Source organism: Anastrepha obliqua, chromosome 4 (genome assembly GCF_027943255.1).
Source record: "Anastrepha obliqua isolate idAnaObli1 chromosome 4, idAnaObli1_1.0, whole genome shotgun sequence".
In the NCBI taxonomy this organism is placed as follows: Eukaryota; Metazoa; Arthropoda; class Insecta; order Diptera; family Tephritidae; genus Anastrepha; species Anastrepha obliqua.
In genome coordinates this window covers 121,459,680-121,531,768 of record NC_072895.1, presented here as the reverse complement: position 1 = coordinate 121,531,768, position 72,089 = coordinate 121,459,680, and the positions used below count along the sequence as shown (strand labels likewise).

Here is a 72,089-nt window from a genome sequence, read left to right as displayed (position 1 = left end):
TACAAAAAAAGCGAGAGAATGGAATATAGGGCTGGAGAGATTTGAGAATGAATTGAGATTCAAGTTAAGTAAAAAAAAACTTTATAAAAAATTATATATAATATTATCAGTAATTATTTTAGTTCCTCAGTTTCGTATCCTAAATTAACTTATCTGCAGACCTCTTCTTTCCCCTGATTACCGCGCTAACCGCTTAAATAGTTTCGGATGAGTTTTACAAAGCGCTCAAATAAATAACTTCTACCTCTTGTTAACCGGCGCCAATTGTGCACGTCAAGTGAAGCCAAATCCTTCTGCAACTGATTCTCCAATTCAAAGGCGGTCTTCATCTTCCTTGCCTTCAGTAGCAAGTGAGGCTTAAAATGCTTACATATCTGAAGCGTTTATTTACAATACATCTAACAATTTCATAAATTTTAACCGTTCGCATGCCTGAATGAAGTTCAAAGCATGTCATGGCGTATGAGTGATGTAGAGCTTGCGCTGGAGGCCATTGTATGTGAACTGTTTATACTTTTCGATCGATAATAATGATACCTACGTGACAAACCGGTTTAATGGAGAGTTCGGTCAGTTCATGTGGTACCCAGACTGTAGACATAAGAGGGAAGTCTGAGTGCTGGAAAGGAATGAACGAATAAACTAACAGTAGCATAAAAGCAGAAAAAAAACAAGTTATCACAGCCACAAAATTATGCTTGAACAAATTGCTTAGAGCGGCAAATATTAACAAAAACAAAAAACACAGCAATATGCTAATGAAATAACAACAGTGGCGAACAGCTTTAACGGCAATAAAACTAACAAGTATTTGTAGTTGAAAGAGGTTTTTCTTATGAGGGTCAAATGTTGTAGGGTAAGCACGCCGCCATAGCAATTGACTGGACCAATTTGCATACAAATATCATTCACTTACTACAGTAACAACTAACTGTTGGCTTTTCCTTTTAAAATTTTTCTTGTAAAGAACTTGTGTGTATGTATTCTTGGTACTGCCGGTGTATGTGCTCTCGGCATCGGTACATATATGCAGTGGTATGTGTAAGCGCTTTGAAAGGGCGCAATATGACGTTAAGTTGCATGGAAATGGCATCCTTTCTCCTTCCCCCACGATTTATGGAATATTTTAAGTATCCTTTGGCGTTAACTATATCTATACATACACATGCCCATATACCAATGAATCAGTGGCCAGTACGTTTAAATAGAAAATATCATTTCAGCTTACGTCTGTTGACCTCGAATTCTTTTTTTATAATTGGTTACGCCGCTTTTCTGTATTATGTACTTATAGTCCTACCACATACATACGTACATACATATGTATATGTACATGCAAACTTATTACTTGTGCATACTTGTGTGCCTTGCGCTTGTGCTTGCCGCTGTTAATTTGCATTTTTGTTATAAATTCCGCCTTATTGCTCTTTTGCCTTTCGCCGCCCTCTGCACTTCCTTCCGTGATTTCCCCCCATTTTCATCACCATTTCAGTTGACACTGACACTATTCTATTAAAAACTTCCCATTGTTTGCTATTGTCATATGATGTGACTTTGTGTGTGTGTGCGTATGTTGGTTAAGGGACAATTTAATATTCTCAGCTCGAGTGAACATATGAAGTATTTATGCAAATTTTTCAATATTTTTATTCAAGTTGAACGGATTTCTATCTTTACAAATAATTAAATTTAAATGAGAAGTTGAACTCATATATTTGTTCACGCATCAGAGCTTTGAGCAAATTGGTGGTAAAATACATGAAAACATATTTTGAGAGTTTTAAACTTCCTTCACTAAGCTCATAAAAATGATTATATATATATATATATATACATATAATTCGTGTTTGGCCGAGCTCCTCCTCCTATTTGCGGTGTGCGTCTTGATGTTGCTCCACAAATGGGCGACTCCGAATGGCATATATTTTTTATGAGGAGCTTTTTCATGGCAGAAATTCACTCGGAGGCTTGCCATTGCCTGCCGAGGGACGACCGCTATAAGAAGAAACTTTTTCTTAATTTTGGTGCTTCACCGAGATTCGAACCTACGTTCTGCCTGTGAATTCCGAATGATAGTCACGAACCAACCCATTCGGTTACGGCGGTCGCGAAAAAATGATTACCAGGAAGTTAATTTGGGATCGTTGATTATAAATTCGATGTTAGAAATCTCAAAATTCAAAATGGCAAGAATCTAATTCTTTATAGTTCTTATTATTCCTTTTGGGTAAATTTTTTATTAAATATTATTTTGAATTTTATTATTTTTTATCTTTTTTCTATTTGTTCTTATTTTATCTGGACTAATTTTAAAGTTATTTTAATAATTTATATATTTTCACTTTCTTACCTTTTATAATTTTGCTTGTGTCATTTTCTTATTTTTTCATTTGTTAATCTTTAATTTTTATTAAGTTCTTAATATATTTTAACATTTACATTTGTAAATTTTTTTTCTATTTTTTATAATTTTATCTCGACCAATTTTTATTATTTTTATGTTTTGCTTGTTTCACTTTTTTATTGTTTTTTAATTTTTTAGTCTTTAATACCTTTCACAATTTTTATTATTTTCCAACTTTTACATTTTTAGTTCTTCTTTTTGAATATTTTATAATTTGTCCAATTTTACATTGTTTTGTTTTCTCTGTTTTAAATACAGTTTCTTACCCTTTATAAGTTTTATTATTTTTTTCAATTTTTTTAATGTTTTTACCATTTCTCGTTTTTTTTTTTTCAATTTTTAATATATCATTTTTTATTATTCTAAAAATAAAAAATAAATTTTCCTCTTATTAGTAATTTTATCTGGCGTGATTGGCGCTTTTAGACCCCAGCCTAGCGTTCAGTACAAAAATTGCATGTTTCGATTTTGATTAAGACCCAAAAATTAATAAAAATTTGCTCCTTCTATGTTGCGTATGAGTATAGGAATATATTAATGAAACTTCTGTAATCATTTTCGGCATCAACTATGTCCCACTCTTCACTCAGCATTGACCACTCAACAAACTTAAGTAAAAGCAAACTTTTGTAATTTCCTACACTTTACTGTTTTTCAAAGTATGAATACTATTGGCAAGTTTTACACGAATAAGCTACTGCGTTCAGCCCTTCCCACCAAAGGATGAAGAATATTTAACCTCCTAAACCGCTGTTCAACAATATATAGCCGCAGGTACTTTTGGATTGAATCAAATAAATCATTTTGCAAAGCTGTGCATTTCCGCGTTTTGTGGCGCTTAAACAAAAAGTGGAATGAAAGCAGCAAAAGCAAAAGTAATGTAATGCTTATCCGTACTTTGACACAACAATGCCTATTGTATGTGTGCTTGTATGTATATATGTGTGTGCGTCTGTATGTCTAAAGCATACGAGCTTGTAAGTAAATAAATGTTTCGCTTCCAAAATTCTACACTTCATTTTACACAGTTGAATTATTTTGTGGAGCGGTATTTCGCTGAAGGCATCTTTAGTTGTTTAGTGGTTGTTGCTTTTTGATTAGCTACATTGTTGTTGTCTTACTTTGGCTTATCAATTTTCGCAAATTTGGTGAGGCATTGTTTCAGTTCTAAACTTCCTCTGCCAACCGCAGAAGTTTATGTATGTAAATAAGTATATCGGATATAAAAGCGGAAATCACTTCAAAATCTTCAAAAGCGGTATTTACAAACTACATACTTACTCATACATATTTACACATATTTTTGAGTGTATGATATTAGTGGCTAAGCCGCATGTATTGTTTGTTTCTCGCATGAGCAGAAGTTAGTAACCACTTCTTATATCTTCCGGCATGCGAACCCTTATTTCACTTAACACTTAATTTAAGCGTACAAAATAAGTATTTGACATTTGACAATGGCCACTGCCGTTTGGCATGTAAATACTATCCGTACATCCGGAATCGAGAGAGTCAAGCGTAGAGTCTCTCGAAGGTAGGATATGAAGTGCTGTTTACTTAAGGTATTAAGTTATTTAATACGGGTTTCACCTGCCTCTAATATCTGCCATCTCTCAGACTAAATTGAAGACACTCAGCATCACAGCTACTGTGCAATGCGGTTCCATATGGCGATAGGTAGATTTTAGCTCACAGCCAGGCGGCTATTAAATAGTTAGAAAAAATGTCAGCGACACCAAAGGTAGTTTGAAAGCAATTAATCTTTAGAAAGATGGTAAGCTTTGCACGTTACTAAACCGATGATGCACCAGGTTATTTGCATAAGGACATTGATAAGAACCTGGGAGCTTCGGTGTGAACTCATTAGCGGCTTTATTTAAACGAATTTAAAACGAAATTAAAATTTTACATAAAAAAATGTATAGCTTTCCTCGCTAGTTAGTCCGCATTTCACTTACCAAGGGTACATCTGTGACAGGTAATCATTCTACGCTTGTATTGCATTTCAAAGCCAACTCATGCAGGCTTCTCCTACATTTCCTGGTTACCTTCGAGGTGGTGACATTTGCTTTCATAGATCCAATAGTGCTTCGCTTCAGAGCAAAAGGTAATAGGCCGCTTAGTAACGCTTGAGGTTATGAGTCAAAGAGTGGTTTCTTTTATAGCTGCTCAGTTAAGCTTACAACAAACTACAGTACTTTGGTAAACACAACTTAAAATTAACCCTTTGCTGTCGTTTTAATTTGGACATGGGTATCGTACTGGTCGGAATTAATTTCCGTTGAAAGAGCAGTCACACATAATACGTAAGATTATGATGGATAAACAAGATTTATTAGTTCCATAGGTAAATCCGGTATAAAATTAGTATGGTTTTTTGCTGTGCTGGCTGAGGTAGACATACAACCGGAATGGCAAAAAAAAAAACTTTGGTGGCTGATAGTAGACATACTACCACAAAGTGTTAAAGGAGAGAACTTCGGAGTAAATCCTTGCCCTTTATGCATTCATAAAATATATTTGTTTCATATTTCCATGCAAACAAATTACAACTACAATGCAACACAAATATTGTACTTTTTCCACAAATAAACTTGAATATTTAAATGTGAGCTTGATAGCTCTTCTGCTTTCCTCCGCCACCAAGTACAGTTGCACTAAAAACAACGCTAACTAATTTTCTATTCAAAAACGAAAGCTTTCCAAGGTTCATTCCAGAGTTTGCCCTCGCTCAGTATGCCTCAAAAACATATTGTCGGATATCCGCTTTTATGTTTAGTGCGCAGTCTGTGAAGTACAGGGCATGAGTATGTGGCTGTTTGAGCCAGACACGCCTTTCGCTTGTCAGAAACACTGCAGCCATTGTCAAGGCACATAAGCAACAGTTAGGTATAAATGAAACAATAGCAGCAAACAACGAGGGAAGAAAAATTGTAAGGGTTTGAAAGATGGTGCAATCGGAAGTCCTGCACTCACTTACATACGCATGTAAATATGTATGTGTTTAAAGTGCGAGTGTATGGAAAAGGAATAAAATTTGTTGTGAAACGTTTGTACTATTTTTACTTACTTTTCAATATATATGGATGTGTGTGAGTGTGTGTATTTTTTTTTTTTTTTTGCACGAAACAAAGCGGAAATGTCAACAGAAACAGCAAAACATGCTTCCACCACTTCGACGCTTAACCGACTTCCGGTTGCGTTCGAGTGACTGGTATTCTTCTTGTTGCACACTTGTCGTTCATACAATCATCTGTATTGCACCTGCTTACCTACCTGCAACCTTACTAATTTAATTTTTTTTACTAATTTACTCTGTCTTCTTCCACTTTTATATTTGTTTTCCCTCAAAAAATTAACTGATCCTACGCTTATGTGTTTGTATAGATTGACATTACATTCAACTCCTTATCTACTATCTATTAAATAATAATTTTAAAAACGATAAGGCTCTAAGGTGAACTGGATGTAGTCTTTTACGCAGATTGTTCAGAAATGCCCAAACTAAGCAGAGCAAATGAGGCTTTGCGTCTTATCAATTACAATACAATCAATTATTTCCTTTGCAGCGGATTAGACTGAGTCTGTAAATTTGAATAGAAATTTAAGTCTATAAATATTACTACGAATTTCAAATTAAAAGCCTTCGCAAGCAGAATTGCACTTTTAATAACTGTGGGCGTTATTTGGAACGTACTCGTACATACGTGCCCACGCTGGATATGCCAATAGCAATCAACCGGGAGTAAAATTGCTTAAAAACGACTAGCGCACTCACACAGCGGCACTGGTAAATTGGCTATAGAAAATAATTCAAAAAAAATTTACGTATTACATTATTATACCTGCGTCCTTCTCTTAAGGTACATTGTCCCAGACATAATCTTATAACGCACTGAAGTATTTTGTTTGTTATTAAAGGGGGTATGAATAGGGGCATAACAATTTCAGTTCACATGATAAATTTATATTCATACCAACAATTAGACCAATTTTTCAACAAATTAACAAGCTCCAATTTTTGAGTGCGTTTGAACTTGTTGATTGGAAGCCAAGATCTCAAACTTCAATACAATATGAACTGAGGATATTCAATTCCTCTAAATGAAGTGCACAGATGGGCTGATTCGGCTCAGTTTAAATTAATGCAGTACTTCAAAAATGGCTTGCTTTACTGGAACAGAACTGTATGTGAAAAGCTTAAGCGAATTCATTCACTGTAGCACGCACTGCCGCCGCCGACGTATCCTCTGGGTAGCGAAGTAATGACAGAAGGTAAAGCAACCCACGATATCTGGTTATGCGATGGGCTTGAGACTACCACGTAAAACTCCTCCCCTGATGGAAAAGAAAGCAAGGCCTTTGATGAGAAATGCCTACGACCACGACAAACGAACAAAGGAATTCTGCGGAAGGTCTTTGTACCATTGCACGTTGGCAACGGCAAGTTGGCGATGAACCAGTGACAGAATTCGGCATAGACAGAATTCAATAGACAGATCCAGTGGCTATGTTGGCAAGGTTATGTCATCCGAATGGATATAAAACTTCCTCTGAAAGTTTTCCATCTGATACCTGGTGGTAGCAAAAGAAGAGAAAGAGCTCCTGTGGTTTGAAAAGATCAGGTTTGGCCTCACTTGATGTATCCAACTGGCGCCGGTTAGCATGAGAAAGAAACGGCTGGCGCGCTTTGTTAAACTCTGCCAAAATCGCTTAGGCGGTTATAGCGCCAACCAAAAAGAAGAGGAAGCACGCACCGCCTGTTTGGTGAGACAATAATTACAGGCAATTAAACTGAGAATTTCAATAGCAAATTTTAGTAATTTTCAAACCTTCGAAACTTCATCTCAGTAAAAATATAAGCCTCAAATATTGCTAAGATATTGCCTAAGAGCATAAGACAACAATTTAACGCTGTGCTTATATTTAATTACAACATTCTTATGTCCCTATTGCAAAACCCGCTTCAAATTATAAACTTTCGTCTATTCCAAGCAAAAAAAAAAGTACTTTTATTGCCTTAATTCCAAATAGAAACTTATTTAATTCAATTTTTCATAATACTTAAGTTAATTCAGCCATTCGAGTAACCAAAGGTGACCGGTGAAAGTTCTAAGAAAAAAAAACAAGAATCTACGCACAATCAAATTAGCAGTTTTTCTTCCATGAAACAAAAGCAAAAACGAATTAATAAAAAAAAAGTAAAAACAAAAGCTTATGCAAAACTTTGACAAACTCTTAAATACCTAAAAGTATGCTATTGTCCTGCTATTGACAGCTTATTGTTTTTTGGCGACTGCCAACAAGCCAGCGAGCCAACGAGCGCCTACTCAAACTTTTCTAATCTTGTTTTACCAAGCTCATAAAACTACAACAGCACCACCATATAAAATAAATGCACAAGTATGCAACAACAACAACAATAATAGCAATAACAACAAACGACTTGTAGAAACTTTTCACATTTACATACATATTTATTCACGAGCGAAAATTTCTTCGCCACTTTGTGCATATGTAATTACTGCCATCAAATTGGTCACGAAATGGATGATAAGCAAATATTTGCATCATCCGGTAAATATTCCTTGTCCAAGTCATGACAATGAAAGTGGATAAGGGGATGGCATAAGGTGCAGACTAAATTATGAAATTATTGTTCTACAGTGAATATTTTTACATATTTTCTAATGTATCATAGATACTGGCATATAGAAGAATGATTTAATAAAGCTATTTGTGCACCTCTCCTTCTTCCTCACCACATTCTTTTCCTTCTGTGGCTAAAGAATTTTCGGCAGTCTTCAAGAATTTGAACTTTATGTCTCCTTTTCTAGAAAAGTCAGGGCTTACTTTAAACACCAACGGAGTTAATCCAAAGGAAGAATCTCTCTTCCAAGCAAGCGCTACTCTGGACTAAGTGGGCACTCGGGTAGCAAAATCCTCTTTCGACAAATAAAACAAATACTCTACAAGGCTCTCATCTTGCCCGTTCTAACGTATGGCGCAGAAGCTTAGACGATGACAACATCCGATGAGGCGTCTCTTGGAGTGTTTAAGAGAAAGATTCTGCGGAAGATTTTTGGACCTTTGTACTTTGGTAGTGGCGAGTATTGCAGGGGATAGAACAATGAGCTGTATGAGCTTTACGACGTCATAGGAATACCGATGCGAATAAAACCCCAGCTGGATACAAACCCCGAATGGATATAAAGGGAAGAGCTCCTGTGGGCTGAAAAAATCAGATGGAAAAGAACTTAGCTTCACTTGGAGTGTCTGTTTCGCGCTGGTTAACTCGTTGAAGAAACGACTAATGCGATTTGTTAAACTCGGCTAAAATCGCTTAAGCGGTTATAGCGCCATCCAAGAAGAAGAAGCTTTTTAAACACCAAAATCTTTCTTCAATAGGTAATTCCAACGCAGCAAGGGATATTCCGTTTTCTATTATAAACATATTAGTGTGTATTCTCCATACAACAACAAAATATTCATCAAATATTAAAAAAAAATATCCAGTCAATAGGGCCCGCTGTCAATCAATCATTGCACGAGTACATCAGTCGGTCGACAAGTACTTCCATGCGAGTTTCTGCATGCATAAGTAGTTATGTATCAATGTATCAACAGACAGTCAGCAATCATTCGTATCGTTTAAGGTCTGGTCGACCACAATTCAACACAGCGAAAGTGCCTCGCAGGAAAAATATCCACTAATGAGCCACATAGATATACCATAACTACTGCTATTAAGAGTAGCTCGTCAGTACTTTGGATTTGCTTGTTGTTGTATGAAAGAAGCAAAAGTCATAGGTATATTTGAAAAAACAAGAAAATATTTTTATAGAGTTCAATTTTCCAATATTAATCACTACTCGAAATTCTGCAGAGAAAGTGGTACTCAGTGCTTTTGAGGAAAATTGGGTATTTGTACTCCTGCTTTTCCCCCATACCTTGAACTTGCCAGGGACTTTAAAATATTTTCAAAGACGTAAGATTTTACTGGGAATGGGTAAATCGGAGGCGTTCGCGGGAGCTTCTAAGATTAAGAAATGCTCAGCTCTCGAACTTTATGGATACCCTTACAGGACTTTTTCCACGAGATATGCGAAGTCCATTTTGCATCACCTGTGCAAAGGGATCTTAGCACTCGCTGTTTTACTAGGCAGGGATCAAAAAACCCTCGAGCATGTTTTGTGAGATTAGCTCGTTATCTGAAGCAAGGATGAAAATTGACTTTTCTCGGGACATCGCCAGTTGTTAGCATTGGATGGTGATATAACACTAACACGATGCTCATATGCTTAGATTGCACAAAAGATTATGAGGTCGAAGTGCCTCAAATCTGTCTATGTACGGTACTAAATACATATCAGTAAGTTTGGCTGGCGGCTATTATCCTGCATGGTATCTGCCACACATATGCGCACAGCTATAAATACATACACATATGCAAATAATTTATGTAAGTTCATAATAGCATAAAAGTAATTTATGATGGACACGTTGACATGCCTGCTGTACCGTATTCAGTCAGTCTGAGTCAGTGAGCCATTAAATGAAGCAGCTTTGTTGGTTTAAATGGTCACTTTTTTAAAGGCACTCACACATATTAATGCATATGTATGTCCGTGAGTGCTCTTTCGCTGATGTGGTGATGACAGTTTCTTTTTGAACATGGGTGGGTAATGGAAGTAGCCATTTACGAGCTTTCAGTTGTTGCAACTAAAAAATGCTTTCGGAAAAAGAAAAAATTCACGACTAATGGACTTTACCTAGATTGACCCCTCTATGCAAAATATTATTATTAAAGTAAAATTGTGCTTGTTTTTTTGTTTTTTAATTTTTTTATTAAGAATCCTCTGGCATTGTTCAGAAGCGTTGTACACCTGCAACTAGTAAACACCGCAGGAAAAAATTATAACACCAAAATGATTATGTTGATATTTACTTAAGCAATAATAGAAAAATGTTGCAATATCGTTAAGTTGATTGTATATTTAAAAGGATATCTTATGGCGGAAGTTATGCCGCATTTGTTGTGTTTAATATTGTATTTTAATAACACGCAAATCCTTGTTATGTGCAAGAAGAAATAATTACAAGAGCAAAAGCATTTACAACGTAGGTTTTTTCTTTAAAATTATTATGTTATAAATGTTTTCGATCACGTTATTTCGTTCTCATATTTATATGGTTGTTTTGGTATAGCAACAAAAAATACGCTGTGTGGAAAAGCTGTGCCTAAATTTGAGCAGAGACAAATCTTAGCAAGGAGAGAGAGGCCTTACGAGCACAATTCGAGATATTACTTCAAAACTAAAGGGAAGAGATGTTCGGGAAATCAATAGTATAGCTATGAAGAAATCAAATAGCCCTGCTGAAATGAAACACCTTCTTAATTTGGAAGTTACTATCCGCCATGTGGAACAAACTTTGCAAGCGAACTCTACAGGTTGAACGATATGAAGTGTTACTTATTCAAAACACCATAAGTTTTTTGTGTGAAATTAGTTTTTATTGATTTCAAAGACAAAATTGTTCAGAAATGATTACAATTTGAACATATATTCACTTTAGCTCGATATGACCCCCTTTTGCCTTGACAATAGCTTTCAAACGGTCAAAAAATGAGTTGCATGGTGCACGAATGTGATCTTAAGGTATTTTGGTCCATTCTCGTATAATCGCTTTTTTCAGCGCATCCATACTGGCATATTTTTTAGTCCTCCCCTTGCTCTCCAAAATGGACCAGATGGAATAGTCCATCGGATTTGCGTCTGGCGAATTCGAAAGCCATTGTGTGGACGAAATGAAGTGTGGAACATTATTTTTTAACCATTCTTGGTTCACACGAGCTTTATGAGACGGTGCCGAGTCCAGGTGGAACGTCCATGGTCCACGGCTCTAAAGCAGCTTCTAAAACATTTTCCCGATAATAAGTAGCATTTACTTTGACACCAGGCTCGATAAAAACGATGGGCCCAAACTATTACTTGTGATGGGAGATTGCTTCGAGTGGCCATACTTAGGCTCAAATTCTCGTATGAGCGTTCGGTTAAGTAAACACGATCGTTTTGAGTGTTTATGAACTGCTCAATTGGGAAATTTGTTTCGTCAGAAAACACAATGTTTGGAAATTCGCCACGTTCGTGCAAGCGCAACAACTCCTTTGCTCTTTCGCACCGAACTTTTTTTTGCTGAGGTGAGAGATCGTGTGCTTTTTGGAACTTGTAAGCCTTGACCTTGAGCTCAGTTTTCAATATGCGTAGAATGCTGTTTTGCGATATTTTCAGTTCTTTGGCCATTTTTTTTCCACTTCGACGTGGATTTCGTTCAAGTCGAGCCTTCACTCTCCGAACCATTCCTGGCGTTGTTCCGGTTTTTTTTTTGGTCCCCCTCCATAGCGTTTCGCAATGCTACCAGTATCATTGTATCGTTTTATAGTGCTATACACAAACATTTTATTCACTTTGAGGTGACAGAGTTCACAAACAATGGCTAGTTGTGATTTTCCAGCCAAATACATATAACGCAATCACACTATTATGCTTGAATTCCATCACAGAAAAAAAAATTCAACAAAACTGAGACGCAAATGCTTCTGATGACTTATAAATAATATATTGAACTGTCATTAGAACAATTTTGACGTTGATGTCATGAGCTGTTTTACAGATACGAGGGTGCCTTTTATATGTCAGGATTAGAGAACAAAAACAAATTTTAATCATTGAAAATCACTTTATTGGTTTTCAAAATATTCTCCATGAAGATCTATACACTTTTGCATGCGTTTGAACCAATTGTCGAAGCACTTTTGCCACTCTGAATGAGATACCTCCAAAACATGCATTCTGAATGCCGCAACCGCTTCTTCAGGTGTCGAAAAACGTTGACCTCTCAGTTTGTTTTTTACGTACGGGAATAAAAAGAAATCATTCGGTGCCAAGTCAGGACTATACGGCGGATGACCCATTAATCGATGTTTTGGGTGCTCAAAAATGCAGTTGTTTGAGCCGATGTGTGAGAGCTCGCATTGTCTTGGTGAAGAGTTATCCGTCTTTGGCGATTGGTTTTCCAAATTTCTTGGAAGACATCTGGCAAACAAATGGTTGTGTACCACTCAGAATTTACTGTTCTGCGTTGTTGTAGTGGTGCGGTTGCGACATGTCCAGTTTTTCCGAAAAAACAGGCGACTATTTGCTTGGAAGTGCTTCGTGCGCAAACAACTTTTGTTGGATTTGGCTCATCTTGAAACACCCATACAGTCGGCTGCTGTTTACTTTCTGGCTCATACGCGTAAATCCATGATTCATCACCTGTCACGATGTCATAGACGTGTTTTGAAGCCCCGCGATCGTATTTTTTGAACAACGCGAACAAATTTTTTTGACAGTCAAATGTTTATGCAATATTGAATGTATGCTGGTCCCACTAATGTCTAAGATTGTCTCAATCTCACGATAGGTCACATGACGATCTTGCAATATCAGTTCGCGCACAGCATCAATGGTTTTCGGAACAACAACTGATTTTGGACGACCTTCACGAAATTCGTCTTGGAGTGAACTACGACCACGATTGAATTCACCATACCATCGATAAACACTGGTCCTTAATGGAGCTTCATCGCCAAAAAATGAATTAAGTTCATCCATGCAATGTTGCTGAGTTAATCCACGTCGAAAGTTGTAAAAAATAATCGCACGAAAATGTTCACGATTTAATTCCATTTTTGGATCGAGATGAATCTTTTAAGTTACTGTAAACAACACAAATAGCGCTGGTATTTCAAAACGTTCTGAGTACGTAAAAGCCAAAAAATGTCTAACTTTGCGATACAGCTGTCAGTTGCCAGATCCCGACACATAAAAGGCACCCCTCGTACAAGCAGTGTGTAGTTGGTAACACTTCATATCGTTCACCCTGTAGTCTAGAATATTTTGTAAAAGTGCCTAAACCTATGTTAACCACACGGCACAAGTAGGCCGAATTGGCATTCGGAGAAAACTATTAGCAATATGAATGGGAAACAATAAGTTTTTACGATGAAAAAAACTTCAATGTGGAAGGATCAGGTAACTCCCAAATGTACTGCCATGATAAAGGAAAGGAAAAACAGGAAAGAGTGACTAGTAATTTCGGAGAGGGTTTTGTCATGGTTTCGTTTAGCATTTAGTGGTTTTGTGCCAAAGGCAAACGCCTTTAAGTTTCATATCCTCTAAAAAAGGATCCAAAGCAACAAAAAAGTTTATGGCAGCGAAAAAAATACCAATTTTTGAATGTCCTGCCTGCAGTCTTGTTTACGAGAAAACGGAAATAGGTTGGACTTAGTTTTCCAACACTCCAAGGTGTGACACTTGGTCTTTCCGATGAAGTTAAATATCTAGGAGTGATCTTGGATAAGAAGCTGACTTAGGAGATACACCGCAGAGCCTTTGGTAAAACCTGGGGTCTGAAATCTGCTGTGGTCCTATGGATATACAGAGCACTTATCAGACAAATCATCCCTTACGCTTCTGTGGTCTGGTGGCGACGGAGCATGGTTAAGTCCACAATCCGGGAACTATACAGGCTACAAAGAAATGTATGTTTATGCATCACGGGTGCCATGAGTACAACCTCTGGTGGTGCCCTAAAGGCTACGCTTGATTTGCTTCCCCTGGATCTTAAGATACAACAGGAAGCAACAAAAACAATGTGTAGACTCCATAAATATGGTTTCTGGTACGGCTGTCATGATTCCGGACACAGAGAAATCATTAAGTTGCTATCTGAGCAGTATCCACTGTTTTTGGCACCTAAATACGATCTAATACCCACAGTTTCATTTGGAAAGAAATTTGATGTCAGATTTCCATTGCGTGAGCAATGTAGCAATTCAGAATGCATGCAGGTAGGTTTGACGGATATTTTCTTTACCGATGGGTCCAAGAATGAAATAAGGTCTGGATCCAAATGGTACTTAAACGATAGTAATAAGTATCACTATGATATGAGGGATATGGTAACTGTGTTCCAAACGGAAGTTTTTGCCATCCTGAAAGTAGCCGAATGGATAATCGAGAGGAGATGGAGCGGGAAACAGATTGGAGTTTTCAGTGACAGTCAGGCTGCATTGAAGGCTCTGGAGAACGCGAAGCAAACCTCAAAAATTATTGAAGAATGTAAGAAGAAGCTTAATTCTGTCACAAGACAAAACACGCTTGTGCTTATATGGGTTCAATGACACTCCGCTGTTCAAGGCAACGAAATTTCCGATGAATTGGCCAACCGTGGATTAGCGGTGCCTCCACAAGGGCCAGAGTCAATAATCGGGATCAGGTCCGCAGGAATCATGAATTGGATTAGCGATTATGTAGGCAATCTACATAAAGAGCGATGGTCCGGTCTAGAACGCTGCAGAACTGCAAAGTGTTTTGTGACAAGTTCAAACAGAAAACTGTCAAACTTTCTATTAAGCTTGGAAGTAAAGACGTTCGGTTGATGGTCGGCATCATTACAGGACACAACACATGGGGTCAGCATATGACCACCATAGGAATCATTGAGGACCCAATGTGCCTGTCATGCTTGGAGGAGGCGGATAGCACTGAGCACTTTCTATCTGAGTGTCCTGCCTTTACTAGAGCACGGCTACGAGTTTTGGGTTCCAATGCCGTGACAATGAGTAATATTCGTTCTCTAAAATCGGAGGATATTTCCAGATTTGCCAAAGAATCTGGACTAACTATCTCTATATCTGTCTCTATTCTTCCCTATCTCTTTCTCCGATACTTTTCTCCTTGCCTCCTTGACTATCTACCTCCTTTCCAGAGCTTTAAATACAATTTGCTTTTTAGCCTGAGTATTTTAGGAACCATCAAATCTCTTGGTGCTCCTTGGCTCGACCTTTTCAAATTTCAATTTCAAGCGATTTAATTGCTTTAGTGGCTGCCTACTATCTATGCAAAAGTAAACTTTGGAGTTGGTCCCAGTAGAGGTGATGTACTATTGACTAGCGCATCCCCAGTGTTGTATACCGTAAGTACATTTATAAATAAACTGGAAATGAACATTTTCACTAAAGCTATTAGTGGTAGAGTTTCTCTTTATATTCGCGTTGTTTCATTAGAAAAATAACAGTAAATGGCAAGTGAGCGACCCTCTCCTGTAGAATACTACATACCCGCCTAGTCCTATATTTACTTGTATGAATATTAGTGAGCAAGTTTCACAAGGTTTACACAATTACACATTTACACGTCTTGTAAACGTCAGCAGCCTTTTGTGCTAAAATTTTGGCAAGGGCTTTGCCTTCACAGCCGCATGCCGCTGTGCACATCCTCGCCGTCATTGGAGGAGGCAAATGCAATTGTCATCTCTCTTATTGTTGTGGTTGTTGTATGTTATGGCTTTACTTGGCAATATTTGCATGACTGTTGTTGCGTTACTGCTATTGCTATTGTTGTTCTTATTGTTGTTGTTCATAATTGGCATTTGAATGCCTGCCGGAACAATGACTGCGCGCACGCGCCTGCCGCAAATTTAATTTATGACCAACTGAGTGACAGTCTCCACAAAAGTCAGAATTTCTATATGCTCGCACACTCACGAACACATACACACGCATGTGTATATGTATACACGAATGCATGTACATTAATATGTTCAAATTTACCACAACTGCCATATGAATATTACTGCACGTATGCCTGTGGCCTGTTGATGACAACACTGCGACACCAGCGCACATACGCACGCACACTTTGAAATATTTAGGTAAGGCTACTGCATAATGCACCCACAGCTTTTGACAGTGACAGCAACGCTTAACTATTTCAGCTAATTAATTTATCTGCTCAAACTATTGTTTAAAGGCATTTAAGCGAACGGGTGCGTATGTTAATGTGTGTTGGCGCAGGCAATGCTTTCTTGCCATCCAAATGCACGTTGTTGCTGCTATAGTCAATAGCATTGAAAAATGTCAAAACTGTCAATAAGTAAATTCCACACAAAAGCGAATTTACTATAGCGTAAATCTTGTAAATACCTGACAATCTAAGCGAATTCAATTATTTCAGCGCGAAATGAACCAAATTTTATGTGACGATTTTCGACTACGTGTCGATTTGCGAAAACTGAAAGGAGACACATTTACCCAAAAGCTGAGCGGTAGTTTTGACAGAGTTTCCAATTAAATAGAAAATAGTTCTAAATGAGTTAAGAACCCTTAACTTGTGAGTTAGCTCATCAATATTCAGGAAATTGTTTCATTTTTTTATTTTTAGCTCTTTAGCTTTGGATAGCTCTTACAGTTACTCTGAAAATCCTCTTTATGAAGACCTTTTGCATTTAAAAAACCTGAGAGGCTTTTCATCGACCGAGAGGGCGAGTGCTAGTTAGTATTTTCTTTCGGGTCCGCTGTGGTGAATGAACCCAAGACTTACTGCTGGCACATCGCGCGAGAAAAATTTAATTGCGAGTTCCGGTTTAAAAAAAAAACCAATTCGCGTCTTTATTATTTCACGGTATATCATACAATGTGTCAAGAATAGCTAATTTATATTTATTCTGGTTAAAATTTATATTTGAAAAAACTTATAATTAATTAAAAGAAATACACAGGTGTCAGGAACATCCACTCGCACCTTCAACAAACCGACGACCACTCGTTTCGAACGTCAACCAGCGAATGCCCTCTCACATGCAAACTGTCGGTGACAGCTCGGCCTTTCCTGACATTTCGTCCTGCATGGACGAATCATCGTCTTCGATACCATCAAGTTCAGTTTTCGTAGTTCTGACTGCCTTTAGTATGACGTACTTACTGAATCCGCATACAGCTACTAGTATGTACGAAAACCCTGATTTGCTGCGTTGGAATGGACCCACATGATCAATAAAGATGTGCCTAAATGGGATCGGCAACACATCGCTTAAGTACAATTGGCTTTGAGGTTTACCACCCTTCAGTTTATTTAAGCAACACTATTCGCAAGCTGCTATGTATTATATGATTTTACATACCTCCTCATACGTGGAAACCAAAAATATTTGCATAGTCGCTGTAATGTTTTTTCTAAAGAAAAATGTCCAGAGCCATCATGACATGACTTAATAACTCGCCATCTTACTGCCTTTGGTTCTGCTAATTTCATTTCGTCTTTAACCTTTCTAAATAATCGAATGTTATGCATCGTATAATCGGTTCTCATTTGCTTAATTGTAGCTTCATCTGCCGTTTCTTTCCCTGTAATTATATCGCTTATTCGTTTTAAATTTTCATCTTCAAGTTGCATTGAGTAACTCCAATCATCAGTTGTGGTGCCTCGGTTAAGGTTCAATACCTTTTCTGCAACAGTGTTTGTACTTTTCGATATTTCAACAGGCGCTCGACTAAGTGAGTCTGCGTGCTGCATCTTAGACCCAGGTCGATATTTACATGTAAAATCAAATTCTTGTAGTCTTAGCCACCAGCTGACAATGCGCAGCTTCAATGCTGTAGTGGACTTAGTTGTTGCAATTGCATTGCAATCCGTTCGTACAACAAATGGTGTGCCAACTAAATAAACTCGTAATCGTTCAAGAGTCTCTATGATCGCCAATACTTCTAATTCATGTGATGGATACGTAGACTCAGCTGCAATACATCGTCTGCTGTAATAGTGTACCGGCTTCCAATTCTCGCCTTCTAGCTGTAACAACACTCCAGATAGCCCTACGGAACTAGCGTCGGTGTGTACTTCGTGGCTCTTTGTTACGTCAAACAAAACTAACACCGGCTGAGTGCAAAGTGCATGTTTTAATTTTTCAAACGCTGTGGCATGTTCGTCTGTCCATCCGAATGTTTGTGCCTTCTTTGGTAACGTTGTTAGCGGCGTAGCGGTACTACCATAATCTGGTATAAACTTCCTGAAAAAATCTGTTAAGCCAAGGAATCGACGGACTTCACTTGCATTAGTGGGTTGAGGAAAAGCTTTAATTGATTTTGTTTTCTCCTCACCAGGCTTAATACCATCTTGGCTTACGATATGGCCTAAGAATTTAACATTTCTTGACATAAAAGTACATTTACTTGGTTTTAGCGTGAGACCAGCATTTCGTACTGCCTCCAAAAACTCGGCTAGGACATCAATACCTTCACTAACATTCTTTCATTCACAAAATCGAAATTTTTTTTCTTCACTCATCTTATAGTAAATCATTTCAAGAATGTTGTGTCAAAATTTTAAGTGGATCGGAGCAGAACTCTCAAAGTTATAGCCTTTGTAGGCACTCTACCTCGAATGCGGAGCATCGATAATTTCTCAGAGTCATTTTTTCAAACGCGTTTTTCCCGAAACGACTTCTTAAAAGTCGGTGCCAATCACAACTCCGAAACTATTCAACCGATTCTTTTCAAATTTGGCACACGTTTTCTAAATCAAAAATACCTCCCCCCTACACTGTTTTTTTTTATTTTTTTTTTTTAAGGTTGTTTTTCACTTACAAATATGGCGAAATTTTTCGCCAAAAATGCTCGTTTTACGTTTTTTTGCCACCAAAACTACAAAAATGAAAAAAAAAAAAAAATATTAATGTAGGGGGGAGCATTACGTCATACTTTAACTGAAAAATTCGACTTTTTTAGTTTCAGATGATTCTACGACGAATGCCGATTGGCACCGCAGAGCACCTCTCGAAAAACATATCTCCAAAAAAACTCTGTCATGGGCTTATTTGTCAATATTTTATTATTACTATTTTTTAAAAACTTATTGAAAAGATGTACAATAACATGCAACTGATTTTATTAAAGTATCTTAAGCCATATTTCTGTAAAAAATTCAAAAAAAAAGTGTTTTTTTTTTTAGCGCTAAACCCTACCCCCCCCCCCCCCCCCCCCCCTTAAGCAAGTCGTCAATTATCGTGGAAAGTACAGGTCTTTGGATGAACGGCACTTGGTACTGCCTACCTGTAATCGGTTTCTCGGTGCTGACAAGGATTTCCATAGATGTTGTTTTACAACGTCCAAGCTTTCCTAAATCTTCTGCGAAACAATCATCGTATTTTTCAAGTAAATAAAGTACTTCATGCATTTCATCTTTACTTAATGATGCGTCCATATTAAAACCGTTTGCAGTATTTTTCTGTATTTGCATATTTCCCGACTGTATAACTAATGAACAATCTTTTTGACACAAAACATCTCTTCCAATGAACAGATCGTATGGCATAAACTCATCGGGTACTATCTGCAATTTCGTATTCAGTGCCATGCCTTCTATAACTAAATTTACTTCAATTTCTTCTTTACTTTCAACGCTTGCACCCCCAAATCCCTCTAACTTTCTAACACATGCTTTCTTTTCCGCACTGGTTGGTACTTTGGATTCGGATATGAGTGATGTGTCGCTGCCAGTATCGATAAACGCCGAATACTGGTCACCATTCAGCAAAACACTTGACATTAACGGTGGATATAAATTTTCAGTAACTACCGTCGCAACCGTTGATTTCTCATAGCGGCAAAACTTAGAATCGTGTCCCACCTTGTTACATTTTGCGCATCTTTCCTTTCTTGGAGGCTTTGGGCAATTTGCTGCAATGTGTCTATACTCGTTGCAATGAAAACATTTTATAGATTTCTTCTCTGTAGTAAGATAGCGCGTTACCTCGTTTACATTTCTACTACCACTATCTGTACCTTTGAACGCACAATATACATCTGCTAAACTATTAAGAGAACGCAACAAATCGTTACACGTTGATAATTTCATTGCGTGTTAAATTACTGTCATTTAGCCCCCGAATAATATATGTATTGATTGATTCTTCATCAACCTTACCTCGCCTACCAATATTTAACATAGCGTAATAATATTGACTCAACGTTTCACTTGTACGCCTCTTTCTTCGTGATAATTCCATGTGCACTTCTGCCGTACACATTGTGAAAGGAAAATCTGTTTGAAATGCTGATACAAAAGCTGACCATCGTTGAAATACGGTTTGTGCATCGAGCCATTCTTTGGCCACCCCTTTCAACTTTGATTGAGCGGCTAACAAAATTTCTTGCTAAGACCATCCGTAGGTTTCTCGTAGCTGTATAACTTTATCAACAAACTGTTTCGATGTTAAACTCCCTTTTAATGGATCAAAATCAGGTAATCATGCGATGATGTCGTGTACTGCGCTTCTTTTCCATTCACTTTGCGTCGTTGGGACTAACAATGGACGATCTACTGCTATTGGTGTACTACTAATATCTTGTTGTGATGAACTCTTTGGTATTTCAGCGTGAGCCTCTGTTGTGGCAGTTGAACGGTTATCGTGGCAACTAACTTCTGCTGGAATCGTTGTGGCGTTCGACGGTGTTAACGTTTGTCTTATCTGTACTGTCACCAAATCGTTTACAGACTTAGCTAGCCCCGCAATAATACCACGCATTTCTTCCATTTGCTTCTGCATAGCTGTAACTTCGCTGCTTACCTCTAACTCTTCAGCATCAACTTCATCAGCTCCGTAAATTTCTGTCAATTTCAGAATTTTTGCTGCTTTATTGCCCATTACCGTTGCACCTTAGTTTTGTAGCAATTTGTTGATTTGATCAACCCTTAAACTGTTTAATTTGATCATTTTTCCCATATTATAGTGTAATTAAAAATGAAAAAACCGGCTTGCTTTAAGTTCTTCAGAAATTCACTTCTAATCACGTTGGTTTTTCTTGAACGTCTACTCGTTGTTATGCCGGTATGGCGCACAATAATTCCCCTCAATAGAATTCCAGAACGTTCTTCAATATTGCAGCTATAAACACCACTGCCCATTGTGCGTTGCTCTTAAGCCGTTGCAAAAACACAACACAAAAAACCCTACTCTTGCTTTTTGTTTTTGCGTTCTCGTCGTTTTATTTGTATCGAAGTCGTTGCAACCACACAAACGAAACTTCTGCTTGTGTTTTTACTCTCGTTACTTCGATCGTTGATTCGTTTGCGTTTCGCTTTTGTTGTGTACGTATTCAAAGTCACTCGTCGTTGTGACTTTTCATATGTAACTCTTGCAAGTGATCTCTTAAATGTGTTAAGAGACGTTTGAAGCAAGTTCGTTTGCTCTTTTCCTTTTTGTTCGTTGATTCGCTTACTGGTGGTATTTTTCCCCTCGCTTGTGTCGTTGATTGAAAATTCAATTCGTATGTAGGAATGGATGTAAAATATGTTCATCCCACTTCTGAGATGTCCAGAATAGCCAATTTATATTTATTCTGGTTAAAATTTATATTTAAAAAAACTTATAATTAATTAAAAGAAATACACAGGTGTCAGGAACATCCACTCGCACCTTCAACGAACCGACGACCACTCGTTTCGAACGTCAACCAGCGAATGCTCTCTCACATACAAACTGCCGGTGACAAATGCTCAAATGAGTTCTTATAACTAACATTTATAGTGATCTTATGCCTACGTCATCGAAATTATACTTATTGGCAATAGTTTAGTTGGTGAATCAACAAAATATTTCTTATTACTAATATTACATTTCTACATTTGGTAAGTGTCGTTGCACTTCTTTCATTGCAAGCTAATTGGCATATCACTTGTGAAATCAAGTGATGCAATGATACTTATTTGGTTGGGTGTCGTGTTATGACGACCAGTCAACTTAAATTTTTGGAGTGGAATGGCCGGGTGACGTAACTCGCGCAATTGGCTCTGTTAGTCACCTCGGCATACTTGCTATAAAATGCTAATAAAAGACGGGTGTGATAGAAAGTTAGTTGTTTGCTTAATTATACTCAAAGAGCCAAGCGGCACTCAGCGCCCTAGGCTTGATGTTCGTGAACTCAAAACTGATCGGAGAATGCCTGACTTCACTTCCGATTGCCACCGATTTTTTTGATGCAAGTCTCATCTGGGTACCTGGTGATAATGAGCTTTGCAGAAAACTGCGGATCGGATGAGTTGGCTAGACAAAGGCCCTTTAATGTAGTTGACTACCTTGACAGGGTGTCTCTCGCATAAACTCAGCGAGCGCTGGGTAAGTAAACAAACTTGTAAAGTCGTGGCCACAGGACAATATCTGTGAATTTTGTATGCTGTAAGACTCGGCACCACTTCGAGTCATCTTTGCCTCAGTTGTATGGGCGATGAGATGGAATCATTTCAGCACCTTCTGCTTATTTGCGTTGCTCTCGCTTGGCTGAGATTTAAGAATCTTGGCTCTCATTTCATTGCTCCGCCTGTTGATATAGCTGTTCTTGTTGTTACTAACTACCTGATGAATTTCAGCAAAACCCAAGCAAATCTTAAGCATTTTTAAAACGCATATCGCATCGCCTTAATATTAAATTTAGGCAACGAAAGTAGAACTAAATATGTATGTAATATATGTATGTATATATATATCTGTACACAATTAATTTGTTTTAGCCATAACACAGGTTTCACCGCCCCCTTTTCGACTAAAAACATATTTATAGTTTAGTTAATTGCATGCATATTTAAACTCATCGATGTGAAAAATCAACGAAACATCGAGAGCAAACAGTCACATGGAGAGGCATCAATAGTTTGCTGTCGCATGTCAAGAAGCAGCTTATTGTCAGCGAGATTGGCTGATTATGAGTACAAATATAGTTCATAGGTGCATATATATATGTATATGAATGCTTATAAATATTAGTATTTCTTTTCTCACATAGAAGCATAATAAGGATTTGAATGCCTGTTCATTCTTGCATAAGCTGAGTAGCTTGCATATTTGTGGACCTCATGTATGTATGTTTTTATTTAGATATTTTGACTGTTTGAAATAAATATAAAACAAAATATATGTTGATGTCGGAGTCGTAGACAATAAGTGAAAAAGACTAAAACAAGCTCCAAGTTTTTTGGAGAAAATTTTGACGACAAATCTTCGTTGCAAGCAAAGTTAACGGCGAAAGGCGAATTAAATGGAATTATGAGCAGGCGCAGCATACAAGAGGAGAAAATAGTGTACGGAATATTGTACGGTTCATCAAAGCTCAAAGCCTAAGATGGCCTAGCCATCATGAGAATGGACCCCACGGGAGCTGCATGAAAAATGCTTGGCGCTAAAACATTGCAACGAAAGCAGGAGGTAGACCAATATCAAGATGTATTCACGAACTAGAAGACGACATGGGGAAACTCAAGGTCAACAATTCAAAGGAATCAGCCAAAGATCGGAACAAATGGACACATTTTGTGCAGCAGGCCAAAGCTCACACAGAGCTCTAGTTCTCATCAAGGGAGCATTCTTTGCGTGATTAGCAACATTGCTGAGGGTATGCATGGAGAAATTAAAGGTGTTTATTTTCGAATGATTAGGAAAGTCAACAGCTCCATGGCTGCTGTTTCATTTTTTGTTTTTTGGTTCATAGCTTCTGATAAAATTAAATAAAAAAACAGCACTAATCAAATTAAATTTCAAACATTAGTTCTAAACGTACAGTTTAAGATTAAGACTAAAATAAAACTGTGTTTTATAAATTTTACACTTTATTTCGCACATGAGGCACAGAGATCAATTTTATGCTCTCCGTACAATCTTTTTGGACATTTGGCACTTAAAGATTGAGTTTTCGCCGTTTGGAAGCTTGACAAATCATGCATAATAATTCTGCACATGCAAGGTGATTATCCCTCATGACAGCTGTTAGGGCTAACATAGCTGCCAAAGCTTTCCTCAGAGTTTGATTATTCTATTTGAGCTGCATCAGTGGAATTAATACATGTGCGTTGGCTGATTTCAACGATGGTCCACTGAACAATTTCTCCAATCATACGACCCACTACAAAAAAGTTAGAAAACTTGTAGCAGGTCCACAATGCTTTTGGACAAGCGAGTAAGGCCACGCACTTGATGCACAATATTTCGGCCGCATCTATCAGACTTAGCTTTTTGCGTCGACTACTCATGACGGGGTTTTCCACGTAATATAGTTTTCGAAAATGCTACTATATTAGACCCGTCATGAAAATATTCGATGGAACTCATCTTCACTTAACTCTCCCAAGTCAGATCAATAATGTTCGTCAAGCGCACTATCATAATAAAATGTAAACTTCTGTCGAGTGTCGTCGAATCGAAAAAGAATGTACATCTAGAGTTAAGAAAATGTGTTGTAAGAGGAATAGCCTTGCCAAGGCTACACAAATGGCAAAAAACTGGCGCGAATTTACATAGAAATTCGTTGGTCTGGTTCTTGGGTCTTTTTCGGCTGCAAACTGCTGCTATACGTATTTACACTCTAAAAATCGAATCATTAGCTGGCATTGCCTTTATGTCGAAACTGTGAGAAGCCAAACCTGTACGTGGCTAAAATAAAGCCACTTTCATTTAACGCAGGGAAGATTTGTTGGTAATTAAAGCGGGAAATGTCAAACAATTGCTCGTAACTCGCATTTTTAATACTTATAATTATTATTTATACACGCTAACACACACACATACATATATATAACATATGAGTGCATTGGTGTGCATTAATATATATGTAAATATTGTGCCAATATGCACATCCCTTAAGTCAAGTGTGGTTTGCCATGTGATGTAACATTAAAGGCATTTCGAGCGGAAGTGATTGCCAAAATTATGCATGGCTGCATTTGGTGGCAGCAGTGCTACAACACGCATCACGCAATGATATAATTAGTAAGCACCGAAGAATTCGAATATGTGTGTGTATGAGTATGTATACTTGCCCTAACCACTATGAATGCGTACCTCTACGATTTCTTCTCGTATACACTCCGTTGCAAAATCGTAAGGGTATGAATTAGTGGTGGTTGGGGCAAGTAAATTTCATTCGGTGCATCTATACACACATCTACATGAGTAGATATGCACATTTCTGTAAATATATTTTGGCTACGCACTATGCAATTACCTATATTTCATATGTCAATGCATACAGCTTACCACCGCAAACGCTCGGTTTAGACGGAATAAATCGAAGGAATAAGTGGTCATTTGTTCATCATCAACAATTATATAGCTAATGACTGCTGATACTGAGACCACTACAGCGTTTTCGTCACTGAAAGAAATTAACTTACTATTATTCACAGGCTGCTTCGTAAGAAAAGTCATCGTAAATCCTGGTATTACCCTTGACAGGAAAAACATGAAATGGCCTATGGCCCAAAGACTACGCATGAATCTGTTTGTTTCTTTGCGCCATTTATCTGGAAGTGGTAATTGGCTTATTGAGCTTCACTTCCGCTTTATGGCGTGTACTGCTTGTTTCAATTTTACGCCGCTCGCCAAAGGGCAAAATGTTATGCGCCAGCCACGGATCGACTATATTAGAACAAATTCAAATATTAAATTCTGATTTGGGTGGGAAGCAGACTCAGATATAACTCATAATACGCATACAGAAACCATTTTGGGTCGGTGGTGATACCAACTGGCTTAGGTATGGCATTATTATCGATCCTCAACCCATATATTTCTCTGGCTTCTGAGACCATTTATGGTCTATGGATGTTGACCTAAAGAGATATAGGCCAAAAAACACTGAACTGGTTTATTAAGATGCTAAGTTGAGTATACGTGGAACCCATTATAATCGTTATTAGAGGCGATGTCCTGTTTCTTTTCAGGTCACTTACAGTCCGCGGTCGCATCAAACTAGTCTCATTATTTTCTTAGAGTCTCGTATCAATCTGAGAAAAATTGATGCCTCAAAGAAAATAATTTCATTAAAATTCGGCAAAATAAAAAAAACCTTCTTCATTTCCGGTTATGGAAGAGCAAAAAAATCAATAAGGTGGTGTATGTATCTATGTATATAAGTGCGTATGTTTGCATCTCTGTGACCCTCTGAATCTTCATAAAACACCAGATGATAGAATATTTTTTTCTAATTGTTGTCGTACCCCGGCAGGCAATGTCAAACCTCTAAATGTATTTTTATCATGAAAAATCTCTTCGGGAATAATCATCAGCCCTTCGGAGAACATCGATGCATAACACAAATTGGAGGAAGAGCTCGGCCAAACAACAAATAAACGGTGTAAGCGGCAATTATAGATATATGCACCAACTATGTGTATTATTTGATTGACTCAGCCCCCTACCACATCTTCTTACAGAGCTGTAGCCGTTGATGAATCTGCAGCGATGTCTTACTCGCTAGAATTTCACTTGAGATAGCATAGAAAGAGGCTGTTACGAGTATAGAACCGGCAGCTCTAACGTAAGGAATTAACTAAAGCAGTTTTTCTGCAAGTGGAAGGCGCATTTTAAACTTTTCGTCCATTGGATCGTTAATACTTTCATTAGAAGCAACGTCAACTATTCCTTCGTAATCGCTGATATAAGAGTAGAGTTTTATCTCATACGCTTTTTAATGTTTTTGCGCATGCTGATAATCTATTCACTTTATAGCATAAAAAGACTCTTCTCGTCTGCCTGCATGAACAACTTTGCCCGATGGACGGAAATTAACGTCCTGGAGCTAATAGAAATGTAATGACGATGCCAAATAAAAGTTATATTTTGGATTTTTGGAATGCTCGGGTTATAATATATTTTGCTTCTGCATATATAGGGGGATATGTACGTACATATGTATGTATAGTATATTGTTTGTATAGAAATATATATAACAATGTTTAGTGGTTCCTTTATTTACCGGTGGTCGTAAGCTGAAAGCATTATAAGGGCATCAGTCAACGTACGTGCCTAATGGTTCATACGAGTTATCTAACCGCTGTTAAGGTATATTTTTATCAGACTAACAAAACTTAGCACACATGCTATTGATGTGCTTCTAATGCTTCCTTGGTCCTTCTACAATTGGTCGTCTTTTAAGTACAACATTTTGTCAGCTATCGGCAATTTGTTACTTCTCGGCGAGGTCGGCAAGTCTCCAACTCTCGATCAAACCAAAATCCTAGTGGACATCTAAAAGGCTCCACAGCCCCATTGAGGCAAACATAGAAGCGGGAACAACATCTACGGTCTACAAGGAAGGTGTGATCAGGCAAGTTAACACAATCCTTTGAAGAACTTATCACTCGAACAATATGCCGACTGTTGTTACAGTCGTAATCAGTCAATACTTCTGGACAAGGTGACGTTGTTGTTTCACAGGGACAGGATGTTGTTTTACAGGGTGGGGTTGTTGTTTTACAGGAAGGGGTTGTTGTTTCACATGGGGGTGTTGTTGTTTTACATGGTGGAGCTGTTGTTTCACATGGTGGTGTTGTTGTTTTACATGGTGGTGTTGTTGGTTTACAGGGAGCGGTTGTTGTTTTACAGCTTGTAATGGTTGGTGCTGCTGTTTTACAAGGACATGGTGTGGTTATTTTACAGGGTGGTGTTGTTGTTTCACAGGGTGGTGTTGTTTCACATGGTGGGGTTGTTGTTTCACAGGGGGGTGTTGTTGTTTCACATGGTGGGGTTGTTGTTTCACAGCCTGTAGTGGTTGGAGCTGCTGTTTTACAAGGACGTGGTGTGGTTATTTCACAGGGGGGTGTTGTTGTTTTACATGGTGGAGCTGTTGTTTCACATGGTGGTGTTGTTGTTTTACAGGGTGGGGTTGTTGTTTCACATGGTGGTGTTGTTGTTTTACATGGTGGTCTTGTTGTTTTACAGGGTGGGGTTGTTGTTTCACATGGGGGTGTTGTTGTTTCACATGGGGGTGTTGTTGTTTCACATGGTGATGTTGTTGTTTTACAGGGTGGGGCTGTTGTTTCACATGGGGGTGTTGTTGTTTTACATGGTGGAGCTGTTGTTTCACATGGTGGTGTTGTTGTTTTACATGGTGGTCTTGTTGTTTTACAGGGTGGGGTTGTTATTTCACATGGGGGTGTTGTTGTTTTACATGGTGGAGCTGTTGTTTCACATGGTGGTGTTGTTGTTTTACATGGTGGTGTTGTTGTTTTACAGGGTGGGGTTGTTGTTTCACATGGGGGTGTTGTTGTTTTACATGGTGGAGCTGTTGTTTCACATGGTGGTGTTGTTGTTTTACATGGTGGTGTTGTTGATTTACAGGGAGGGGTTGTTGTTTTACAGCTTGTAATGGTTGGTGCTGCTGTTTTACAAGGACATGGTGTGGTTATTTCACAGGCTGGTGTTGTTGTTTCACAGGGGGGTGTTGTTGTTTCACATGGTGGGGTTGTTGTTTTACAGCTTGTAATGGTTGGTGCTGCTGTTTTACAAGGACATGGTGTGGTTATTTCACAGGGTGGTGTTGTTGGTTTACAGGGAGGGGTTGTTGTTTCACATGGTGATGGTGTTGTTTCACAATATGGTCCATAGATTTCAGCTGAATAATACTCGTCATACGGATCGGGTTTTTGCTCCCGAGTCACATAACATTTTGCAAGTTCAGGAGATGTGCAGGCGTTTGTTTTAGAATCAAAATATAATCCTCGTCCGCATTTATGTGACACGGCTCTACCCTTTTTACAGATGTAATAACGCTGACAATTATAACCGTCTGGCACGATTTCATTATTACGCAAGAGCGAACAGTCTGGAACCGCTTCGGCAAATATTTGGGGAGCCACAGCAAGGACTAGTAGTAACCAGTTTACTGGAAATTAAGAAAATGTATCAAACGAAAACAAAAATATATGTCCAATGGTGTTTGAAACGAACTTACTTGGACTCATCTTTGCACTACTCTCTTTGCCGGACGGATGTGTCAAAACAAACTTTTCTACTACCTTCTAATTCATGCAGCTTCAACTTTTATATGCCACAACAATTAGACTCAGATCCACTAATTACTTTTCACTATGCAGAAAAGTGTATGAAAACACTTGAGATTTTCTGTTCCGCATATGAAAGTAACATTTGCTCTACAAGCAGTTACTGCATACTTCGAGACTGCTGACAAAACAAGCAATTACTAAATAACTGATAAGAAATATATTTGCATTGCTGTGGAAAAACAAATTTACGTGATTACATATATGGTATACTTTAGAAAATATATATTACTTACATTATCATTTAGTTAAATTTTATGATTACATCTTAAACAGCTTTAAGAGCCGAATTGGTTGAAAATTTTTGTGAGTCGTTCTATGCACGCCTTTTAATAGTATAGGTACATATACCATTAGTACACGAAATAGGGGGCACTCGAAGTGTAACCAATTAAAAGGGCATAAATTTAGTTTGGAAAATTACTTTTATTCAATTCAAAGTAAAAAATGTGTGAAAATAAAACGAAATTAAGAATTAATTTTGTTTTGCTCGATATGACCAACTTTTGCCTTGACTATGACCTTGAGACGGTCCAAAAATGAATCGGAAGCTGCCCGAATGTGACTTGCAGGTATTTTGGCCCACTGGCGGACAATTGCTTTTTTCAGCGCCTCGAGACTGGTGAATCTTTCAGTTCGGACCTTGCTCTCCAAAATGATCTAAAGAGAATAATCCATCGGATTCGCGTCTAATGAATTTAAGAGCCATTGTGTGAACGTTACGAAGTTCGGAACGTGTTTTTTAGCCACTTCTGGTTCACTCGACCTTTGTGGGACGGCGCCGAGTCCAGTTGAAATGTCCATGGTCTTCCACCGAAATGTTTGTCTGTCCACGACCTCAGAGCAATCTCAAGAATAACTTCCTGATAATATTTAGCATTTACCTTGACGCCAGGCTCGATGAAACGTTTGGAAGCTACCATTTGCGGTTACAGCGGCCCAAACCATTACCTGCAGCGGGTGCTGGATCCTGGTGGCCAATCGATAACTCAAATTCTTACATGAAAGTTCGATCAAATAAACTCTATCGTTTTGGGAGTTTACGAATTGCTCAATTTGAAAATTTTTCTCGTCATAAAACACAATGTTCGGAAATTGACTACTTTCGGCCAAGCAAAGCAAACCCTTAGCTCTCTCAAGACTGACTTTTTGCTGCTTTGGTGTGAGACAATGCGCCCTTTTGTAAGACTTGATTTTGGGATCATTTTTCAGTATTCGGCGGATGCTATAGGCAGATCTTTTTAGTTCTTTCGCAATTTGATTGGCACTGCTTCGGGGATTTCCATCAAACCGCTTCTTCACATTTAGAACAATTTCATGTAACGTTGCAAACTTTTAAGGACCACCTCTATGACGTTTCGCGATGCTGCCAGTATCATTGCAACGAGTAATGGGACGATAAACAAAAACTTTATTTACTGTAAAGTGCTATAGCTCACGAGCAATTGCTGGTTGTGATTTTCCCGCCAAATAAAATGCAATCACACTATTACGTTTGAAATCCATTACTAATTTTCTTTTTTCGCGTTTACTTTCGGAAAAATGCTTTCGCGCGCTTGTAAACATTACTCTGAACTATCATTTAGCCAACTAACATACAGCTGATGCCCGTGCATGTGCTGGGCGAGCGGTCTGAGGTTGGTTACACTTCGAGTGCCGAGCCCTGTACTTTCAATACTACATTTACAGCTTCCTTCACCACCTGTTTGAAACAATTATGACTTTCTTGAGGAGCGGTCACATCTTGCGGTCACCCACATACGGTGGGTGTGGCAACGTTAATATATGTATATATGTTTTTGAAAAAACTCTTGCACAACGAACGAGTAGCTTAGGTTACACACGATGAATGCGGGTCCGCAGATTGTACATAGTATACACATACGTCTGTCTAAATATTGTCGGTACTTTCAGACACATATTCACAACGTCCATGTCGCGCATATCGGAAAAAACAATCTCAATTGCCTCCAGCTGAGTCGATGTCCATGTATCTCTATTTCGTTGGTCGCTTCCAACACTTTTCTACCCACATCCTTTTTTTTTTGAGTCACGCTCAGACTCAAGCATCAGAGAATTACCTTGAGTAACTAACTAACGCTTCGACATAACGAATAACGCAATGTTGGCACTTTCCGCCATATTAATAAATTCGCAGAATATATACAAAAGTAAGATTAATCACACAGTTTTAATTTCTCCAGAATTTTAAAATGGATTAATTTATATTTCTCCTCACTGAGGTTAATCACTGTGTTGTTAATATTGATGGTTCATCATCCTGTTACTTCATTCCGACCTCTGGTGTCTGAAATAAACTGTGCCGCTCCTCTTTATAATTTCTGTTAATGGGATGAGGTTTTTTTACACACATTTTCTTTCGCATGATGATAACTTAAAAATATACTCCTTAATTGCGAGTACAGCAGACTTTGTAATTCAATATTCTTTAGTATGTTAAGATCAATGGGAATTATTAATCTTGGAGTGGCGTTTGGCTCGAAATTGTCGTTTCGGCATTTAAACAAGTAAACCAAATTTTGCTAAGTGCGCTTGTCCTTTGATTTGCGCTCTGGATTTTCTTAGTTTTCAGTTAATACATTAACATTACATTCGTAAATGTGATATTTTGTGTAGTCTTAATTTCCAATTAAATGACTCTAAATTATTAAATAATTTAGTTATATAATTTTTCAAAATTACATGGCTGTGTGGTAATAAAGTTGAACAACTATCATCTAAGGTTCAATGCGCAAAGTGCAACGAACTCTATCACCTTAAGCTGTGTTAATATTTTGCCGATTGATTTGGAGTTTTTTGCTTTCAGCATTTTTATGCAGAAAGTGTTCACCCGCTCCTTACGTTCCCCACAGCTATCTGTTGCTCTGGATAATACAGAGAATAATCGTACTGCCACATGCCCTAATAGCTCAACTGCTCTGAATAGCCAAAAGTAAAAAGTAACGGCATGAGTAATTTGTCACAGCATCCAACAACAATGCCAAACTTTGGTTCTCCTCTTCAGGAAATATTAAATAGCAGCGGATATATGCAGGGTGTAAATATACGCGAATAATTAACATTGCGGTCTGTGTTTGGTGAAATTGCTGCTCTCAGAGCGGAGAACAGTCGCATTGTTGCTATTGTTAATTAGTTGCGTGAAAATACTGGAAAGAACAAATGCATGTGATTCTCAAATTTTAATCAAGAAACTTAGTTAACATATGTAACTGTACAGGTTTTTTTAAAATGTTCGTTTGCCGAAAGCTGCATTCACGCATTTGCTTACAATTTTGGCAATCAAATTGCCAACAAGTGTACGGAATACATCAATTCCCACATTTCTCAAGTTATCATCAGATCTTCTGTACTCAAGGATCATGCCTACTAGGCATAAGATCTCACTGGAGGTCCCAAGCTGTTTAGCTCTGTTGGTATGGATTCCCTTTCATATTGTATTACCTCCATTGCGCATTTACATTCCGCGATTAAGAAATTGTGGTGAACCAATAACCGTTTGGAAACTGTTCAGAGTTGCTGATTTATCGAACGATCTATGCTCACTAGCACTTGCACTAATTATCGACAATCGCTCAATAGTCGTTTGTCTACAGCAATATTGGTGACACTCGCAATAGCGGTGACTATTCTCTCCCTTACTTTCGTTTTCGATTTGATAAGTGGAGCGATAGATTCATAGTTGCTCGAGAAAACTAATTTCAATATTCTCCAGCAAAACTTACGGGGTCATGATATTTTCTGGTTGGACATAAATAGTTAGAACTAATTTCGATTCTAATGCTCAAATTTCTAAAGCTATGAGTGAATTCAATTCGCTTTCGAATCCCATTGGCCCTGATTTTCCATCCACAAAATGCTAGTTCAAAATGTTACTAAGTGAATTGTTCAACTAGTTTATAAATATTCCCAAACTTTGCTTCTGTATAATCTGTAAAAAATTTAGCTTTTTTTATATTGAAATGTAATAAATAAAGTAGAAGAAATAATTATTTTCAAATAAATTGTTAAAATGTAACTTAATTGCGTAGCTTTAGTCTATTTAATATAGTCTCTAAGAGCTGTTGTGTTGTCCGGTTATTGTTAAATATATAGTTACGTGATCACCCTATATACGTACATATATACCCATTCCTATATTATACCTACTCTTAATTCTAACTTAATCTTACTCTTATATTTAATTACTTATGCTAACTCTTATTTAAACCAACAACTGCTTTACATACTTTCTCACACTCTACACCCACACTCTACATCCACACGCTTACTCACGCACTCAACATACACACAACAACATACTCTCATTTGACTTACTATTTAATTATTGCTAGGCTTTAAGCTAGTGGGGTTTTTAATAAAGTTCTTTGACACAACTTTACTTTTTTTCTGGCGCAGTCCACCGCGAACCTTACACGCACTGCAAATTTTAAATAAAAAATTTAATTACATTGTTCGAAAAGAACTTTTGTAGTATAATCAAAATTTATTGTGATTAACGCAAACATTTTAAAAGGCAAATGCTTGAAAAAAGCAAAAGCCATAAAAACAAATTTTCGGAAAGAAAGTGAAAATCAAATTATGTATGTAGTTTGAAAGCAAAATGTACATTCATCAATGCGCATATTAAGAATTAATACCTTGAAAAATCAAACGAAATCGTTCGACATGAACATTTTATTTCTAACAAAATCAAAAGTTGATTAAGTGAATAAATAAATAAGAATTGAAATTCGAAAAATAAAAACTTGCTGTGAAAGAAGAATTTTCCATTATTAGAAACTGTAAAGTGAAAAAAAAACGGTAAATCAAAAGCCGTTAAAATGAACTAACAGAAGACAATCAAAGCAGTAAGCGAAAGAAGAGAAAAAAAAAAACCACAACAACGAAATCACGAGAGTTCACCGCTTGCAATAAGATGAACAATTAGAGCGAAGGAGAACACATTTTCGTCACCGAGAATTCAAGGTCACCTTTACCCAAAGTCATCACCTTTAACAGCAGCGCTGCAGCAAATTTTGAAACAAAAATAGTTGAGAGTCAAGCGGGAGTGATCCCGACTTATGTATGTGTATATATTATATGTACGTAATTAGCATTTAAAGCCAACACACATAATTTTTCTAATATATTCGTAGAAACTCATTGTTTAAAAGTAAAATTGATTAATTTATATAACATTTCATTTAATTCAGTTGAGCAAAGATGGATAGTTTAGACATGAATGTAAAATTTAAGCTTATTTCCCCCAACATAAATAAATAGCATTCCTCCATATGATGGAAACAGAGATGCATTATTAAATTTTGTACAGCGTATAGATTACATGTGCCCAATGTTAGACACTTTTACTGCTCAAGAATATAAAATTCTATTAATTGGTCAAATTAAAGATAAAATTATTAGAAACGCTAGGAGATCTCTTTTAATAAATGGAAACCCGGATACTTGGCCGGAAGTTAAAATGTCCTTATAGATAACCATGGCGAAAAAAATTCGGTTGACGAACTCATTGACAAAATTAGAATCTGTAGATGTGATTCAACAATTGAAGCTTTTAATAATTCACTTAATACTTTGTTATGTCGTAATTTTATGTAATTTTTTTTAACAGTAGTTCGCTTAACAGAAGCATCAACTTAGAACATAATGCTGATAACATGAATTTTGCTACTCAATAACATAGACAGCAACATAGTTATAACAGAGGACCTAATGTGAACCAATATCTTAATCAACAGAACAGGCAGCTGTTCAATAACAGCAATATAAGTAATGGAGCAAACGATGCGTTTAGTCAACAGCACAGACAACAGTACAACAACAATAACATTAATAACAATCACCAACAACCAAGTTTTAATAGCAGCAACAGTAACCAAACAAATAAAACAAATCGTAGCTCTGGTAGTTTTCTTAATCAAAATAACAGTAATGAAGGACTTTTCAATAACAGAGAGTATAACAATGTAGAACCCATGGAAATAGGAGTCAACGAAAAAGAAACAAAATTTTCAATTACAGGGCCCAGAAAATTACCCTATATAACAATTAAAACAAACGTAAGAAAACTTAGGTTTATAGTAGATACTGGTACCGAATTTAGCATTATAAATCCAAATATTTGCAATCTCAAGTGGAGAGTAAAATCTAGTTCTATCTGTTACTACAGACGTACGGTATAGCTTTCCTTGTTCAAAGAATTTAATAAACCAAATTTTAATATTAGTTTTCTAGAATTAAATTTTCATAAGTATTTTGATGGTCTAGTAGGTGACAATATTTTGCTTAATTTGGAATGTAAAATCGACTATGAAATCAGGGTTTTAGTAACAAAAGATGCAACTTTACCAATTTATTTTTGTGAAGAAGAGGAAATTACTGTACATAATTATCTGAAAAATGAAAATTTGCAAATATTTGTCAATGAAGAAGAATAAATCACAGAAGACTCGGTATCTAATATGTTTCCTACGCACTTAAATTCAAAGGACCAACAAGTTTTAAAGACTGTTGTAAATAAGTTTAGTGATATTTTTTATAAAGATGGTGAAAATTTACCTTTCAGTAGTGAAATTCATCATCGTATCTTAACAAAAACTGACACTCCTATTTATAGCAAACTGTATAGATACCCTGTGATACATCGGGCAGAAGTAGAAAGGCAAATACAGGAAATGCTAGCGCAAAATATAATATCTCCGAGTTGTAGTCCTTACAATTCCCCACTAAGGGTTGTACCAAAAAAAACAGACAACGGCGGTAAACAAAAATGGAGAATTGTAATCGACTACAGAAAACTAAATGAGCAAAGAGACGATAAATTCCCACTTCCAAATATGGAAGACATATTTGATAAGTTGGGTAAATGTTGTTACTTTAGCACAATAGATCTCGCTAAGGGATTCCACCAGATTGAGGTACACCCCGAGGATAGGGCTAAGACAGCTTTTTCAACTGCAAGTGGCCATTACGAATTTAATCGTATGCCATTTGGCCTAAAGACAGCCCCTGCAACATTCCAACAATTAATTAATCATGTATTAAGAGATCATATCAACAAAATTTGCGTTGTATACCTAGATGATACTTTAATATTTACCACTTGTTTTCAGGAACACATTGATTCCATTAAAAAAATATTTAACACTTTACGAGAATCAAATTTAAAGGTACAAATAAATAAATGCCATTTCGCTGCATTGACCACAAAATTTTTAGGACACCTTGTAACAGGTGAAGGTATAAAACCTGATCTCTCAAAAATTGAGGCAATTCATATAATGCAACCACCTTCAAACATAAAGGAAATCAAACGATTTTTAGGCATCACCGGTTATTATCGCAAATTTATGCGAGACTATGCAAAAGTCGCATACCCCATGGTTCGACTTTTAAAGCAAAATGCTTTATTAGATTTTAAGAGCCAAGAATTTCCTAATTCGTTCGAAACACTAAAAAAACTTATTACTAGTGAACCAGTGTTACAACCACCAGATTTTAACAAAAAGTTCATCCTTACAACGGATGCTTCACAATTCGCAATTGGGTCATTTTTAAGCCAACAAGGCCACCCAATTTGTTACGCTTCGCGAACTTTGTCTGACCATGAAATTCGCTACTCAACCATAGAAAAAGAAGCTCTTGCTGTTGTATGGTCCGTGAAACGTTTTCGTACATATTTATACGGTCGCAAATTTCTAATTCAGACTGACCACCGACCTTTAGTTTAGCTACACAATATTAAGGATCCAAACATGAAGCTACAAAGGTGGAAAATCTTACTTAATGAGTACGACTTTGATATATCACATATTAAAGGCAAAGATAATACAGTTGCTGATATTCTAAGTAAATACTGTGTAAATAAAAAAATGGAAAATATAAATGTTTTTAATAGCCAATTAGGTGAAGCGAATCAATTTAATGGAAACAGTGACGATCAAGTTGATATTATGTCAACAGCTGCAGCAATACACAGCGCATTTGAAGATAATTTGAACTACATATTTATTACTGAAAAACCAGTAAACTATTACAAAAATCAATTATACTTAGATTATGGGAAAAAAGAGAAATGTGTACTAAAAATCGTAAACAAAAAGTGTCAAAATCACGTACAAATTACCTCGGATACAGATCTTAGTAAAATCATGGAAAATATATTAATAGATAAAGGAATAATGTGTATGTATTGCGAAGATGATGACCTTTTTATCGAATTTCAGAATATCTATCTTAGAAACTTAAATAATAATTCTTTGACTTTATATCGATCAAACATTAAGCTAATTGAAATTACCGACAAAAACGATATATTGACTATCATTGAAAATGAGCATATTCGCAATAATCACAGAGGTATACAGGAAGTATTTTTAGAGCTGAAGAATAAATATTTTTACCCGAAGCTTTCTAAAATGATAACACTCTATATTAACAATTGTTCGATTTGCGCTATAGCCAAGCACGATAGAAACCCCCTAAAACTTCCTTATCAAATTACAGAAACCCCTACACACTTTAATGACAAAGTTCACATAGATATTTGGTACCCTTGCAGAAATAAAATGTATTTAACCACTATAGACAAATTCTCGAAGTATACAACATTTCATAAATTAAATGATAGAAATTGGATTACGATTCTAGCAGCTTTAAAAGAACGAATTTTATTTTTAGGGAAAATGAATAAACTCATCTCCGATAACGAGCGTTGCATCCTACATAGCGCCGTTAAATTATTTTTAAGTGAAGAAAATATTGAGCCACACGTAACCACGCCTTACCTTAAGACAGGTAATTCTAACATTGAACGCTTACATGGTACGCTTAATGAACATTTAAGGATATTAGAAGCTGACACCACTAAAAAAACAATAGACTTAGACGAGAAACTTTTTAAAAACTTTAATGCTTACAATAGAACAATTCATTCTGCAACAAAAAGGCGACCAATTGATTTTATAATAAAAAAACTATGATAAAGAAGAGATAAGTAAATCATGCAAAGAATGTCAACAACAAAAAATCAAAAGAATAAGTAAGTTGAATAAAGATAGAAAAGCTGAGCCAAATAGAAAACATTGTTCTTAATAGGCAAATTGCGAAAACAAAACGTAAATATAAGAAACTCGAAAAATATGATCGCCAAGGTAACTATGTTGTGGATTCTTCAAATAATAGAAAAATAAAATATTATAAAAGCCAACTTAAACGAAAATACAACTTGAGCACTGAAAATGTTAATTAATTTCATTGTAACTTAACCATACTACTTTCAACAATTAAAAACAAACTAAAATAGATATTTGCGAGGACACAAATAACTTAAGGGTGGAGGAGTCACATGATCACCCTATATACGTATATACCTATTCCTATATTATACTTACTCCTAATTCTAACTTAATCTCACTCTTATATTTAATTACTTATGCTAACTCATATTTAAACCAACAACTGCTTTACATACTTTCTCACACTCTACACCCACACTCTACATCCCCACGCTTACTCACGCACTCAACATACACACAACAACATACTCTCATTTGACTTACTATTTAATTATTATTAGGCTTTAAGCTAGTGGGGTTTTTTAATAAAGTTCTTTGACACAAGAAGACGTTTTACTTCTTTTCTATATAAATAAAAATAATAAGAAACATAAAGAAAGAAACAACAATTTACTACACTAATTGTATACCTATAAAAACAAAATGCTCAGACAGAGCGCACTTACTGTGAACGCAAATTTCAACTGCATCGACAGACATTTTCAAGATTTTAAATTCTGCTTATAACATCCGATCTCCCACCACACAACAACATACCTTATCTAGGGTGTCAAATTTTCATATATGGATACAATTAGTTTCAGTAATTTTAAAATCAGTATAAATCTCCCCCTTTCAAATCCTGCAATCTCAAATGTGGTCCAGTTGAAGCTCAAAGCACATAATAATAATTTCTGTCAAATTAACTTTCATCTTCCCAAGCTGAAAAATTAAATGTTACATTGGGCGGAAGTATTTTATGCTATTTCCTTGAGCAATATTTATAATTAAAGAGAAGTTCTGTAACCACATTATATACATATTTAAGTGAAACATTTTTTACAATGTTCGACAAGTACTTATCTAGGTAAATGGGTAACACAAAGTGGTCGTCAGAGTTGTGTTAAAAATCACTGAAAAAAATAAATAAATAAATGCATGCCAGAACAGTGATCTGCTATACACTACCGTTCGTAAATATTCGTACACTACTTAATATGATTGACCTCAGCTGCCTTTTTTCTTTTGAAAAGTCATCGTTAAACTTTCAAAATCAAGATTTTTCATACAATTGCAAGCCATTATTGTGAAATAGTAAAAAAAACGTTTGGTTCCAAGTATTAAGAAAAAAAGTTTTTAAAATTTCTTAAAACATAGAGGTTACGCACCAGTGCGTAACTTTAAATAAGCCAATAATGAAGTCAATTTTACCGATTTCGGCTGCGTGCAGAGTTGAAATGTATAAAACACACAAAAAAGCGAAATTTTTGCAAATATTTATTATAAATTAAAGCTATGGCCAAAGCGATTAAGACTCATAAAAACTGGCAAAGAAAAACAGAGAATTTCGAAATTCTTAAGCTGGCGAACCAAAACGTCAGCAATTGCGTGAAAAATGCCACATTGAATGGTACAATAAAGAGAAGGCACAAATAGAAGAATGATTCCAAATCGGGAATATTAAAAAAGCAAGCGCAACCTCAACTTCCCAACAAGACCAAACCGAACCCATGTTCCTATAGTTAAAAGCCATCCTACTGCAATAGCTTTAAAGAAGGAACTCTGACGAAATGATCATCCATTCGGCCTCTAGAAGGACTTCTGGTGAGGTAAATCCTAGTTTTACTGTCGCTCTTAAGAACAACAAAGAACTTGGGGAAGGGGCAGCACTTCATACAAGAGTTCTGCATTTTGTTCGCACATTTTCGAACAGCCCGAGTAAATGCGCAATAACTACTCGAAATTTTTCAAACAAGAGTTCAAGTAAATCGAGCTTTTTCGAAAAAATAGAGCAATACTTTTGATTATTTTGACTATTTTGTTAAAATTTTTTACAGTAATTTTGAAAATTATTTATACACAGTGTTAACGTCGTTGGAAAACTAAACAAATGCTAAAAACTGTTAATAAGCTCGAAATTTTCGAAAATAGATTTGAGCCGTTGAGCAATGAGCGAGTTTCGAGTGGGTATTGAGCTACTCGCACTGCTCGATACACGGCTATCTGAAGCACTAGTTCATACTTCAAAAAGATTATGGCCAAAGTCACACAACAGTGATTTTTGGCACTCAAAAGCAAGCAAAGAGTTTAAGGTCGTGGAACGACCACCAAGTAGAATCCTATAGAGTTTCCCTGGAATGAGCAAGATCATACATATATGTTAAATCCTGGTGGAAACCCCATGAGCCAAACACAATGAAACTTGCTTGAGATAATATAAATTGTGAAGAAATGTGCTGGAATTGTAAAGAAAACCAGCGGTCACATACAATAAGTTATGCTATAAGAGAGTATTTTTCATACTTAGTGCGGCTGAAGCACTTGTTTATTTTTATTTTTTTGTTTTTCATATGCGAGATGGCGCAGAATTAATCATCCTATCGGAAGATTTATAATTTTTGCAAATGGCGATAAGAGTCAGTATAAATAAATGATTAATTTTGCGCCACCTAGTGCAATCCAAGAAATTATTATAAATTTGTCATCACAGGCCAGAGATTTCACGCAGCTTCTCAGAAACTAAATCTCAGTAGCCAGTGAAAGACGTCACCTTGCGAGATGATGCAGTCCTTGCACTTCTTTATAGGATATTCAATGTTTCCTGAGCCGTATGGCAAGTAGAATCTGTTTGTTGAAACCACACGTTTTTGGGATTCATATCATCAATTCTTGGTTGCGAATATCGTTGTTCATTTCTGAAGAAATAAGTGCCACTGAACCAAAATCCACGCTAAAAAATGTTTTTTTCGGAGTGGAGATGCAGTTAATGAAACTCTCGTGGAATTTCGTCGATCTAAATGATGTCACTGCTGCAAGGAATTTTCTTATAATCTTATACTTTAAAGCAGCGCAGGAAAATTATTTCATATATCCACATTTGTGTTTAAACTCGTTTTGCAGCATACCACTTATATACCGCTACGCCTTATAGGTAGATATGTACATATATGTATGTGTTACTAATACATAGCACCTTGATTAAAAAGTTCCCAGAACAATCAGCAGGTGACGCTCACAGTGAACTGACTTCGGTTCTGCTTTTGTTAGGTTGTTAGGTTGCCATATCTGTGATTAGCATTTCTACCAAAATTGTATCGCTTGACGTTGCTAACAGTTACGCCGTGTTGAGTAAATCTACCCCTGCACGAGTTCTCGATTTTTTAGAGGTTTCAATATGGACTTAAATTGCAACAAAAAGTTTGTATTAAATTATGTGAGAACCTTAGAAGTATTAGGAAACTGCTTCGATAATGACTTTCTAAAGAAAGCAATCATTTATGAGTAGCTTAAACGCTTTAGATTTAGGTTTTAAGACCATCGAGGGTGACGAGCGTAATGGCAGACTGACGGCATCGGAAACTGATGAAAATATCAATAAAGTGAAAAAAATAAAGAAAAGTTAGACAATAACCGCAAATTAACCATTAGAGAACTGAAAGAGGACTTGTTGCGAAAACGAGACCGCGTTGATATGATTTTCAAGGCTGCACCCGACCCAATATTCACCAAACGCTTCATTGCGGGAGACGAGACATGGATTTATGCAGAGCTCCGAATGAAACAACACCAAAAAAACCAGGTCGTTTTCAGTTAAAAAAGAAAGTGATGCTGGCGGTTTTTCTGGATTATAACGGTATCGGACAGCAAAAAGCCCCTAATGGGAACGCGTTTCACAGCCGAAAGAAAGTAATAAAAACATCGAAATACATCTGATGGCTATACCGAAAATAGTATTCCAGAAAAGTTCCAAGAGCTAGATTAAAAGTTGCCATGAGGGCGCCGCAGTTGAAGAGGAGTAAAGGAGCGATACAGAAGCGATCGATCGTGCACGCAGAGCGAACAACACGTAATCGGATAGCTCTCTACTTTTTTCTGCCTTGTGCACTTAAATAAAAAATACATCTCAACTATCAAAAAACACCGGCAGTGGTTTCAAACGTGCAGAAATAGTGATTAAGAATTATGAGCGAGCGCAGTGCGCTTGACTTTGTATTTAATAAAGTTATAAACTCTGAACAAAACGAGTTAAATAGAAAAAGGAAAAATGACAACATGACCGAGAACACAATGTCAAAAAATGCAAAAACAATTACTATGCCATACTAGACGATGATCTAGAAGAGTGTAACGAAGCATTTGAAAAATTTCAACACGAGCTAATAATTTTCTAAACAACAACAATAAACCATCAACTAGCGCAGCAGCAGTTGAAGCTGCACCGGCTAATATAACTCAAAACAATGAATCGACAGCAACTACAAATGCCAAAAGCAAGAGTAATAACAAAAACATACCACCTATTAATGCACTTGATGTAGAATCAAAAGAAATAATAAAACTTATTAAAAATGGTCTAAGGATAACACAATTTAAAATCAAAGAATATAACCAAAATAAATTAGCGATATACTTAACAAACCTCGAAGATTATAAAAGAGTCCGCGGCTATCTTGAAAAAGCCAGCGTCAAATATTATTCATATACACCTAAATGCCTAAAAACAAAAACATATTTACTGAAAGGCCTAAACGGCAACACCAACTGTGAAGAAATTCTCAACGAGCTTTGCAGCTACCAAAACGACAACCTCAAAATTCTTAAAGTAAGCCCATTTACCACTAAAAAATCAATACAGCGAAATATATCGCTACTAATATTCATGGTCCAAGTAACCGCCGAAAGCAATATCAATGAATTGAAAGCAATCAATTGTATTTTATACCATTGCATTAAAGGGAGCACCTACGTGGACCTCAGATCCCACAGTGCAGAAATTGCCAAAACTTCTACCATAGCACCGCCAACTGTTATATGCCACCGCGGTGCGTGAAATGTAGCGGAGCACATAACAGCAAAGAATACCCTTCCTCAGTTGGAGACAATACAGAAAAGGAAAGTCTATACTGTGTATTATGCAAAAAATCAGGGCATCCCGCATCTTACAGGGGATGCGAAAGATATAAAGAGCTACAACAGAAGTTAAGAATGAAAAAGCAAAATCTAACTATAACTAAGACTAGCAACCCAATTAGAGTCACTAACCCCAACTTAAACTATGCAAATCTAACTAGAGAAGCTCACGGAGCACTAAACAGTGGTGGCGCTAGACCAAATGTGTACGTCGGCGACATCAACTTCGTGAGGCCTATTTACTTCGCAGTGAAAAAACCCGTAAAATTAAGTGGGTCAAATTATAAAATAATTTATGAGTTTAACGAGTTTTATTGTTAATAAAATGATGACAAAAAATAATTACACACAAAAATTAAAATAGTCGAACTTTTCGGCTTTTAGCCACTATTTTAGCGTCGATTGACAGAACTGATAACGCGTATAGTCTGTCTTTTCTCATTGTGCTTCTCAAAAAGGTTTTTATCAATTTCAACTTTGAGAAGCTTCTCTTAGCGGAAGCTGTGCTGACCGGAACTGTGAGCATGATTCTAATTGTAATATAAGCATTTGGATATATTTCTTCTAAATTATTTTCTAAAATGTATTGGATGAGTTGTTTCGTGTCATTGATAGAGTCTAGTGAATTAGTTTTTAAAAGCTGAAACTCTTCATATAACGGGTGATCAATTAAGAGGAGTTTTTTTCATTTGCGTTTTTTTTACAGATCGCGCGCGAGTTGTGGCAAACTGTCATCGTGGATTTGTTGAGCAGCGTTTGGCATTTCATCATGGAAAGACTCACATCGCAACAACGTCTACAAATTGTTCAACTGTATTATGAAAATCAGCGTTCTGTGACAAATGTTTTTCGTGCGCTTAGACCGCATTATGGTCAACATAATCGGCCTGCCTTAAACACTATTCGCCATACCATCAACAAATTTGAATCCGAATATTCATTGGTGGATAATTCTCGACCGAATAGACCACGTCCAGCAAGAAGCATTGAGAATATAGCGGCAGTAGCAGAGAGTGTACGTGAAAACCGCGATGAATCGATTCGGCACCGTTCTCAGCAACTTGGACCGTCGTATGGAACAACTTGGTCAATTTTACGGAAGGATCTTCATTTAAAAGCATACAAAATACAGCTCGTACAAGAACTAAAGCCAAATGACCTTCCTGCACGTCACCGTTTTGCTGATTGGGCTCTTGAAAAGATTGAAGAAGATCCGCTGTTTTCGAGCAAAATTTTGTTCAGCGATGAGGCGCATTTCTGGCTCAATGGTTACGTCAATAAGCAAAATTGCCGTATTTGGGATGAAGAGCAACCAGAACAGGTTCAAGAGCTACCTTTACACCCAGAGAAAACAACGGTCTGTTGTGGTTTATGGGCTGGTGGAATCATCGGTCCATATTTTTTCAAAAATGATGATGGCCGCAACGTAACTGTGAATGGTGCTCGCTACCGTACCATGATATCGGACTTTTTGCTACCTGAAATTGAATGTAATGATCTCTACGACATTTGGTTTCAACAAGACGGAGCCACTTGCCATACAGCTCGTGAAACAATGACTTTATTGAGAAGTCATTTCGGAGAGCAGCTGATTTCACGTTTAGGACCTGTGAGTTGGCCACCAAGATCTTGTGATATCACACCTTTGGACTTTTTTCTTTGGGGATTCGTGAAGTCCAAGGTCTATGCTGATAAACCAGCTACGATTGAAGCTCTGGAAGCCAACATTACGCGTGTTATTCACGATTCAGTTGCGGCCAACATTTGAATGAAGTCATATTCAAAAAGTAAATGTCAAAGAATGTCCTTTCAAATGATAAATAAAGGTTTTGAACATAATTTACAGTTTTGTTTTTTTTAACTATTGAAAAAAGCACCTCATGATTGATCACCCGTTAGTTCGAAAGGCTGTATATCACTGTTTTCGCCTTCCCGAAGTCTTGTACCTAAATCAGTAAAATGTTTGAGAAGATCCTCTTTTGGCATAGATTTCAAATAATTGATATCATAAATAAAACCAAATTGTTCAAAATATTCATTGAGCACTATAAATCGACATTCGGTATCGACTATTATAGCATATTATACCATTGTGTTAAAATAAATAACTCTGAACTGCATTTCAGGAGATTCAACTGGTTCATCAGTATGTTCGTAGCTAAGCATTCGTTTTTTCCTGGCTTTTCTTTTTTCCTTAAATTGAGACTGAATTTCACAAGTACTTTTCTCACATATAATCTAGCTTCTGTTACGTTTTTTTCAAATCCTGTATTTCGGAATTCTTAAATCTAGCTACAAAATGAACGTAAAGTTGACTTTGAACTAATTGCCATAGTTTACTTATATTATTTACACGTAGCAAAACCTCATACCACACGTGTAATGCAACAATAAAATCAAAAGTTAACATTTCCTTCATTACTTATTTACATTACTGCTTCACAGCAGTATCACAGCGGAATCATCAGTTTTATTTTTCAGTTCACTTATTTAGACATTAAAGTAATTAATTCGTTTTGGATGTCGTGGCTCAGATAATGTTGATTAAGTTGTTTTTCATTAATACGTTGCATATGCTCCCATAATGTCGGATCATATTTAAATAACAACTTAACTAAGTCTAGAAAATTGCCACAAATTTTACTATTGTTCAATTTCAAGAATTCTCGATAAGCTCTAAATGCCAAATTGTGTGAAATAAAAAAAAAAAAAAAAAAAATTTATAATTAAAAAAGAAATTCAAATAAAAATATTTTTTTAAAATTACAAAATCTCTCAAAAATCGGATTGAAATATGACAATTTTCCAAAAATGAGCTTTGCATAAAAGAAAATTGTCAACATCGCTTGCAAACAAAATTTTTAATGGGAAAGCGATGTTTACCACTAGAAATAAAGTTTCAATATTAATCTGATGGAAAATAAAAAAACTAGGTAATGCTTTTTTTCACATTTGCAGACACAGATAGTAAAAGAAGGATGTGGATTGGAGGGATCTGAGTCGGATACTGCAAAGACATGAACAAAGTCAAGGACACATGGAGTGCATGATGAAATGGACGGAACTCTTTAAAGGAATCAAACACGGTAAAACAATAGATAAGCATAACGAGAGATTGATTAGGGAATCCCAAAAGCATTGGTATAATTTGTTTGAAAGCAATAAACTTTATCTTGAGACATGGAGTAAGTTAACCATTTGCGATGTTGCGTTTCGCCGTTACTCAATTTTCTAGTATAATGAAATTTAGAAAAATGCCTTTTACTTTGGTCTTTTGGGTAATTTTCATCAGATTTCTCCAGGTCTTGATCGGGACCGTTTTGAATTAAGAGATGGCGCTGCGCATCATTTAGTGGCAATACCCACTTCCCCGGATCTAGGTCTATTAATGGCTCGCTTAAATGAACTTCTTGCTCTTGATTTTCTGACTCACACATATACTCACTTTCTAACTCTTTATTTGATTCAGAAATTTGGGTCACAGCAGATTCACTCGATGTTGAAGGTAAAGTTGTATCAGAAATTTGACTAAAGGTTTCACTGAACTATGTAGCTGATTCTGTTTCAGAAAATAAAGATTCATCACATGACTCTGAAGCAGTGGCACCTGAAGAGGGCTTTTTAAGAAATTTCATCATACTGGAACTCAGAGCTTGGTTGGATACAACCGTTTCAGCCTTCCTTTTTCTTTTTGTCGCACCGGATTCCCATTTTCTCCCTACATCTCTGTCTCTAGAGGGTCCTCCAGACATGATAACCTTAAATATTTTTTAGTTAAGTTTAGTAAGAACGCAATGTTACAGGATACAGATAATAAGAGTTGGTTGATGATTATTAAATGAAAATGAAATGAAAAGAAAACACTATACAAAATTTAAGAGTCAGCTGCCAACTTTGTATCATCATCATCATCATCTCAACCGGTAGGCATCTACTGCTGGATATAGGCATCGCCTAAGAGCGCCACCATGATCTGTCGCGGGACTATGGTCTCAATGGTATTTGCACTTTATCCATAACCACTCTGTATATGTATGTACGTACATGCCACAGATTGAATATTTTTATTTTATAGGCACTATTAAGAAGGCAAAGGTAAATAGTAGTACCAACCTACTTATTTTGTTGAATACGTAATGCAGAAGCAACTTATTATAAGCAAGGTCTTTCTATGGAGAAGTGAAATAATTCGTTGTTGGTATTCATTCATATGATTTTGTACTTATTGTAGGAACACCGCAAGAGATGTAGGTATGTATGAAAAAAGAACTCTGTGAAAATAATTGTTACGAATTTTGACGCATACAAAATATACTCGAAGGCATTGGTCGGGAGGCGAAATATTTCTATTATTTCGAGAAGAAACAGTAGCGCAGGTTTAAAAATAAGTAGGTAGATACTTTACTTATCTAGGTAAATATAAAATTGAATCTATTTCGTTACTAACATTACGAGTATTTACGACTTATAAAAGATATAAGTAAATATTGATTTTGACGAAATAATTTTTCTTGATCACTCTGCCGAAAGTACGGTGTTTCTGGCGTCATTTGACTCCAGGAAAAGCGACTTTTGAGGCCTGCTCGAGCCGCAGCGTGCTCTAGCGAATTACAAGACTTCCGAGACCGGCTCGCTTCGTCTCGGCTACCATCTCACACCCGCCAGGAAATCCAACTTTCTGGTCTTGGGTTGTAGGATGCTATCGTTAAAGTCGTTAAAAAGTTGATTTTGACTTACCTAACATTAGGTATGAAATTAATAACAAATAACGTAAAACTTTTATGCACTAGAACGTCGGGGTAATAACTTTACAATAAAATAAAAAGAAACTTTGTGCTTGCTAGTCTGCAAGTTGTCGTATGAAGAAAATTACTCTCACAGACAATTGAAATAAAGATAAATAAACTAAACAACACGGGGATTCCCCGTGTCCAGAGTCTCGTGCGGCGTGCGCGAAATCGAACGATCGATATTGGCATTGGACGCTCAACACACATTACGTTTGTATATATGCTAAACTAAGATCTTTTGCACGTATAAGTGATTTATTTATTGCATTCATAGGTTTACCTGCACCCATGAATTCAATCAATAAATAAATGATAAATGCCACACACATTACTTACAAACTTTTTCACCCAATACAGATATCGTGTCGGGCAGTGTGTGTGAAAACGCTCATTAAGGCGAAGCCAGGATGATTGGCGAAACGAAAATAAATAGGTAACTCGTTTATCTGCGAGGCCCCCTCAGGCGCGAGGCCGTCGGCGGTGGCCCACTTCGCCAACGCCTAGCGCCGCCACTGGCACTAAATACTACCAACGATCAAAATATCCAAAATTCATTCCTAGTAGAATTAAAAAATACAATTTTATCCTTAAGCAATCAAATCATAAGTCTTCAAAAACAATTAGAGTTGCAGACGGCTAGAGTCGATGCAATATGTGGTTTAATGAACTCAGTATGAGCGTTGGACCCACGCAGGCTTTTACTAAAACCCAATTAAATATTATTTCCCTCAACGTCAACTCTCTCATAAGTTTATACAGGAGACTAGATTTAAGTGAATTTTTGAAAAACAAAAACCCAGACATATTATTACTTAATGAAACTAAATTAAACCCAAAGCACAAACTAAAATTTTCTGGATATAACTTGATAAGGAAAGATAGGTCGGCCGGCATGACAGATGGTGGCACAGTAATACTAATCAAAGAAAACATTAAATTCACCAAAGTCTTTAACAGCCAAATTGATCAGCTGTCATGCCTTGAAACTTGCATAGTTAAAATACATTTTATATATAATAGCAGCATATTGCCCAGCAGGAAATAACAACGATGCATTTAAGACAGAGTTTAACACAGTTTTCGAAGCCTTAAATCTCGAGCAACTCAATCACTATTACATATTAGCAGGGGACCTTAACAGTAAACACATGGACTGGGGAAATGCCCAAGATAATCCTAAGGGCAGAGCTTTAAAAGATTGGCTTACTACAAATGAGTTCAAATTTAGATGCAGTATGTATGCCTCTGTATCACCCTGATACATGAGTGCAAGCTCATTTTTGGATGTCTGCATTGCCGACCACAGATTAAATATACTAAAATCCAACGACACCGTCAACTGTTTGAAATGCCTTCACAATGACAGCGATCACAACGCCATAGAAATTATAGCTCGCACAGTCGATAACTTTTTCACACTACTGGCCAACACAAAAGAAGGAACATTGGACTATAAAAAACCAATTGGAAAAAATTCAAAAGCTCCTTGACTTCTGAACTTCAGAACGCAATCCGAACACCAGAGAACAGAAACCTAGCTAATATTGAGATCGACCACCACTTGGACAAGCTAAACAATATTATACTTATTTACTTACTGCCATAGAAAAGAGAGTCCCGAAAACAAGGAAAATATCAAAATACGTATTATATAAACAATCAATTAGAACATAAACTCTCTCACATTAATACTAGCGTACCTTCAAAAATATCCACTGTTAAAAAATCGTTTCTCACAAATCAAGATGAAACTATCAGTGACCTTTCTATCCCCTTTGCTTCATCCGAACTGATACAAGAGTCGGGACTAGATAGCTCTTTAATTGAAAAGAATGTGGCAACCAACAGCTACATTATTAAAAACAACAAAGACGTAGTTGATGTGATTGGCGTCCACTTCAAAGCAATCCACTCTTCAAAGCAGAATGTGCCTGCAAATCTAGTTCACTCACAAGTAGATGCATGCTTCAATGAGTTTTTAAGAACAAAAACTTTATTTGATAGCATCGAATCGCAGAAAACAGCATTTAGCAACGAAAAAAGAACAAATGACCTTCACGAGGAACAGACTGAAAGCTTTTTCATTCTACCTAATGACCTCGCTGGGGTATTCGCAAATTTAAAAAGTAAATTGTCAGCAGGTTTAGATAAAACACCAAATATCATTCTAAAAAATCTTCCCTCAGAGATAATTTTAGAATATTGTACTATATTAAACAACATGCTGAACAATGTAGGTATATTTCCCACCTTGTTGGAAAAACTCTAAAATGATTATTATACCCAAAAGAGACAAAGAAAAAAATAGTATTAAAAATCTTAGGCCAATCAGCTTGCTTCCAAATATTAGCAAAGTCTTCGAAGTGGTAATAAATATGAACATCAATAGAATACTCGAAAATAACAACCTGATCAGCCAAAAACAATTTGGCTTTAAATATGGACATTCGACTACTCATGCTATCAACCTTCTAGTCTCGGAAATAAACTGGAACTAGAATAAAAAATATGTCACAGGAGCTTGCTCCCTAAATATCGAAAAAGCATTTGACCAAGTATGGATAGAAGGGCGTGTAACAAAACTTATCGGATACAAATTTCCTTTCCATCTGATTATATTAATTTACAATATGCTCTGTAATAGAACATTCTCGGTATGGATAAATAATATAAAAAGCAGTCGAGATTACTATATAAAAAATGGACTACAGCAAGGAACTATAAATGCCCCCACCCTCTTTAACATATACATACTAGACCTACTGCATGAAATCGACAATATAATAGCCTTCGCAGATGATGTTGTTATTTACCACTCAGACAATACAATTGCCAACATAAACACACATCTCCAACTTAAATACAATACTGTAGAAGAATATACAACGGACTGGCACCTCAAATTAAACACCAACAAATGTGAAAATATGCTATTCCGTCCCCCTATCAAAAAATGTAACACTAACATCAAAAAAAATTGGAAACATTTCAAAATTAAATCTGAGAGCACAAATACCACAATTCAACAAACCGATAAAGTCAAATACCTCGGCATATATATTACTTAGATAAGTTCTTGTACTACAATCACCACATTAACAACCAAATAAAGAAAACAACCAGAGCATATTATGATTATAAGAAAATGTTCTCGATGAAATTTCTGCATAACAGGCTAAATCAATTATGTATCAGGCATTGGTAAGACCTATACTCACATATGGGTGTCCTATCTGGTATATCTTGTCACCATCTTACATGGAAAGGATAAGAAAACTGGAAAGAAGGATTCTAAGATCATGCTTTCTTATATAGGATAGCAAAAAGCAACTACACCAAATATGTAACGAACGCAAAAGTATATAACACAGCCAAAGTACCCAGAATCGACTGTCATATAATAAATCTAACTAGGAGACACATAATGCGCTGTCTTTACAATAATAATAACACTCTAATAAGGGCACCTTACCATGAAAGCGATGAATATTTCCTGCCAACCATTAAAAATGGATTTACACCACCGCAAACATTCCTCTATCTTGATAAGAACGGTTTTATACAAAATAAGGACCATATACCGATAATTTATCACATTCATAGAAGAGCCAACGTTAAAACAGTCACGTCAAAAGCCCTTAACAGAGAAAACCAACGTTTTGATACATACATCTCCCCCAGAGACAAAATAGAAGCCCTTGATATTAATAAAAAATGCTGGTGGCTAAACAATACACAAACGTAAACACTATTTCATGCCGAATACCCGACATAACTTCCTTTTAAACCACTTTATCTTCTATTAAAAAAGCTAAACATGCACTGTTTTTACAGGTTTTTTTCTTTGCAATATAATCATAAAATATTATAAAAGCTTCAAAGTAAAGCAGACACATCTAAACTACCATCAATTAATAAAATGTTACTATATATAATATAATATATCTATAAGAAGCTCGTCATGTACTTGAGAACTCGTCTAGAGTCGTTGTATAATTATATTATATACTTAAAGCTATTGTTTATTTTAGTACATAACATTATTAATACCAAATAAGAAACAACTTAAAAAGCAAAAAAAAAGGGAGTTCTTGGGGTGCGATAATATCACTTTTAAGAAATAAATCTTATGTATTGAATTTTCTGAATGTATTCCGGGACTTTTTGATCAAGGTACATCATACATTCCACATTTTGCTTGCATTGTTTTTGGAGCATCTGTATGCATTGCATACTTGTAGAATTTTTTATGTGCATATATACAAAAGTAAATATATTTGACATGCATAAGTTCAAAAGTGCAATACGTAAAATGTTGCAGTGGCACATCTACATGCATATTTGTACATATGTACCCATGATAAACTTTCATAATTATATGAATGCTTATGCAGGGGTTTCCAATAAGGTTGCACAAACAAATAGCTTGGTTTCATCCAATAGGATTTTTACCCCCAATATACCCTTCGACGTCAAGATGAAACAGTAAAATAAGGCTACATTGGCTAGCATAAGGCTACTGCTCACTGTGATGTTGCAGGAAAGTTGGTGATAAGGAAGCAGCAGGAGTGCAATTGATTTTCTCCTGGGATTGGAATTATTTTGAAGTCTGCGGCTGGTGAAGTAATAAATAATTGTTTTGTTTTTTTTTGTTTTGAGATAGTTTCATGAAGTCAAGTTAAAGCATTATGGAATAGCTGTGTGTAAATAACTATAGAAAGCATGATCGAAAAAGTTTGCTTAAAACAATACTCATATTTTCTAGCCTCTAATTACTGTTAACCCGTAAAAACTGATACTAACTTGGCCATCAAAATTGATTTTCAAATGAGAAAAAACGTCAAATTCATTAGCATCGTCACAGAAACTATTCACAAGTTTGGCAAGAAAAGTGTTTTTAAGCATAATAATATTATATAAGTAACTTTATTCTTTTCAACAGATTATACTACATTAACCAGCATTTGGAGAGTTTTTCATTTTACATCCATATGAATGGTAAATTGCAACACCATAAAATATTTGTTTGTTTTTAAAATGAAATAAAATAAAACGAAGTAAAATGAAGTAAGTTAGGTGGGGTTGAGTGGCTGTTATCCGGCGTACTTAAGCTTGAATAGTCCCATTGTGATATCACTAGAGCTGGCCCTTTACTCTCCAGAGTCTTCACTGGACCAACCTTTGGACTTAATGAGTTTTGTTAGTTTCAGCAACCCTATTGGTGAGACCTTTTCAAAGCTGCCAAAAAAGGCAAATCCGAGCCACATACACAGCTTCTAAGCCAACATAATTCTGTTATTCGTTACAAACACAAATTCTCAAATAAGGCTGGGTTTTTTTCAAATTTCATAATATATAGACTTAATGAGACACCCTAAAAAAATTATAAATAATAATTACTAGCCCTTCAAATATAAATATAATATTATATCTCGTACACAACTTATTGTATAATATTTCAGTTCAAATGCCGCTATTGGAAGCCCCTTTATATTTATTTGAAGTGAATGCTTGTAAAATTTGCTTGCCATTTATTTTACTGCAGCAATTTAACTACACCGTTGGGTTGACTAAAAAGCGCAATGCTTCATAAACACACAATTTAATTATAAACTACATCTATGAATGTATGAATGTATGGATGTATGTATGTAAGTGTACGGCAACGTATGCACATACTCGTATGTGTTTCTATTTCACTGCTTTATGTGCATATGCCTGCATTTACTTGTAGGTATAATTGACAGTTATTGAGCTCATTCACTTTTAGACTGTGGCCGCACTTTTGCGTTTGGGAGGCACAAACATTTATAGTATAACCATGAGCGCCAAGCAAATTTTTCACCCAACACGCTTATACTGATACATATGCATATGTATGCTTGTAAGTGTGGGGACGTGTTTCTGTAAGGCACGAAAATTCCAAAAATTGAAATTTACAATTATAGCTACCGAAAAGCAAATGTTTGGTTTTATTTAAGCAAAATTTTCTTACTTCTTGTTTGCCATGCGAGCGATTTGTTGCGTTAAATACCATAAATAACACGAAATATTCTGTGGATTAAAGTGTAAAGAATATTGATAGCAAACAAATCATATAACGCGCACACTAAATTGCTTAAGTCTAAACTGCTAACATGTGACTGTTAGCAATGCCAAGCAAATAAGCTTAAAATGTTCAAGCGAGTGTTCCGAAGGGTGTTTGGCCCCATACGCTGCAACGATGAGTTGTGAACTTATGCCGGCGAGAAGATGTCGTTAACCACATTAAATCCCAAAGGCTAGATGATGGCTAGGACACACTGTGCGCATGGAGGACAGCCGCCCTCAAATATCATTTTTTAATATCAACAAACTCTCTAACGACCTGGGCCAGAGGACGTCCAAAGTTACCCGGTCTTGACCAAGTCATAGCCGACCTGAAAAAGCTACGGTGTCCGCTTATGAGAAAAGTATAAAATAACACTGTGGTACAAAAAAAAAAGTTGCAAAAAAACTTTGGATCGGACATGGTGAGGGTTGTAGCTTATGAAAAACTGAAAATAATGGTATAGTTGAAATTTCCAATACACCCCCAAAATCTCATTTTATGGCCATAAAACCGTTTTTCAGTAGGTTGATATGAACAATCACTCCTAACTTCGCCAATTTCCATCCGATTTCGAATTTGCTTTTTTAGTTCGAAAGAACAAAAACAAGCCTTTTTGACAGTGTGTTAACATTTTTTCTGAAATGACAACTGACGAGACTGTAGACGGAAGTATTTGGAATTTTTTTATTTTTTCTCTATTTTTTCGACTTTGACATAATTTTTACGATATTATCCGATATTGAGGATTTTTTTTAGTACACTACTGTTATAGTAAATTTAATTTTGCGTCTAATGAGCTATATTTGACTGTAATTGAATTAAAATTAATAGAGTTGTGCGAGTTTTAAGATTTTTTGTTTTTTTTTTTACTAATTTGGAATGTTGGTATAGCTTACGCTAAATGGGAATAAGGACGTGTTTTGATGCGTTATTATAGATACGTAATATTTATTGGAGTATATATGAATACATAAGAGTACACTGTACTGCATACAACAGAACTGGTTAGAACTTACGAAAATATCTGACATATTATAGCACATTTTTTTCAATAGAAATATGGAAAAGTGTGCCAAAGTTCACACTGTACATTGATTAACAAAAGAAGTTTGTTATTATAATTTAACCTTATTAAAACGTCAAAGTTTTATTGTTTGTTTCATTGAAATTCAAAAGATATAAATCAAAACGTTGCCAGAAAAGTCAAATTTCTCAATATTCTCCGATGATATGGCATCATCAGCCTTATCATAAACCAGATGATTGTTATTTTTGTAAAACGGACGTAAACGGTCATCATTATAAAACTCGAAAGCACATAAAGTATGCTGATGTTGCAACTGTTAAGAACCCCGTAGTCTTGGACGATATGATTGACTCAACTGCAGGTCATGAACTGAAGGAAGTTCAACTCATTGCTGATGATGATCAAACTGATAACAATAAACCTGATGATGAAGAGTACTTTCCGTCTGGTTCTAAGTTTTCAGAACGAGACATTGTATCAAATTCAGATTTTCAGGATCTTTCTCGTGATTTACTTCTATCGGGAAGACAATCTGAAACGCTCGCTTCTCGATTTAAACAATGGAATTTAGTTGATGACGACTTCAGATGAATGATGATGATCGAATTCTTACAGAGAAGTATTCAAAACTGATGAAGAGAATGACACATGTACCGTACCATACTAAACTCCAAAGGGCCGTTTCCAATGCATTTTTAAGTTTGGAACCAGTGCCGTTGTGTACTGCACCGTACCATACCGTACAGTGCTGCACTACACAATACTCCAATAAATATTATGCGTTTATAATGACACTTGTTATTATTTTCATGCTTCGAAACGCATACCAAATCTCGTAGTAAAAAAAGAAAAAATCTTAAAACCCACACAACTCTATTAATTTTAATTCAATTACAGTCAAATATAGCTCATTCGACGCAAAATTAAATTTGCTATAACAGTAGTGTACTAAAAAAAATCCTCAATATCGGATAATATCGTAAAAATTATGTCAAAGTCGAAAAAATAGAGAAAAAATAAAAAAATTCCAAATACTTCCGTCTACAGTCTCGTCAGTTGTCATTTCAGAAAAAATGTTAACACACTGTCAAAAAGGCTTGTTTTTGTTCTTTCGAACTAAAAAAGCAAATTCGAAATCGGATGGAAATTGGCGAAGTTAGGAGTGATTGTTCATATCAACCTACTGAAAAACGGTTTTATGGCCATAAAATGAGATTTTGGGGGTGTATTGGAAATTTCAACTATACCATTATTTTCAGTTTTTCATAAGCTACAACCCTCACCATGTCCGATCCAAAGTTTTTTTGCAACTTTTTTTTTTGTACCACAGTGTAATTAATAATATGTTATGGGCAGGTTATCAGCTCAACAAAAAAATGTGTTTCCTTTAATTCATAAGGATTAGTACTCAAACAAGGATCCGCTTGTGGGAGGTGCCCGCTTATATTACATCTTGAGTATTTTTTGTATTATTATGCACCAAGATTTACTAAGCTCATATAAAATTAGTTTTTTGCACACTACTGTACTACAATTTGTTTATATATTGTATATACTTATCTTATTATCATGCGTTGCCTTATTTACCAAGCATTTTATTGCATTCCGAAGTCATACCCGTCCATGTTTTGAAGCCAATATAATAGTAAAGCGAAATAAGAGCACACATTTCGAGAAACAAACTATATCTGCTGATCTTTGTGCTAAAATCGCACCGCAGATAGCTCGGCAGTGAAATAACAAAGTATTGTCAAGGAAAATTCCTAGGAAAGGAGTAACCAAAATTTTTAAAGTTCTTGTATGTATGTATATTTCATTGAACGGCAACATGTGTGTCTGTCCACCAGCATGGATTAAAAATACTCAGGCACCGTTATTGATATTTCTGTGCATTTATTGAATTTAGGTATTATGTATTCACAATGCCAGCTGATGCCTTTTCGGTAGTTCAAGGTTTTTTTTTTGCTATCGTTTTTGTGAATTTTTTTCGCAATTGTAAGTTGACAATGATTTCATATAACAGCAATAAAATATTGCATTGGCTTTAGTTTTTATATTATTTCGCATATGACTGCTACAGCTGCAGCCCACAACTAATATTTGTGCGGCGATTTTTAGCTCTTCAGAAAGAAATTTATTATATTTTTGGCTTTCAAAATGTTTTTATAAGTTGAAGGCGGATGATATGAAGCTACATTTCGCGTTCTGTTTAAAAATTATGAAGTTTTATATTTTTATTTTTCAGTATAAAAAGCCTTTCAAATATTGCTATTATTCTGCAAAAAAATAATAAATATTTAGCTAGGTAGTGAGGTAGAAGCGGCAGTCGATCTTTGAACCAACAACACTAGCAGTTTAGCTGCTACTCTTAGTTAAACCATTTTGTTTTATATCATAAAGAAAAATGTAAGAAAAATAATCTATTGTATAAAGAATAATTGAATTATTGGTGGGTTAATCTGTAGAACGCCACGTGGAAGACATTTATCCGATGAAGAGCGTGGTCTGATTAAAGGGCTAAGCGAAAGTGGCAAAAGTATTCATGAAATTACTGCTAGAGTAAATCGGCATAGGAATACCATTAGCAACTTTCTTAAAAATCCAGAAATATATGGTCAACTCAAACGAAGTGGCAGGGCAACTAACATCGACAGCAGATACAAACTAGAAATTCGTCGTCTGGCTGCACAAAAAGAAATGTCTTGCAAGGAAATTAAACACCTTTTAAGTCTTAAGGTCACCGATAGACGAATACATTAAATTTTGTTTGAGGACGGAACACTTAAATATTGTTTGCGCGAGCCGGTACCAAGACTATTAGCACGCCACATTAAGGCTCGTTTAGCATTTGCCGAAAATTCCGAAACATTGTATTTTCGGACGAAAAAAAGTTCAACTTAGATGGTCCAGATGGTTGCCAGAAATATTGGCGAGACCTTAGTCAACCACGGCAAACGCGTCATAAGCGGAACCACGGTGGCGGGACTTTGATGATTTGGGCCGCTTTCTGTCATGGTGGGAAGTCTACAATTTGTTTTATTCCGGCAAAACCAACGCAGAATTCTATGCTGAAATACAGGGTGGCGCACGAATCGTGCTACAAAAACAAAACGTAATAACTTTTTTTCTAATCAATGTATTTAACTTTTTATTTTTTTATTGTATAGATAATTCAATTTTATTTTATGTAACTAATTAGTTTTGAAAATAATAGAACGTAAATGACCTCCATGCTCATTCACGCATATGCGACACCTGATGAGAAAATTGTTCATTGCGTTGAAGTCGGGATCGCCTCAATTATTGTTGTGATAGACTGCTTCAATTCAGTCAAATTACTGGGTTTTGTTTTATACACCTCTTGTTTGAGATAACCCCATAAAAAAAAAATCTGGTGCAGTGAGGTCAGGTGACCTTGGGGGCCAGCCGAAAGTGGAATTTCTGGATATCAATTTATTTCTAAATTTTCGTTGGAGCTCCTCCATAACCGGTCTGGCTATATGTGCAGTTGCTCCATCTTGCTGGAACCAAATGCTGTTAAAAGGGATACGTCTTCGCCGCAGTTCTGGATAAAAAAACTCCTTCAACATGTTTAAATAACGGTCCCCATTTACAGTCGCTGTTACACCGTTTTCTTCGAAGAAGTATGGCCCGACAATGCACCTTGATGAAACTGCGCACCACACTGTGACTCGTTCTGGGTGCAGTTCCATCTCATGGCTGAATTGACGATGCTACAGCCGCGATTGTGGCTTCGACCCGAACATGGGGATCTCGATGGTACGGTCTGCGTGCGATGCTTCCAGATTCAGCAAACATGTTCACCAGCCTCATAATGGTCCATCTGCTCGGGGGAGTGCCGCCAAACTCCCGCCTAAATTCCCTTTGGACGGAAATGATGGACTGCAAAGCATGGTACCGCTGCACTATCCAAATCCTCTTTTCGGTATCCCAAGCCTCCATTTTTTGTAAATCTAAATACTAATCTGCAAAATAAAAAAAAAAGCCGATTACTCACACAGAAAAAAAGTGATTACGTTTTGTTTTTGTAGCACGATTCGTGCGCCACCCTGTATTAGAAAATGTTCTCATTGAATTTGCGGGAAACATATACGGAGACGACTGGGTGTTCCAGCAAGACCACGCCTTAAGGCCAGCACTAAGTCCCGTATTTAAACCCAATTGAAGACCTCTAGGGAATATTGTCCGCCAGTATTTATAAAAATGGTCGGCAGTTTGAGACAATCAAAGACCTTAAAGGTGTTTTAGTGGAAGAGTGGGATAAGATAGGTGATTCCACTCTTCAAAACTTGGCAGACTCTATGCCTAATCGTATAAATAATGTCCTTTCTCAAAATGGAAAGCATATTAATTATTAGAAAAGTTACAGAAACGTTGAAAAAAAGTGTAAAGAAAGGCCGATGCAAATATATTTATTTCATATGAAGTTAATTTAATTTCTTTTTAATTTAATAAGTTTAGTCAAGTTGAATTTTTGATGCATAATTTTTTCCTATTCCTATTTTTCCTAAATATATATTAAAATTATTGGTTGAACCTTTCTCCTGCTTCTTTATGGGTTTTCATGTGAAAATACCCTTGCACATATATTTATTTTTTTTTTGGTGTATAGATTCTAAAATCTATTTTTTTAAATCTATTTTCATCCTTTCTTTCTTTCTAAAATTCAACTAACTTTTCTAATAACTCATTTACGCTTTCTAAAATGCAACTGATTATTCTAAATTTCAATGTATGCTTTATAAAATTCAATTGACTATTCCAAAATCATATTTACGATTTTTAAAATTCAATTCACCCTATAATATTCAACTCCCTCTTTATAATAGACAACTAACTCATTACAACCCAACTAAAAATGGTGTAAATAGTCAGCACGATCAACACGATTTTTGCGTCTGACTTCTGAATGCCAATTTCTGTTTTCTTTGACCCTACTTTTAGAAGCGAAAGTATATTTTTTGATCAAAGTTGGTTTTTGTAAAAGTCAATGCAATTTCACGAATATTTATGGAAGGATACTGATTTTTTCATAATTTTATTTTATGGGAAAAATGTTTAATAAAAAAGTTGTTTCCATTAGGATGCACAGCTTCATGCAGGCCAAGCACAAAAATTAATCGCAGAACCTGCACTCCCTGAGGAACTTCAGTAAGCTATTCTGTTTTATTCTATTTAAAGTTGTATTTGTAATATGGCATGTCCGGAAAATATTAATTAGGGTATTGCCACCTCAAGCCCTTTGACAAAGCTGTGATATTAGCTGCTCTCTGCAAAAAATTGTTGCCAATATTTTATCTCCACTTGTTCAATTAAAAATATTGCATGCTTTTTACATAGAATGTATGTTTGTAAGTATAAATATATGTTTGTAGATTAATAAGTTTGAAATTCGTACACTAATCACTTGTATATTTTGTGTTTAAAATTACCAAACTACCCACTAAGTACTTTGTTTCATTATGCTAATTAGTATTGTACTCAAAAATGGCCAAAGTTCATTGTGATTTGTATGTAATTGTGCGGAACTTTTTTAAACGCAACAGTAATGCGATTAGCTAACTTCATATTCACATGAGAAAAAATTAAAAAAAAAATTATTTTTTAAAAATTGCTAATAGCACTAAAATCAAAGTCATGGCTATTTAAAAATAGCTTAAGGGTTTAGGTCACTGGGAAGGCAGACAACGTAAGCATATTTTTGACATTTTTCCTTAGTGGTACAATGGAATAAATTAAAATTGTGAAAAAAGTTCTTTATCGTACATATAATGAAGGTATTTTTTTTTAATTAACATAAAGGTAAAAGCAGGTGCTCAGTTTTTTCGACAAAGCACTTTTTTGAAGGGCACAAGGGCCGACGGGGAATTTTAATTTTCGGTAGGAGTAGGTAGGTAGGTTTGGCAGCCGCATCGCACGATGCCACTTAGACCACGAAATGGGTCCGTTGTGAACCGCGGGGGCTGAGCCACATTTCCCTCTCCATATTAAACCATCCTGAGCTTTTGACAAAGCGTAAAAGGTTGTTGATACCTAAAATTTATAGATTATCTATATTCGTTAAGAAGTAGGATTTTAAAAATCGGTTCCTGCTTCTGGCTAGAGCTGGGCATGTGCAAAAAAGGTGTTGAATTGTTTCCAACTCCTCCTCATTTCTACAGGTACGACAGAAATCATGCGTGTAAACGCCTAATCTCTTTGCATGGTTTCCTATGAGACAATGTCCTGTGAGGGCCCCTACTAAGGACCTGATTTGAAGTCTATTCAGTTTTATAATACTCTTGGACAGACGTAAATTCAGCCTTGGCCATGTTTTCCTAGCAATTTCACAGGTGTTAACGCTAATCCATCTTTGATTTGCAGACCTGATTAATGTGTCCTTAATGAGAAGCTTACAAGTTGCGAGAGGTATCTCCATAAAATTACTTATGTCTGGCATACAGGTACCGTCTCGTGCAAGTTGGTCTGCCCTACAGCTCCCTGGTATATCTCTGTGGCCTGGAACCCAGCATAGGATTATATGATATTGTTTGACCATCTCATTTAGAGATTGGCGACAAAGTAAGACACTCCTTGATGTTGTTTGGAATGCATCCAGGGCTCGTAGGGCAGCTTGGCTGTCTGATAGAATGCAGATATCTGTTGATGTTATTCTGTTTCGGTGAGTAAAAACTATGTTTTTCGTTTTCATGTTATACTGGTTTTTGAAAAAGAAAAAAGGGGTTGTGTTAAAAAAATTGAATTAAAAATTTGATAGGTTTTGTTTGTGGTTGACTTGAATCTCTTGCAGTTGAAAAAATAATCGTCGCTAGATGTGTTCGTTTGACGAAGACTTTTGCAATAGCGAAAACCGCCAGAATCAATATCTCAATCACCGAGGGCTTGAATTTCTACGAAAATGGTTACAACTTAAAATGGCTTCGCATATTGACCAAATAGGGATTGGCGCAGTTATCGCATCCAATTACCAAGGAGATGGGAATTGCAGGAGTTATTCTTTCTTTACTAAAAACCGTTTCAACTGTTGCACTTAAAAGCAATTTATCCTTATAAATACCAGATTCAAATTTACTAAACCATAAAGTTACATGAATTGGGAAAACATTCTGAATAGCACATGACAGATTGTATACTTATAAGCATTGTATAGATACTTAAAGTGGTGCATATGCACAGGAGTAGTCAAATATGGCAGCGTGCCCGAGCACTAGCATTTCAATTTGCGTAACTTAGTTTGTGCAATGTTTTTCGAATTTTCTGCGCACACTTTTGTGTTTGACAGGTATTTGACCAGTAAATTTAAGAACTTGTAAAAATGGAGTTAAGTTTGCTTATAAGTGAAGTTGATTGCATACAAATAAGAGTTAAGTGCAACAAAGTTTGTGGATAAAATGTATGCGACCAAGAAAAATCACAGAAATGTAGATTGATGTGCACTCGTATATATGTATATGTACAAGTAAGTATAGTGTATACATGTATGTATGTATATTAGGGCAGATCGATATGAAAAGTGGAGAAATACACATTTTTCGGAATTGACTTCATTTTTCCTTACCAAAGTGGTAATTTGTGTTTGCGAAAAAAAAGGAAAATGTCAGCCTGGTGAAAAAATATCAGATGAAAAAAATCAGGGTAGTGTTTTTGAATAAATTGCCACGAATAAGGCCATAATAATAATACTAAATAAATGTATTGTAATTGAGTGCACGAGGATTTTTTTTCTATTACGATGCATTTCACGGTCGACATTTTTCGTTAGGTAATTTTTTTGAGTATTGTTTATTTTTATTGGTCGTCATTGATGAAACCACTTCAATTGAATTGTTGTGAAATATTAAGTCTGTCATTCTCTTTGCTTATGAAACATGGTGTCTATCTGCAGAAACCGCTCAAAAGCGGCAAGTGTTTGTAAAGCGCAGCCTGAGGAACATCCTGCGCATTTGGTGGTCAGACCAATTGGATAATCAATACATGTGCAGGTCTTTTTTTCCTACCTTTCCGACAAACTTTCTGCCTGAAATACTGCTTAACGAGCAAATAATATTTTTTATTTCCTGTGCTTTTTTAATTCTGAAAATCACTTTAAACGGGGTTTTCGTACATACCTACTTCTTAAAAATAAATGAAATTTCGAGTTCAGTAAAGATGTTGAATACCAATTTGTTGTTGTTTTTGTAACAGTTTTGTAATCTCTTTTTTGTATTTTTCGATTTTTCTGTATTTTTCATTTCCCACTAATATGTAAGATTAAACTCTTTAGCTGTTAAATAAATAAATAAGTAAAAGAAAATATGAGCGCCGGTCGGCCTTGTAATACAGAACCGCAGATAATAGAACTTAGAAATATTTTCATTCCTTTTTCCTTACTTGTCGGACTCTAAGTGCATTGGTGACCCATGGTTTTATTTCTGTTCCGCATCAATTGTAGAATAGTTCGGACAAACGAAAGTCAGTTAGTTGGATTCCTCCTAATGCACACATATACATATACGCATATGCTAAATATACATACATTTGCATGCAGTGTAAACAAAATTTCTTATTGCATGCGAAGAAAACAACTTTTTTGCCAAATATTGACTTGCTTTTTGTAAGTACTGCATTTGGTTTGCCCGCATTTTCGCTAACTTTCCACGTCAACATGCTGAAATGCCTACATATTTACAGTGCCCTTTCTCCATGTGAAGTTTGTATGTATATAAGTAAAATACAGCAGTTATAAGTGCATGCATGTATGAGTTTATTTACAGACACAATTTTCAAATATTTAGAGAAATGTTGTTAGCGCGCACGTAATACATCCTTGTTTACCTCCGTATACATGTTTGCGTACTCGTGTGTGTACTGACGTATGTATGTGTGCATAGCGAGTAGACGTATTTAAACTGAATTGAATTTTTCATGCAAAGAAAGTGGGGCTGGCAAAAACGCGCTCTAGCAAGAGCTGTAAGAAAGAGTGTTGCTTACCATTCTATCTCATGCAATATTTTTAAGTAATGAAGCAAATGTTATTTCTTAACCATAAATGTCTTCCATTTTTCAAACACTTTATGGCACAATTCATATAAACATATTTTTTTAGAAACCGTTATTAAAGCTAATATAATTAATAATTCAAATTTAGTGTAGGGATTACTCAAGAAAATCTAAGCTATTTATGACAAAAATAAGAATAAAATCTGAAGGGGAGTTACTTTTCAAAAAAGTTGTTTCCAAAAGAATTTTAACAAACAAACCAAAAAAAATTTTTTTTTATTATTATGTATTGAAAAGTATTGAAATATTAAAAAAATTATATTAACCCACCGTTGAGCACTTTTTTTCTTCCATTGAGCACTCTTCCATTGAGCACCCGGGTTTGGCCTTTTTTGGAAGATCGCTTTTTAAAAGGTTATATCCATAAATCGAAAGAAAATTAAATTTTAGGAAGCTACCTGCAAGCCAAGTCGTTAGCTTTAATAAAAATATGAAAACATAAATAATAGAAACTCACGTTCAAAGTCGAAAAAGCCAGCCTGGACAGACCCGGGTACCCAACGGAGGGTTAATGTCAAATAAACCAATTTTTGGAAGACCTGACGACAATGTCTAAAATACTTGGATCAGTTGATATCGAATAGCTCAGCTGTTACTGTCTTTTTCCTTGTTGTTGGTGTAACATTAAAAACACATTTTCATTGAATGCTATTAACGGGACAGCCTTTAGCCGAATATAAATCCGTCAATGCAGAATAGACAATCAGGGTACTTATTGGGGACTGCCGGATATTAAGGAAACTTTCGGAGATTGCTTTAATAATCCTTATTTTAAAGCATAAATTCACAATATAATATATCTATGTACCGAGGCCGAGGCGAAACCGAACCGATGTTTTGTAGGCTGATGTAAAATTGCAAAAACAGAAGTGCGCTCCAAGTAAAAAATAAATTTTAAAAACAATAAAAAAGATATAATCTGTGTGTTTTTAACAAACCAATTTATTTTACCAAATAAATATAATATACAAAAATAAAAAATAAGCACATACAAGAAAAAAATGAAAAATAAAAAATAAAAAATAAAATCAAAAATAAAAATAAAAAAATACCAGCCGTTGTGAAATCTTCATTAAATGCTTGTATTGTAACGGCATATGCGCATTACCAAATAAAAAAAAATTGGCTAGCGTTTCGATATATTATACTTACATTGCCCAAATCCCCTAAATGCTTCAAAATATCAATGCAGTACTCATTAATACTTCAACACGTTAGTTAAAGCTAGAAATCATATACGCATTATTTATATCATCGATTCTACTTCAACTTAATCTATTTGGTTCGAACTGCGCATTCCATATGGCAATTCGGTGCTTAGCCTCTGAATTAAAGTATGATGCATCGAAAATACCACCAGTCTCAATGCTGAAAATCAAATTTTCATATAATTTAAAATTAAAAATTCAAAATAAAATTTTTCTCTTACAGTTATGCGATTTATGTCTAAATAATCTGCCATCTTCAATACAATTAATATCCTAATTGAAATTTATTGTTTACTCTATGATGAACACAAGACCCATACACACATGCAAACAGGTATTTAAAGTATGTGCAAATCAAAAACCTCATAATTCAATTAGCATTCACGTTGCCTAAATCTTTAGAAATTTGTTTGCACTCAGCAAATCATTTAACAATTTGCAAGTATTAATTGCAAAGCTCTAAATGTGATAAGAAGAGTAATGAATATTTGCATAAATTTTCAATCCCTGTTATGTGTACGAAGCACTCAGTATCTTATTCATAACTCAGCCTATTGAAATTGCATCTGTGTGTGCGTGATATTTACATAATTTTAAAGCACATAATTCATAAAACCAAAATCGTGTTTAAACACAATTTCTCAGCTTTTTTCATTTTTCCTACCTACATATATACCTAAGATATACATATATTTGCAGCTCACCTCTTTGAGCCTCCATCCAGTAGCGTACAGGTAATTGTGTTGTTGTTCGCATTATTGATGTCAAATATTGTAGATATCAATTATACTAAAATTTAGAAAATAAAATAATAAAAAAATTACACCCAGCCAGAAAAGTCTGCGCTTAATCAAATGTATGGTTTAATTTGTAATTGTTCTGAGTCATTAGACAGATCCAGAGTTCGTTCACCAATTTGGCGTTACATTATTTTAAAGTGTTCTGAGCTGCTACATACAAGTGACTCAAAATTTACCTCTTTGATAGCACAATATGTGGTAAGTGAATCCTCATTACATATCCGTGTACTCGTTGTGATTTAATGAAGATGGCAATAGCTCTCGGGCTCAAGAGTGGAACTCGCGAACACTTGAAGCTGAGAGAAAGATGCAAAGAAGACCCACCTGAAAGGTTAGACAATTCGTACCTCTTGGCGGTAGGAAGCATTTACCTAGTTTTCGTCGTGTTGACAAAACCCTCAATTAAACAAAATGATTGAAGAATAGAAGGAAAGATTTTGGAAGATACTCAAAAATGTTTCTATTATCTATGGACGTGTTTTCAGTTGCCATTGAATTCTGACTACTTATTAACTATTCTTTCATCGTTTTCTTTAAATCTGGTGCTAACTAAATGAAGTGATTGTCATGTAAGGGGATTGAACACATATCGAAAGTGGAGTGTATTACGGCACCACTGCGCTACATGAGTGATATAAAGAAATATACCATAATATAACTATAGGCCCCTTAGATTTGCCACTTCTCTGCTAGCTACAAGTATGTTTAGACGTATAAAACTGGTCTAACTCTCATTTTTTACTAGCAAATACAATTTTAGGCAGCTCTATTCCAGCGCTGCCACTTGCTAACGCTTAGCGAAAAGAAGAGTCCTTATGCCTATTATGCAGGGAAATCTATTACTATCGAACTACTACGCCACTAAATAATGCTTTTCCATATAAGCATTGGATGAATTTTGCTTATACACTGTAATGTAGGGAGAAGTGCTAGTTGGCTCCCTCTGCATTCATTTTTCCATCGTTGTGAATCAGCAAATACTTCATGAGGCACAAGTGTAACTAAGTGTAATATTTTTAATATCGAGAAAATATGTACTTGTGGTTAAATAATTCCCTGTTGTTTTATTATTTCCTCTCAAATTATTTTCATGCAGCTGCAAAAGTTCCCTTTGTTCGTTTCTTCTGATTTGACTTATTGGCTACCTGCTGTTTTTGTTTCCCACTCAGCATTCATCCTTTGTGCTAGTATTTATATGCACAATAACATCCTTTATAATATTTTGCTTGGAGCAAGAAATTGTCAAACTGATACTCAGCAAGATATTGATTTGAGAAGAAAACAAATAGTACATTAATGAAAAAAGGGTAGGTTAACTTGGCTTATCTATTATACTTGTACGGAATTTTCCGTAATACCAACAATCAGCAAGGAAATAACCGTGCACGAAATTTGGATAAAATGTACAAAATGTATAAATTTAAATGCACATTCTGTATGAAGAGATTGAAAAATGTAAAACATTTTTTATTTATGGACTATCAATGTGCAGCCTTTAGGTAAAACGATATGTCTTATACACGTGTACGATTTGCACACATATTAAAGTACATACAAAATATAATAGTCATATTACTGTTTTTCTACGTGCTAGCCTCAAGCCATAAATCCAAGATGTATGTTTGAACAGGAAATATTCGAATTTTTCTTAACTTAACTAGATTTTCGGCTAAAATATGTGTTTCAATTAATTTACTTATTTTCTGTTGTAAAAATTATTGACATAAAATAGCGTTTAAATGTATTTATATACACAAAGATACTGGAGTAGATATCAGAATTTAAAACAAATAGCTAACTTTTTAAAGAAGGGACAAAAGAGTAATTACTTACACCTGTAATCAAGTTTGTACGAGTATTTCTACCAACTTCTATGAAAAATAAATTGATATTAAAAACACTTTATTTGGTGGGGTACACGAAGTGTCACTCATTTTCCGTCAGCGCAGGGAGCACCTATTCCAGCTATACATGAGTTAAGTGGGTTTGACAGACCATTTATGACCAACCAGAAGAGCTATACACATTTCCGCTTAGATAAGTACAATGTGGATACATAGGGAATGCTGAGAAAAATGAACTTTAGCTCGCCCCGAATTGAAAATTAATTTAATTAATCAACAAATTACAACGAATAATGAGAAACCGGCAGATTTTTTTCCGGATTACTCCTTTGAGAAGCATAGGGCCTTTACAAAGCTTCTCCAACTTACGCGGTTAGTAGAATTAAATTTCTCATCTTACTGTGAATGACAGAAAAATGGAAAGCGGGTGTCGGAAAATGATTTTTGTCTAATATGTTTCAGCAACGTTTTACTGGAACGGAGGCCTTTGTATTTTTATGGAACATCATTTTATACTTAACATTCTGTTAAAAATTAACTTATTTTGATTTGTGTTATGTTTCAACTCTTTTATGCTGATCAAAACTGAAGGGGCCAGTTTGGCTTTTTTTTAGTTTTACGCGCCACCGAATGTCTGAAACTGTCTTGAACAGCTTTTTGTATGCCAGAAGTGAATTCGGAGTTTTATCATTGCCTTCAATCTTAAATTTATGCTTTATAGTATGTCCGCAGTGGAAATTGAATGCCGCCAAAGAGAGAAAAAACATTAGTTACTATTAAAGGGTATTTTTTAAGAGCTCTAGGAAAGTTCTAAAAAAACACACGTAAAATTCAGAAAAATGCAGGACATTTTTATTTAAATCGATAGCACAGTCCATATAATTTAATGTTTGAAGATTATTTCATGCAAATATTGACCGCGACTGCGCTTCAAATGACCCATTCGCTTAGTCCAATTTTAGCATACTCTTTCCAATGTTTCGGCCGGTATCTCACATATAAATGCTTTAATGTTGTCTTCCAATGCGTTAATTGAAGCAGACTTGTCTGAATAGACATGAGCTTTGACATAGCCGCACAAAAAATAATCTAAAGGCGTTATATCGCACGATCTGGATGGCGGATTCACAGGTCCCGAACGTGAAATAAAATGTTCACCGAACTCGCCTCTCAACAAGTCCATTGTTACGCGTACTGTGTGGCATGTGGCACCATCTTGCTGAAACCACATGTCATACAAGACAAGTTCTTGCATTTTGGGCAAAAAAAAGTTATATATCATTTCACCGTAGCGCTCACCATTCACAGTTACGTTACGATTCGCAGCATCTTTGAAGAAGTACGGTTCAATGATACCTCCAGCCCATAAACCGCACCTAACTGTGACCTTTTCTGGATACATTGGTAGCTCTTGCAATTCTTCTGGCTGATCTTCACTCCAAAATCGACAATTCTGCTTATTTATGTACCCATTGATCCAAAAATGAGCTTCGTCGCTGAACACAATTTTTGATAAAAAAAAATACCAGTCTAACGGTTAGACGCGATAGAAGTGAAACCTTCCGTAAAACAAACTGAGAGAGAATGAGACGAAAGCAGCATTAGGAGCGGGATAATTATAGGTTCATTATAATATTGCTATAAAGTTCATATTTTATTTTCTTCATTTTATTATTATTCATCCTCAATGTTTTCAATTTCAACAAATGATACGAGTGGCTTATGATAGCTAAAATATGATACAAATGCTTTGGTTTCGATATCTTTGAAATACCGCGTCAATTGTTGTTTTTGATCGTGTTGTCGATTCAGTGCGATTGTTACACATTTTTAAATTGAATGTTGTATTGAGAAAGTCAATTAAAGGAACCGGAATTTACGTTAAAATCGCCACTTAAAATCATTGGAACTTTATCGTAATCTTTTCTAAGTATCTGCGATACTTCTGGTGTATACTTTATTAAATTTTCGTGAATGAATTCCGTGATGCTATTTATTGATTGATTCGGTGAAATATAAATTGCCACAATTAAAACTGTTTTTCCATTGCTCAATCTGGTTTCGCATGCACATATTTCTCCCACTTTAGAGAGCTGAACAGACAGTGATTTTAGTTGCTGTGCATTCAGATCTATCTGTGGAGTTACAATATTGTGGTATATTGCAACACCGCCTGCAATTGCGGTAAATATTTAAAAATGAAAATATTTACAAATATAAAAATACGGACGCAATACAGCACACGCGACAGCTATTATGAGCGTCGTAACGCGTATATTACACAGACGTACTAACATACGCACAAACATTCGTAGGACGCTTGGTCTAAGCAAGTATTAGGTAGTGTAGTATAGGTATACATAATGCTTTCTCGCCTACCGTGGCTCCGTAATACGCAGGCGCGCACACATACGTACTAGCATACATACAAACATACATCATAGGGCTGAGCTTAGGCTACTATGGGGGTCAGCAAGGTGGCGGATAGCTGAACGGCCTATAGATATGTAGGTTAGCTGCGAATACTTAATAAGCAGTCCCCGACCAAAAATGGAGGGCATAGTTGAAAAGGCTATACTGCTCGGTGAAATCTCTATGACGGGGCGAGTCGATACCGCCCAGAAATAAGTGTCGCCCAGAAATAAAATCCTAAAGCGTCTGACTCAAATTGAGCGGCTTCTTAGGCAGCGTCTGCCTCCATGTTAGGAGCGGCTGAACGAGCACCTGTCAGTAGGTCTAAAATGATATGGGTAGGATCCCTGAATAATAAAACATGGATGTTTATAAGAAAGATGTTAAAGTTACGGTGCAGGGTGTAAAAAGCCCAGTGCCGGCGGTTTTGAGGAGTGAGCAAGCAGGCTCCCGGCCGTCGATATCCAACGACTGCAATGATACGATGGTGGTAAACTTGGCTAACGTATCAGATAATACTACAAGGAAAATGGATAGCCCAGCTATAAATCCCTTCCAACGGGCATCAAAGCTGGCACGAACCCCAGAGAAGACATCACCTATGGTCAGTGATAAAAGATCAAGGTCATCTCCACCCGCCTTAAGCGAAAATAGACCTGTAGAGGAGAGAGCATTAACAAACTCTCCGAATTGATGCGACATCCTCAGCGCTCGATAAATAATAGCATGCGGGACCTTCTTAGCACTATTACGAAGCTGCATGCATGTGCTAAAGTGGAAAACGCAGAGCTAAGGAAGAAAGCTAGCCAGAACATGGTGTCCAAAAAAATGATGGAAGCAACACCAAAAAGGCCACGTGAGGATAATTCTACAGGGCGAAAGACGCCCCCAAAAAGGAGCAGAATATCGCAAGAACTGGCCAGAAAAGCTGACGTTAGTACGCCCTGTGAAACGGATAAGAGTCCAGCTAAAACTGCGAGAGTGGAAACCCCAAAAGACGAGAACTGGGTGAAAGTCAAGTACAAGATGCGAAAGAGCAAAGATAAGAGCAAGAAGAAGAGGAATCCCACTCCGAGACCTGATGCCATAGTTATCACAAAAACTGGCAACGTGTCATATAGCGACATATTGAGGGCGGTCAAAAAAGATGATGGTCTCCAGCAGCTTGGTGAAAACGTGTCTCGAATCAGAAAGACAGCCAAAGGAGACATACTGCTGCAACTTATAAGAGCACAGACAGGGCATGCCCGAGAATACAAAGAAGGGATTGCAAAGTTACTGGGAGATCAGGCGGAAATAAAAGCGCTGACACACGAGCAGTCACTAGAAATACGGGATCTAGATGAAATAACTACGAAGGATGACCTAGTCGAAGCCATCCGCTCACAAGTCAAGGAACTCAGTAACTTCAGCGGAAGCGCAATTAAAAATTTAAGAACGGCATATGCAGGTACCCAAGCAGCCGCTATACGCCTTCCAGCGCTGGAAGCAGGGTACTTACTGAACGCAGGAAAAATCAAGGTTGGATGGGT

General features: G+C 36.2%; 1 protein-coding gene across 1 annotated transcript; it reads right to left on the bottom strand.

The window, feature by feature from the left end:
* Positions 1–27,228: 27,228 nt before the first annotated feature.
* Positions 27,229–29,019, bottom strand: LOC129244395 (mucin-2-like). The gene is made up of 2 exons (XM_054882017.1): positions 29,010–29,019; positions 27,229–28,940 (listed from the first exon to the last, which is right to left on the bottom strand). Exons 1-2 carry the CDS (start codon positions 29,017–29,019, stop codon positions 27,229–27,231), a joined length of 1,722 nt encoding a protein of 573 aa, XP_054737992.1.
* Positions 29,020–72,089: the final 43,070 nt, after the last annotated feature.